We start from the raw sequence: 68,383 nt of genomic DNA, 5'->3' as shown, positions 1-68,383 counted from the left end.
TAAACCAGCTTGGTGAGGCTGTGCAAGGAGGCCCTGTGGTTGCAAGGAGGAATCGTTGGAAGATTGCAAGCATGGGGCTGTGATTACAAGGGTATATTGTTGTGAGGTTGCGAACAGGGGGTTGAGATTGGAAGGAAGGATGGTTGCAAGGCTGTGAGCACAGAGGTCCCCATCTGCATTGGGTGCTCTCTGCATGCAGGGGATGGATGAAGTACTCCATCCCACTATGGATGATAACCTGCAGAAATGATCATCAGGCTGAAAAGCTCAACTCCAATCCAGCCCACTCTGTTGCCCTGGTCAAAATTTCCCCACCATGGTTTCATCCTGCTGGAAATGGAGTAAGTCTTTGCAGGAGGCTGCGTGCATGCCCCTGGTTTTCCTTAGCAAGGCAAGGAGAGTGGGAATGTTGAAACTCAGCCGGCAGTTAAGAAATTGCCTCCATCTAATAGAAGCCAGATCTGTGGAAACCCTCCAGGTCTCAAAAGCCCTCATCGGCCCAATCAGGACTTTGATGACGAAAAGCAGAATAAAAGTGAACAGGAAGAAAGCGAGTTTAAACAAGCCCTAACAAGAAACAGCAGATTTTGAGAAAGCAAAGTGAGCAGCTACAAGCAGCCCCAGCTGTTTAAGGTGCCTTGTAAAAAGCCAGGAAACCATGGAAAACACCATGTTACATTGAATGGAATGGAGATACCCAGGTATCTCCATAGCCATGTGCATGCAACCATGAGCGCTATAGACAAGTGAGGACAATGTGTAAATCAGTGAGCAATTTTGCCAGTGAAGAGTCGTAGTGAAGCCTGTGTTTGGCTCAGCTTTGGAGTTTTCTGATGACATCCTCCTATTTTCCCAGAAAAATCCCCCAGGACACATCAGCTGTGCTGCCCCATCCCTATCCCTGCTGGGTCTCGTCCACACCCCCTTTTTACAGCCAGTTGGAGCATTACACACAATCGTATTCCCCCTTGTTGCCCCTCACACTGCTAAGCCTCACACAGACCTTCCACATGCTCCCGGCATGATGCCATGGGCTTCATGCTGCTTCCCTCCAGACCAAAGAACATCAGGAACAAAGCACTGCAGAGGTCATTTGGGCAGGTTGCTGAGTGGGACATTGCTGTCACATTTGGGATGCAGGGAGGACAGCCTATAGCAGGCCCTGGAGAGAAAGGAGTAGTTTGGCACATAGCACCTCTGGAAGTAGCTAATCTATATGATTATTGGGCATTTTAAAGCATTTGCAAGTGGCAGTTCCCAGCGTACATTTCACCCCACCATGAAGCAAGTTTAGAAACAAATGAGAAACTTCTTAATTTGGATCTCACTGAAATGAATGGCTTCCTTTATACCAGTTGCCTCTCAGAAATGTTAAGATTTAATTAATCCCTTGCTGCAAATAATGTACAGTATTACCCTAATCTCTAACGCAGGATATCAAAGCTAATGCTCAGCATAAAGAATGAGGCTTGTCAGATGTACAACTGGAAACATGACCACGGCCCCACCAGTCTGGTGTAAGTAGCTTTGTTGTCTGCTAGCTGGCCTCAGCACGCTGGTTGCTGGGGTAGATGAAATACTTGCTGCTGGTTGTATTTGCGACTGTATTTTCGTGCTGAAGCTTTGCTGCAAGCCAAGAGAGTTGTCCAGCTGTGTGAGTCCCAGATTTCCCATGCTCCGTTTCAGTCTTGGCTGTGTAGCCAGCCCAACTCTTGGTACCACATTACCCAGTGAAGGGGAACAAAGCCATCTGAGGAGGACAAGTCTTTCCAGGCATTGATGGGAAATTGGTTCATGTACCTTTCCTTTAATTTAACCTTTCCAGAAAATCTGGGGTTTTATAGAGTAATCAGCTAAGGTGCAGGAGCCTGTGTCTCTTGGGTCGTTTTGGTAGCATTGAGTATTCCTGACATAGCCCATACCCAGCACCCCTCAAGCTCCTGCTGCCAGCTTTCCCCTCGGCTCTCACATACATGGGCGCCTGCTGCCAAGCTCTACCCTGGCCCCATCTGTTCTGCTTTTCATCCTCATCTCCTGGAAACCACTCTTCTTCTTCACCCTTTGCCCTAGGCTATGTATAAAGAGCTAATCCCAGAGCTAGTGGTGTCAAAGAAAGAGCTGCCGCTGACTTCAGGAGACTGCAAGGACCTTAGCTGCTCACTTTAGGGTGGATTTTTAATAGATGGTTAAATAACCAGAGGAGAACAGCACAGGCTCATCACAGGGACACTTCAAATTTTGTAAGTGAGCCTGCATGTGATTTCTTTCCCCCAGGAGGATGCAAAATGTGAGGGGCTGGGACAGGTTGATGCTCACCAGTGTCCTTTGATGGGACTTAATCTTCATTTACATTTTTGTAGGTGAGATGTGAATTAAAACTGCAGCAGTTTCAGCACAAAATAGAGACACGTGCTCTGGGTCATGATGCACAGAATCTAACTGGAGAGAATCAAAGGTAAAGGGTCTATTTTTGGTTTTACATTTACTAATTACTCTGAACAAATGATCAATGCAACTGAGAAATAATATTTTTTCATGTTTCTATCTGGTAGGTGCCATAACTTCAGAGTAATTTCAAGCTTGTACTTCTCACAGAAGACTGAAGTTGAAGTCAACCAGTGAGTGGAAGAACACAGATTTGCTTTTGTGTCATTCATGTCCATTCAGAAAACTACTAAAGCAACGCACTTCAGGCCTGTGAACACCTACGTGCAGTAATGCTGGGCATGGTGAGTTTTATAGTTGATACAGAATCCCTCTTGCGTAGCTTTCGTGAGAAAAAATGTTTCATAGGGTCAATCCTCTGTTCTTCATTTATCTTCTAGTTTTATTGGTAGGTGACTTTTCTCTGCAAGCCTCAGCTCATGTTAGGAGAAGGTTTGTCCTGGTGCACTAAGGACAGATGTGTACTTTTACACAGTAACACCAGAGATGGCTCCTACTCTAGGGCTTTTCTCTATGCTTTCCCCAGGGGTATATGGACAATACACTAAGGAGGTGTAGAGAGGCCACATCTCTGTTGAGTTCTCCTAGGGCTAGTCCTGATTGCAGCTCAGAGGGGCTGTTTTCCAAGTGTTGTCTCTAGAGTTGGTGGAGGGAGGTGAGTGCCCTTAGTGGGTGCTTAGATCTTGACCTTCCCTGTCCTGATAGATGTTTTGCCATCACAGTGTACCACAACAACATCATCCTTGTTAGGTGAGCTATGACCCACTGAACATCAGACCAGAGGGGTCTTTCCTCCTGTTATCCATGCCCTGCTGCCCAGGCCAGGGACCTCCATAGGGCCTCTGAAACTGGGGCATTGAGATTGTGCATCCTGGGACCCAGTGGCTTCCTGTCTCCAGCTCTTCTCAATGTAAGGTGAACTGGTGTTACCTACACCAGTTCTAGGTCTTTGTCTTCTGAAGACCTGGTAAAGACCTTGAAGCCAATTTTGAAGGGCTATAGGGAGGAACTGAAAACAGAAAAAGTGACCTTGACTTCTCAGAACGATTTCAGTACTTCTCAGGGCTTCATGCGGCCAAGGCATGTTCTGACCACATCACTCCACATACCACCTTTGCAACCCTCGCTGTCGTTGAAGACAATGACATGTCAAGTAATGTGGATAAGGCAGACACTCTTACTTTCATAGAACATATGATTGTATATTTCAAATCAAAGTATTTTTATGCAAAGAAAAGAAAGAATGAAAGACAACTGAATGAACGAAAGAAGGAATGAAAGAAGTAATGGACAAGTGAAAAAAAGGAGGAAAGGAAAAAAATATTACAGGGTCCCAACTCAAAGAGATGTTTCCTTTTTATAACCTGTGAAGTTATACCAGGGCGAGAGTTCCTTTTGCCTCTAAATCCTGTTCTGAGGTGATAATAAAATGTCTCACTGGGAAACAGGGAGGGTTGTGGGGATGTGGGGAATCATGAAGAAGTCAGAATTACATGCTGGATTTACTGTCATTTGAGTCCAACATGAAGGTTAGGGTCTTGCTATGCTATATCCAGTGAGCGCAACAGTACTGGAAGACTAAAAATCACTAATTCTCAATGACAGATGAATTAGTACAGATTTGCAGGCTGGTTCCTTGGGAAGCCAGTGGTGATTCCGAGGTGAATTTTCGAGCTTTCTGTGAAACTGAGGTTTCACATCATTCGTGAACGAGTTCCACCCACTGAATCGTAGTGTCATGGACCTGCGGAAACAAGTGGGAGCAGAACGGGAGACTTCAGAGCTGTTGCTTTTTAGACGCCGGTTATTGCAGAGTATTCTGTGCATCATTCTGAATTTGGGCTTGTTTTCGTATGAAAGCAATTGGCTGGCAAGATTACTGTAAGTGTTCCTAGTAGAGCTGTGTTGAGGAAAAAGAAAAAAAAGGATTCCTTTTTTTTTCATGGAAAATTTTGACTTTAAAACTCGAAACTTGAAAAATTTAGCTGAAAACTGCAGGAGACTTCCCCAATCTGGCTTCTTGTTTTCCAACAAAAATAAAATAGCATAGATGGTAATGGAAAGTTTCTGTTTTCATTTAGAAGGAAAGTTTTCTACCAGTTCAAATAGCTGGTAGCCTTTAGCCTTGCCTCTCTGACAGCCTCCGGCTTTCGTGTTGCTTGTGGATCAATGTTTTCCAGGAGGCAGTGGATGTTTTGCAGAGCTGAGAAACAGTCCACGCTTGGCCATGGCTGCTTCTCAGCATGGATAATGTCACTGGAGTATTTGCAGTTGGTTTGCCATGGATGTCCAGCCTGGGCACTGATGGAGAGGAGGCTGAAAAATAACTATCTGTTACCAGGCTGTGATCAGTAATAATCTGTTTTTCAATTATAAGGTGGTTTTTAGGTCAAGAAATATGGAAATGTAAACTCTTTAACCCTCTGTAGTTTAAAGGAGTGGTGATGTGGCTGGTGGTAGCTGAATTCAGCTGGGGTGGTTCTGCTCTCCACATCCACCTCTTGGAGCTGGGGTCCCCTTGCCTTATTGAGCCATTTGCATTTCCAGGAGGTTTTGAGGCTAAGAATAGGGACAGGGCAGAGTCTGCACGAGAAAAGCTCACCTTGACTTTGGAACTGATGGGTTCAGTGTGTGAGCCTGATGTAACAAAGTGCAGCACACCCATCTGCCCATCTGTACTCTCACCCAGAAACATGAGACATGTGCAGAGTGGGGATGCTAAAGGGCCCCCATGCAGCGGCCTCCCACCTCCTGGTGGTTCCATGACCACCCATGTGTGGTGTCACCATGGGCAAGGCTCCTTCAGTGACCTTCAGGGAAAGAATTACATTTGCAGGGGATAAACTGTTCCCCACATATCCCATCTCTGGCCAATGCCTAGCCTGTTAAATTAAACCCATTTTGTTAAGGGTTTTAAATGCTGCTTGCCCATATGCAGAATTATGTCTTTAAAGATTAAAAAATCCAATATAAACAAAATAAATCCAGGGAGCTGAATGCATGAATCATTATTTTAGTACATATTGTCCATTCTAATCTGCAGTCCAATTGTGAAGTCATTCAAAATGCTGCTTCTCAGTAATTAGCAGGAATCTAACTCCGAGCCAATTTCTGATTAAATGTGCTTAAAATCAATAAAACATCATGAGTGATTAGAGTCACGTGTGATTAGCCCTGTCGAACAAAGCAGAATAAGTTATGGCCTCACTTTAACTTGTCAAAAAACAGAACTGGGGGTGGGAATGAGGAGGAACAGCTGATATTTCTATAAAGGGTTTTTCCAGTTCTCTGCCTTTCTCTTCGCTCCTTTAGAAAAGTGAAAGGATCGATTTGTTGTCTGAAAATTACAGGCTGAAGGGGAAAGTTTGGGGCTGCTTTGGCTCCTCTCATGGGTTTGTTTAAGGATATGCTGGGAATGGCATTTTTTAATCCTGCGTCTCAGCTGCGGGAGAGTTACCTTCTTCTCCTGGCATCACCTTTTCTCCAGCTCAGTCCTGACTATTTGCAGAAGGGAATACCTTCTTTCTTTTCCCTCTCTGTGAAAGGTAGCAACACAATGCCATATCCACTATCAGTAATGGAAATAAAGAGCAGCAACAGCTCAAGACCAGATGTTGACTGAAAAGCATCAGAGGGTAAATCACGCTGCAGTGCACCGGGGTGACTAGCAACACTCCTCTCCTGGACACACATCACCACCCCCTCCATCTATTTGAGGTCCAGCACAAGGTGCTGCTGATGGAAAGTGGCTTTTTGGGCAAGTGTTTGTTGTCAGCATCCCCCCCACAACCCATCAGCTCAGGGCTGCGGGGCGGAGGTGTGCCAGCACCCGGCTGGGAGGGAGACGGCTGAGATCTCACGTTGGGTGCGTGGGGGCTGCGTGGGGTGGGAGAGCTTCTCTGGAGCTCGGCGCTTGGCAGGGCTCCCCAGCAAAGCTTCCCTTGACGTCAGGAGATGGAGAACAACACTCATTTATAGCTACAGCTTCTTCACTTCACTTACAGCTGTGTGACCGCATCCCGGCTGGTTGGTCCCTCAGAGGAAAATCCAGCTGTATTGCTCGGTGCTTCCTACGGATCTGGCCTTAACAGTGATGCTGCTGGGGCTGCTTTCTTCCTATCTCAGTAAGCAGAACAAAAAAACCCACAACCACAATGTGTACATGGTGGTGGGTGAAGAGGGGAGGCTTGGGAAGCAGTCTCCCAAGTGTATTTCTGCTGGCAGCCTGTGTTTAATTGTATTGTTTCATGGCCTATTTGGGAGGACATTGTTTATTTCAAGAGTACATCCGCATGCTCATTTCCTGCTCTCGGCAAGGCTCTGGCCTTCCACTGAGTGAAGCTCAGGAATTTTTGGCAAAATTTGATTGATTTTCTTTTTCTTTGTATGTGTAATCCTGACATGTTCCCTCCTGCAGGGAGAAGTTGTACATGGAGCTGCTCAGGACTGCTCATTCCTATAAGATTCCTCATTTGCCTGTCCCCTGGCATAAGAGCTTGTCACTCCATGTCACACCTGGGAGATGCAAGGAGCCATCAAGCAAGGCTGTATTTAACTTGGACAATGGACCTGGAGGCACTCCTCCTAAGAGGAGCCGTATTTTGGACAACCCCAACATCTCCAAGCACCACACTGAGCTCTGGGTTGGTGTTTCTTCTAAATGAAAAGGTCTTGCAAGCCTCCAGCTGAAATGAAAATGCAAAGAAAGTTCATTAAATGGTGTTCTTGAGTCCAAATTACAAGTCCAGACTCAGCAACGGTAGGTTGTGCCTCATAACATTGGTGGGTCAGTGCTGCCAACATGGGAATGTCACTTCCGATCCAAAAGTAGTGCACACCAATGGGGATAACACACCTGGTTCGCCCTATGTAAATGTCCTTCCTTTTATGGGTTTTCTTACTGCTGTTCTTGCAAGCTGCTGGTCTTTAATGGCAAAAATAATGCAGAAACAGAGGAGCAGATCCTCAGCAGATGTCCATGGCAGTAGCTGGGTTGCCCACAAATTGCACCAGCTGAGCCCCAGGGTCTGCTGTGCTCCGAGAGATAAATCACCCTGCACTGACCTCCTGGATCCAACAGCAACATGGGACCATCTGCGCTCATCCTTGGTGCCATGGCACATGCGGGGAGATCTCGAGCTGCTCGAGGTGGTCGGAGTCAGGCCCATCCAACACAGGGTACTGAGTAAAGCCCAGAGCTGACTGTGGGAATTACATAAATCAGCTAATTATTCCTCTCCTTGAGCCCCTTGTGCATAGTTTGGTGTCTGAGTTGGGGTTTTCTTGCTTTTCTCCAAAGCAGCTGGAGATGGGATGTTAAACATGGTGTGTTATTGCTCCTAATGGTATTAAAGAAAAACATCTCAAGTGCTGGTTGGCATGTTTTGATTATATGTGAGGGTAAAATGAGTGCCAGATTTGGAGTGGGGAAGACTTTTTCCTCCAGATCAGATTAGGAGGAGCTGTGTTGGGGGAGAGAAGTGGGGAAGGAAGGCGTTGCGGGGCAGTGGGATCATTGGATATAATCTCTCTCTTAGAATTAATTTGGCATTTTCACTGAACATATCGCTGTTACAGAAGACCAGAGCCCTCGGTGGTTCCTTTTCTCTCTTCCTTTGGTGTTACTATTTGTGGCTTTATTTATTTGTACTAAAAGCCTTAAGCTCATTATGGCATTTTTGCGAAGTGTTTTTGTGGCTTGTGTTGAGTGAGTGTGTGCAGAGCAGTTGTTCCCTGGACCCTTTCGGATTAATGTTTGTCATATGATTGCCTGTGATTTCATGACCTCTGTGGCTGGAGTGAGCCCTGTGGGGTTTTTTTTATGTATGTGCAATTTAGCTTTTAATTAAGGCCTTGTTATCCAGGGAGTTGCAGCTCGGTTGGCTCGCATGCCCCAGGGTTCCCCTGGCTTGATACTGGAGTAAGGTAGCCCATATTTGGAAATACTCAGCTCATTTCTCTTGTTTCAGTTTTCCAAGCTGCTTGAATTAATCTTCAGTCTTCTTTTCCAATGTTTACTGAAGAACAGCAGTTTTTTTTAACACTCCCTTTTATCACACAGTGTGATCAGTCAAGCTCAGACAATGCGTATTCATGCTGGGGTCTGTTGCTCATTTAGCAGTCTACAAACTACTAACGAAGTGCAGACGCATTGAGGAAGATCCTCCCTCCATGTATAAACCCTGGACTGGGATGCACCAAGAAGCCGCATAGTGCAAATTGCAGCAGCCAGTTGCAGGCATCATAAGCCAGAGCAGTTGCACTGGCTGTTAGTAGGACTACTCATTCCTAAGAGGTTTTCTATACCTTGGTCACCCTTGTAGCTTAAATTGTCATCACAATTAATTCAGCTGGGTTTTACTTTTACTTAGCTTCTTATTTTCTACTCGTTTTCTAACATAGTTCATCAGGTCCCTGTGTGTTTCGCTCTTAAAATATGTATTATACATGGGCATAAGGTCTGCCTTTGTGCAAGAAAGCAAGTGGCTTCTGTTGCCGTAGGCTTTAGGTGCTCAGGCTGTATCACACGCAGAGGATCGATTTTTCAGAGCTGGCTTCTTTTTCATGCATGATCTCTCAGCTGTCTCTAGGATACCCAAAGAAATTTGGGAGCTTTGACAAACACCTGGCTGCAGATTAATACCGGATGACCAGATAGGCACCAGATCTTCATCCTGCCCCTTTGGATAGACCCAGTTCCCCTCTTCCTCCTACCCCTCCCCAAACAGGGATTTACTTGACAGCAAGTTCCCAAGATGCCACCATGCTCAGCTGTCTTAGGAAAGTAACCAGAAGATTACAACTGACAGGTTTTAACACATGTTTTGGAGATGTTTCGCTTAAGGGGAGCTCAAACTGAATTTTATGGCAATGGTTTGGGATGTAATTCTGGATAATCATAAGCCATCTCTGTCGGGAAATAATAGAAGTGCCTCAAACATCAGAATTTCAGTACCAAGCCAAATTTTGAGAACCAGAAGGTCTTGAGATGTTTGTAGCCAGTGCTTTTATCGATAAATGCACATTTTTAAAATCAGGAACCAGATCTGAGCTCAGATTTGGTAGATTAAACAATTTCCTTCTATGTTAGGTGGGCTCCAGCATCTCCATTCTGGTCCAGTTTTAACATTTTAGTGTCTCATTCTTAGAGAGTGCTTCTTACTGCTTCCTTTGTTTTAAAGCTATTGATTTCTGCTTCCCATTTTCGAGGCTCAGGGGTGAGATGCTGAGCTGGGTGCCACGCTAAGCTAATAATCCTTAGAAATTGTTCTGGGGTGTTTAATATTCTCCCTGTGGCCAAACCTTGAGTTCAGTCAGTCATAATCATCACACTGGAGCATGGTCAAGATGCGAAGTTTGGCCTGAACCCTGTGGCCAGATGGCCACAGGGAAACCAGCTGCTTCTTGAGCTAAAAATGCCTTTCATCCATCATGATAAATCCCCTTTTCTACCTACAAACCTTCATTCTGCATCTTACCTCCCTGAGTGTAAATGACCATAAGCTTCAAATAGAGTCGGTGATGGCTGTTTAGGTTCCACATGGCCTGTTGGAGAAAACTCATACCAGATACCCTGGCAATAACTGCGGGTAGATTTGCCAGACCTTGCAGAAATCCATAACCAAATTCATGCACCTTGGTGGCATCACCTGGGAAGGCAGGTGCCTGTAAATCATTAAAGACAGGGAGTGTAGGAAGGCACCTGTGAAGGGACAAGATCTTCCAAAAGGAAAGGCACATTCAGAGCATTTTTAAAACTCAGTTCAGTGATACACAACAGGAGTCATGTCTCCTGACACTGACTTCTTCATCAGTTGCTAATAGACTGAAAGAGATGCTTGCGATGCAGGAATTACTTCCCACTAAGCTCAGATGCCTCAAGTAGGTCAGATAAATCATGCTTCAGCCATTCATTTCTCTCAATTGATGCTCAAGGGAAGCTAGACCACTAGCTCCAATGTAGACATCAACCCCAGAGACATCTAAAGTTCATGGAGACATGAATCTCAGCTAGGTTGTCTCTGCCTCTAAGCTTGAATACGTGAAAAGGGAAGCCAGGCTGAAAGCAAAGGCAGCAGTTAGAGACATAAAACAGATGTAAAATGTCAAGAAAAATAAAAGCTATGAGATGGCCCATAGTGCTGGGAAGCTAAAGGCACCTACCTAAATATGAAGTAGCAAAACAAGATTGCAGCAGAGAAAAAGGCAGGGTTGGACTGGTGCAGGAAGATGAAAATTTCCTTTCAACACTGAAAGTAACAGTTTCTAAAATCCACCTTCTCTGTCCCTCCCAAAATGTAAATGCTGGTAGTTACCCCTGTGAAAATCTGGAGCAGTTCTGTGGCAGTAAGTAGCAGATTCTTGGCTACTGGAGCCTCAGTGTGGCAGATGGGCTTTTTGGAAAATGACACTTGCGGAGCCCAGCTGGTAACCGCAGCTGAGATCTCCCTATTGGAGATCTTAGAAGTCAACAGCTGTATCGGCTTTGATTTCAGTGGAAACAGCGGCTGGGCTGCTGGAAATTACACCCAGGTGTTAGGTGGAGAGGTCAGGCTTGGCCAGCAGTTCCCAGCAGGAGAACTGACCCATTTCAGGCAATTCCCCATCGTTACCACAGGAAATGTCTGCATTAACTGTGATATTGCTGGAACCTTTGGCAAATAGTTTTGCTTTTTATAGGCAAGCTATTAAAAAATTTCCTCCCCTGGGTTTGGGCAATATTCAGGTCTATTTTGGCCAAGGATTGGGCACCTCTCTCTGTCTATGCCTCAGGCTTTAGAATGGCTAATCTGCCACCAGCCTCCTGCTAAACTAAGCCAGAAACTGGCATTTTCCACACCCCCAGCAGGAAAGGTCACCATTTAGAAACAGTTCCTTTCTGAATCACAAAGAAACTTGGAATATTAAAGATTTTCTTGAGTAAAAGGATAGTAGAGTGGTTTAGCTCACGTGTCAGAATGAAAATCAGTCAACGGTTTCCCTCAAGAATAAAATAGGCAGCATAGGGGAATGCTGTCGGTGCTGCTGTTGTTGAGATGTTCATGCTCCCAGAAGTGTTATTTTCAGACGGAAGGATAGAAAGTATGTGGCATGTCTGACCAGTTGCATTTGCTTCCAATTCAGAAACATCAGCTCTGTTTTGATTTTATCTCTGCTGAGGGCTGCATATTGTTTTCCCAGCCCAAATTACTGTACCCAAGAATAAGTGAAGGGACCTCCAAGTCTTTTCAGTGTCACCTGCAAACTGGCTTTTGTATTTTAACGTTCCCCAAGATCAAGAAAATACAGCTTTCTTTGTACCATCTGATCTGAATGCTATTTAACCCTCCTTTTCCAATAGTTTCTGTGTCCTCAAACTTTGTCTCTAAAACTTACTTTTTGTGCCCATGCCATATGCACACCCACCTGGATGTGTTATGTGCAATGTTATGTTTTATGCTGTGTTAAGTGCTATGCACACACACCTAACCATGATGTGTTATAAGTAGAGATAGCTGTGGATTTTCCATCCTGTCATTTTCCAACAGAAAAAGTAGATTCAAAAAACATCAAATTCTGCTGTTGGAATTTTTTTCCCCTGTATGTACAGCCCCCAAACAAAGCCATCATTGGGAAAATTGAAACTAAAGGCTTCGTTTGGGAATGGATTGCTTGTGATTATTTAACTGTTTTAATTTTTATCGTTTCAATCAAGTGTTGAACTCCTTTTGCCAATGGTGAAACCAGAGGATGTGAGAGCCATGGTTCAGTCCTGCACCTTCTCATGCACACTGTGTGCAGTGGTCATTGCTCCGTTACAAGTGATGGGAAGTGGCATTTGGCTGAGGCCATAGACCTATGGAAAAAGGAAGAGTCCTGATTTCAAGACTGGGATTTGATGTTTTACAACATTGCTCCCAGAGAAAGGGGCAGTGCTCGGCTGCTCCTGAAGGTATGCTTGGGTCCATGAGATACTTCCCACCACCCAGAGGGAGCACTGGAGAAAGTCTTTGGTTTGCCCAACTAGCCTTTGTGAGTCTTCTTTTATGGAGGGGAATGGTTGCACGGGCCTTTTTATTGCTATTTCTGCTTTAGAAGAGACCAAAGAAGGACTCTGCAATCATTGCTATCCAGTCAGCGACTAGAGGAGGGCAACACTGGTGCTTCTGCTTTGCTGTCAAAGTCCTGAAGGACTTCTAAACACAGAGTGATCCTGTTGCTGCCAGGAGTTCACAGACATCCTCATCATCACCATCAGTTCACCTCTCCTCATCTCCCTAAAAATGATTAGTGGTTTGTCCTTTCTGTTGCACTTCTCAATCGTTTCCTTTGCAGAAGCCCAATGAGAGCTCCAAGTGCAAAATGATATGGCCAGGAGGGGCAGAAGGTGAAGTCCACCTGTACTTTAGTCAGAGTGATGAGGGGAAGACCAGAAGACACCAACACAGAAAGCTGGAGCGAACGCACCATTTAATCAAAAAATAAAGTAAAATACATCTAACAGACAGGCTATATTCAGGGGTCTGCTTACACAATGTAGACATTGAGAATTAGATCTCTCCAATGAAACTAAAGAGTTTTAAAAGCATTTTTTTCCCAAAGTTGCATTTTCCAAGCCAAGACTTCACTGGAGAGATTCTTCAAAGGCTAAGTCATAGTGCTATGGGTAAAGCACAATCCTGAAAGTCAAGAAATATGTGTTCTCCTCTCAGCTTCATGGTGATTTTGCTGCATGACCAAGAACAAGTAACTTCATCTCCACGTATCATGTTGGTGCATTCAGTCCTCCTTTAACCTATCTTAGTCTTTTATCTGGCTTCTGATTTTCCTCCAGACAGTGAGCAGCTAATGTGTGCCAGCCAAGGCGTGGGTGTTGAAACTCATGCCCTGCAAAATGGGTTTGTTTGGATCTGATCAGACCAGGTTTATGTAGCTGGGTATGCACATGGCTCCTAAAACCATGGGATCTGAGCTGTCTTCTAGGATTGTGTGACTCTCCTTGTTTGCTACATCTTGTTTTTTGGCAAGTCAGAGTGCATGCTAAGTATGTGCTAATACACAGACTGAATGACAATATAACTATCAGAGATTATTTCACTCCTTTCTCACCCTCCATTTGATGGGATTTAAATGCTGCACACTAAGCAAGGCAAGAGTTATTTAGATTATTTAGTTTTCACAAAGGATATTAGTTGGTTGGTTTAGGGAGGGGGTGTTTGTTTTGTTGTTTGGTTTTGGGTTTTTTTTTTCCTGTAAATAATTTTATTTTTGCATCCAGGCATGCTGGAAAAGGATAATTATCTTTTCCATAACTAGAGCCTTATCCATGGACAGTTATGTCCTCTGAAAATTGCCTCAGCTTTCAGAAGTGTCTATTGTAGAGAAAACATACCATTACAGCTGTTCTGCAGTATTTAAAGGGCAGAAGCACCTAAGCTATTGCTCTCTGACTTCTGTTTCCAATGACTGACAAATATCTTACAGATAGAATACTGCTGATCACCAAACACAGTGCAGAATTGTTGCTTGTTTCCTATTCCCTATCAGGGATTCACCAAAAATAGAAACAGCTGCATCTTTCAAATGGGTGAAATTTGAATGGTGTTGCTGTGCTTGAAATAAAATGGGAAAGCCACATGGAGTGAGGGATTTGATCTGGTAGGTGCAAATGAGACCAAATTTCAGAATTCTGTGGCATATATAATTCTAGACTTTCCATGACCCAAAATTCAAGAGCATTTGTATCTGGGGTTCTGTTTTTTCATATAACCACAGCAACATTGACACAAAGGTTTACAGTAGGCTGCTCAGAGAGTGGTCTCACCAGCAGATACTGGTGATGGACAGATGTAGCAGACCAGTGATTGCCAGATGATCTCAGTGAGATTTTAGACCAAGAAAGTAAGACATATGCTTTTCTTCCTTAACCCTTCTCATCTGAATGATTTCACAGGTTCTAATAGAATTTACTGAAATTGGTATCATTTTTCCAAGAGTTAAAGTTTTAAAGCCCTAGCCATTCAAAAACACCTGCAGGCTGTAATTGAGGGATTATATATCTCTCTTACGTAGGAATATACAGGAAAGTAGCCCCAAAATCCAGAACCCTCCATGGTGCTGTCTTCTGTTGTCCTCGCCTAGAAGACTGAACCTGCAGGTGTTACTTAGCATGGATGTTGGACCAGCTATTATTCTCTGGCATGCAGCAAAGCTGTCATTTAGTAGACAGATACTTCTGAAACAGTCAGACTGAAAGCAATTTCTGAACATGAAATAGATAAATGAAGTGGTTTACATCATGCAGTGCCTAAGTATCTTCAAAGTCCTGATGTAGACTGATCGCCGTGATTGCCCAACACGGGTACCGGTGTTGGTTGCTGTGCTCCATAGGAGGCAAGAGCGTGGAAGGGAAATAGTCCTATTGCAGTGCCATGTCAGGGTGAGTTTGTTCCTCCAAGACTGCCCAGGACTGTCTGAAAGGCTTTGGAGGATCTTTCTTACTTGTTTAGGGTTTTTTTGTTAGATCCTGGGATCACACCTCTGTTGTTCCCATCCTCCTGTTCCTGTTGGTGTCCACAGGTCCCCGAGGCCTCCCAAAGGCTGTCCCTCTGCGACGTTTACATCTTTCACATACTTGGGCTCATTTGTCATGTCCCCTGGTTTACTCATTGCACGGTGATGCATATTTACTAATTCTAACATTTCCTCGTTAGTCATTCCCTCCAGGCCCATTAATCACTATAAATTCCCAAACGAGAGGCTGCAGTACATCGTTCCTTCCAACAGACAGCTGACACATAGTAATTAGGCAGCTGAACATAAAAATAATGAGGCTGAGGCTCCCGCAGATCTCCTTCCCCCTCTCGGCACCTCAGGGGCAGCCTCTCTGCAGCGCGTGCGGCCCCGCATGCCACCGCTCACACCGCGGCTTCACAAGCTGCTCCCCTACAGAAACATGCCCCTTTCCCTCTCTTTTTTATCCCCCAAACCTGCTCTCCAATCCATTGAAACACTACTCCAGCATTTAGCTTCATGACTTCTGGCAGTATTTTTCCGTGCACCACATCAACCTAGACACTGAATTATTTAATCTCTCTGCTTTCCCTGTTTTCCCCCCATTATGCGGGGACTGGTCCAGCTCCCGTTGTTCATCTCTACCTGCTGCTCCAGAAAATCCTTGTGCCAAGCTGCCCTGCCAGTTTGCCGCAGACTCTCTAACTCAGAGCACACGCTTGGAAATAATGCATCTTTTCACAATGGCTTTACACCCTGAAATAAATAGCATCATTCAGGCATCGGTTTGACTGCCATGTGCAATGCAGAAATGGTCTGAGAGACCAAAAGGCTCTTTGTGTCCAGCCTAATTTTCCTATTTTCTTGTATTCTCCCTCCTCTGCACAGTTAGGGAGCAGTTCTGCAGTCTTTTTTCTCTCTTTTTTTTTTTTGGCCAGAATGCTTTGTGGTGATCACTTTTGTTTGCTGCAGAAATACCCTGGAAACAGAGTGCCCACGGAGAGGGATACGGCACCATCCACTCCAAATTATACTGTCGTGTCTGGCATCACTGGCCAAACTGGAGTTAATGGGAGGTAGGGAGAAACTTCCTCTGCAGCTCTTTTTTTTCTCCTGCTCCCTTCTGAAGCAATGTGTCTTGGCTGCATTTGGCTTAAATAGCCCCTTGATCTGCTTTGTTTATGGTAATTTCTTTATTCCTGTGAGAGAGAGGGGGAAGGCAGCACCGAACTGATATTGTTCTGGGACTGCAGATGGGCAGATGGTCTGAAAAAATGATTGCAAGATTTCACTTGCACTCTGGGCCTGTCTTTCACATTTGGGTGCAAAGACCAAGTTTTGTCTTCTGTCACACGGAGCCTAATTTAGATTGCCTAAAACTTGAAATCAGTTTGAAGACAAATCCCCAAGGTCAACAACTCCACAGATTTGGAGGTTAAGGAGTTGAGGTTAAGAACTGACAAACAAGGATGTCGAGGCAAGATTATGGAAATGAGGATCTGTAGCAAATTCTCTCTTGTTTCCCCCTTGTAACCTCCTAATGACATTAGCGCCCGTCTTTGACAGTCCCTCCTCAAAGGGGAACTTACTTGAGCACTAAATATGCTTTTATGAGTCCCAGAAACACGCTCAGGAAAACGTGTGCACAAATCTGCTAAGACCCAGATATGGGACGCAGTCCTTAAAAGCCCTGCGCTGGCTTAAAAGAAATGACCTGAAATAAGGAAGAGAGCAAAACACAGTTGGCAGTTGGGTCCCTGCTGCTGTATCCCCATCCCGGTCCCTGTGCTGAAAGCGAACATCCTTTTTTATCCCTATGCTGCCAAAGGCACTCGGTTAAAAATTCAGTCTTCGCCTCTCCCCAGTAAGCTGGAGCACTTCTACTGTCCCTTCTTGCAGCTGCAAAGCTGTGATTCAGAGGGAGTAAAGCCAAGATCATAAACCAGTACATACTAACACTGCCTGCCCAGCTCAAACCACCATCTTCCCAGTCCTCGGAGTAAGTTAGTATTTTGTATGATGTTTTTTGTTGTTGCACGTCACTGCTCAGAGGTCACTGAACTCATTTATCCCAGGGAGAGTTTCTGGATGCCTGGTCCGTGGCCAGAAATCTTTTCTGTAAGTATCTCACCCATCCTCCCTGAGCAACACTGTGCGAAGTGTAGGCTGGATTTATTTCTCTGGGGTGGTGGCTCTTGGACTAAAACACAAGACCCACATTTTCATGCAAGGTCATGTCTCATCTCATGCATTGCACCTTGGTTGCTGCAAGTGAGGTTTCCTCCTGAAGTTGGTTTAGTGCCACATCTTTCCTCCCTCTTTTTGTCTTGATCTCCCCCAACGTAACTACACAGAGAGCTGACCAAGGACATCTGGATGGATAGGAGGCATTTAGTGGAGATGCCTTTACTTCCTACCAATTCCAAGGCTCGCTCCTTCTCCCCTTCTTTTCTGTAGGACTTTTCTACCGGTGCCAATGAGATCAGGCCCATTTATTTCCTGTGATTAGATGACAGAAAGTAAGGTGAGCATGCTCCTTTTCTTTTAATATATTAACCAGTGGTGGCTAATGAAAAGCTGAAAGATACTTTTTAACTGTAAAGTGGGCAGCAAAATATCCATGTGGATGGAAGCATTAACTTCCATATAATATAATAATGTAATAAATATTATTATATTATAATAATATACATAAATAATATACACGGCTTTTTGAGCAGCAGTTTATTCACCTGTCTAAAAGACCTGCCATCCCATTGATCTCAGATGTATGAATTTATGGCCTTGCTATGAATTTTCCAATGCCTCAGCTCTCTAACATTGAAACATTCATTCAAAGCAGCTATAGCTTTACAAATAGATCTTTCTTTTTTTTTTTTTTTTCAGAAATAGAGTTTTTCCATCTGTTTGTTCCATTTTCCCATCTGTTCCTCCAGCCTCATCGTCTTGTTCAACCTGTTTACAAAGATTCCCTTTAAGTGAATATATATATATATTTTTTCCATTGCAGGACAATTGTTTCTTTCACAGTGGTTTGATTTGTTCCTAAACCGCCTCTCTGTACTGCTCTGGGCACTTTAATCCATCAATGTGACCAAAAGCTTTAAGGCCATGAGGAATACTTGTCTGTTGCACACTGATAACTGCAGCAAGGCTACACCATGACCTGCTACATCCCAGTGAGAAACCCACCATGTCCCATGGGTGGCATTATGGTGATCGCTTGGGTACCACAAAGGTAGGTGACACCAGGGCATTTCCAGTAGTGCTGCTCCTGGTCTATGGGGAGAGTTGCTTTTCTGTTACACTAAAATAGGGCTCACTGGTGCACTCATTTAGTGTGACCCAGATGTTGCCCAGTGGCTAGACATCTTTTAAAAAAGTTACCAGGCTTGTGATAAGGAGCAGATACATTTAAAATTAATAATTAATTACTAATAAATAAACTGCCTGTAATCAGTAGAGGCATCCACCGAAGATGGTCTTGCAGCATCTCCTAAGGGTTCCCTTCACTAAAGAACCTCTAGTAGCTTCTGAGTACTTACTAGACAGACATTAAGGTATCCAAGGCACTCCCCAGGCCATGTTTGACCACGGAATTACTAGCGAGTACAGTTAGATCAGGAGCTGTACTGGATTCATCTCTGTAATTGTCTGAGAGACACAAGCACCCTTCGAGAAGCTACCATTTCTGTTACACAGAGAGCACAAATACACCTCTCTCCAGGCCACCCAAAAAGTGATCTTTGATTTGTCGCAATAATCCTTTATGCAAAGGAATTGAGAGCTTGGAAGACATCCAAAAATGTGTTAATCTACACTTTTTAAATTTCTCTTTTTATGTAAAGTGGGGGGGAGCCAATAACAAGCTTGTAAATCATGTGGTTAAGTTTAAAGAAAAACGCTTTGGGAAAGTTTTCTAGCCTTCTGCAAGACATTTTGTTTTTATTCCTTCTGTCTCCACAAGACTTTTGCCTTCTACTGTCTGCCAGCAGGAGGAAGATTGGAAAAATTCTACTGGTTCTGTCATCACAAGGGACAATTGTGGAGTGGTTTTATTGTTACTCTTCTACTTCTGTTAGAATGAGATCAGACCCTCCATTTAGCTAAAGAAAAGGCATCTTCTTTTTCATTCCAGATGTGCTTTTTCCATATTCAACGAAGTTCAACACTTTGTTGCATGTTCATGAGCCTTTGAAGGCTGATGTGCTCCAGCTTTCAGATAAAAGGGTTCACGGAAAGCCTTTGAGGTAAAGGAAACCCAAGTTCCTGATTTCCATGCAGGAGGCCTTCCCCAGAAGGACGCATAGCAAGCACTGGCCTCCCAACCTAAATGCAACATCTGCTTCTTTTAAATGTTTATACTTCAAAAGAGCATCTTGCTAAGACAAGTGCATCTTGAGGGGAAGAAGTCTTTTGCAGCAGCCCCTGCTCTTGGTCTTGGTGGTGGCTTTATTTTAGGGTGGTCTTTGGCCACTTGGAGCTAAGCAGAAATGAGCTATAAACTTACTCGAAGGGAAACTCTTTGGGCCATGGGATTTTAGGCACAAGAGGATAGTCCTGCATGTTTGGTAGCAAACACAAGGCTTTAACTGCCAGCTCAGCATAGTTTGATAGAAGGTTTGTCCATTACCAACCTACGTTGGTTTGGTTCCCTTTGTTCCCAGAAAAAAAAGGCTCCATGTTCACAGCTAAATCCCCCCATACAAGAGTTCCTTTTCATTAAACAAGAGCCCGCTAAGTAAGAACATTTCTCCCTTTGGGTAATGATGCATTCCCCATGCTCATGGTATGAAATATTCCCTTAGTTCACTTACTCTCTTCCTTTTTACAGTTCAGTTTCCATACGCCGCTGCTCATGTGTGGTGCCAATGCTGTCGGTGATGAATTTCTTGTGAAGCTGACTTGAGGAATGTCTCTCTGAAGTAATCACTTTCTGTCTCCCCGGCATTTAGCTGACTACATAGTCTCCAAGACCTTTCACCAAGCATCCATCAGCAATGAGTTCAAGCTAAGCAAGACACTACCCTGTTCCAGAGGCTGAGCAAATCACATGCCTACGTTGTAACTGATTATTTCTGTTGGCTGATTGTTTTTTAATGCATCTGTTTTACAGGTAAACAGATTTATCTTCGGAAGGCAAAGGTAATAATGATGCTGGGTTTTATTCATTGCCTTCCTTCAGACACTGAAAGGCTGAATGCTGAAATAGGTGTAATTTAGCTGTATTTGGCATATCCCATGGAGATGCTGGGTACAAGGATCCCACCACACAGAACCTACATTCAGACAGCAGAAGAAGATCAGCCATTTGTGATATTTGATTCACTCTTATGATCCCAGGATCATATCTGGGATCCCCTGCAAATCTGAGCAGGGACATCTTGCAGGCATCTCAGCAACTGCTCTGTCAACTGTGATGCTGTTTGTACATAGGTTGTATTGCAGAAGCACTAAGAGCTGTCTCAGAGCACACAACCCATGGATCAAGGACGTCCAAAAAAACAGTGCTTGACCCAAAATGCTTATGACTGAAACACCAGAAGGGTAGTTGGAAGCACAGAAGACAAAAGCACTGCTTACTGGTATAATTTAGCTGCAACCAGGGGATTGCAGGAATGGAATGGACCCTGGAAAGCTCCTTCAGGCTTACAAAATAAAGGGAAGAAATTCAGCAAGTTCAGATTCTTGGAGGAAGATGTCATATGGGCATGCTGTAAGGTAAAACCAAGGGCAGATAGTGCTGTCTGGTGATATCCTCACCCACAGCACTCTAGCGTGGTTTTTGAACTTGTTTTTAAAGAAATCAGGGTCTTGAAAGCAAAAGAGCTACAGCTGGAGATATTCATAGTGCCAGTGACTGCCTTTGATCTAGCATGGGCAACCTTGGACTTCTCCCTGGGCTGGGAGAAGCAGGAAGACCTTTACTTGTTGCTCTCTTCCAGGCAGGGGGCACCATGAAGGGGCTTCTTGTGCCTCCTCACTGGCAGAGCATGGAAGACTGAAAAGGCATTGAACAAAGTTCTACTGAACAACATCTAAGTGTGTTATCAAGCACTGTTCTCAGACTAAAGCCAAAACACAGCACCGTACTAGGAAGAAAATTAACTCTATCCTAGCCAAAACCGGGACACCTTCCCTCCAACCAGCTCTCAGCAAGAGCAGACCATGTCTTCTCCTGTTGATTTCTGCTTGCCATATTGATTGCAGCAGGGTATAATGGAGACAAGCCAGGCAGAAAGCCAGCCACCCTTAGGAATCATTAAAGAGCAAGCAGAAACAGATAGAAGTGAAGAAAAGGCTTCAGGGATACCTTATTGCAGCCTTCCAGTACCTGAAAGGGGGCTATAAGATAGTTGGAGAGGGAGTTTTTATAAGACCAAGTAGTGAAAGAGTGTAGATTTACATTAGATATTAGGAAGAAATCATTTACCGTGAGAGTGGTGAGGCACTGGCAGGGGGTGCCCCGAGAAGCTGTGGCTGCCCCATCCCTGGCAGAGTTCAAGGCCAGGTTGGACACAGGGGCTTGGAGCAACCTGGTCTAGTGGAAGGTGTCTCTGCCCATGGCAGGGGGTTGGAACTGGATGGTCTTTAAGGTCCCTTTAACCCAAACCACTCTAGGATTCTATGATTCTAAAAACAGGCTGACATGTACGACACAGTGGATTTGGAGCAAATTATGCCCCTTTCTCTACCTCATCCCAGCGCAGTGCCCGGGACAGTGCAGTAACATTTCTTTTCCAGCTCTGCCCAAAAGAAGCATCATACCAACCCCCATGTAAATGGGGAACAAAATCCCCATAATGTGTACAATATCCCTATTGTGTGCATGGATTTGCAGACTGATTATTCAGAGTGTAGCCAAGGAAAGGTAAGGCTATGACCCATTGTTTTCCTGCGATCAATTGAATGCTGTCATTTGCATTTAAAACACTCCGAATTCGCACTGTCAATATGCCAAACAGCTGCTCGGGCTTTTCAGCATTCCATGGTGACAATCACACTATCGTACATCATTGGCACCAGGATTTGCAATACTCTCAGTGTCAAAATTTTGTGGTTTTTTCCCTCATTTTTTTTTCCCTAAGAAAAAAAAAATCCCCCCCCCCCCCCCTTCAAAAAACCCAAACCTGTGAAAAATCCACTTTTAAAATGATGGCGTTTGGTGCTGCTAAGCAGGCCTTCACAGATGCCAGCATATCAAAATTCATCTCTTTTCTTCCTCTCCTACAATTAAAAGGTAGTTAAGAAAGAGGCTGTTCCTGATAGACCCACCTTCTGTTTTCTCCTTTGTATGCGTATTATTCATTAGCAGTCTAATAAGAGTTTCAAAATGCTCTGTGCCTCTGCCAGCAGGGCATATGTATGTAGACATGTGCTTGTGACAGATAAGTACATAAACAGCATATTGGCACCAGAAAGACATCTGTGCCTAGAAAAACGCTTGTGATATGTACATAAATGACATTTTAGCTCTAGTCAAGTCCTTGTGGCTTTGAGAGGAATATGTGACTGTACTCTTCTCTGTGAATACTGAAAAGGTGCATCTTCAGAGGGAAGAGTATTTTAGAGGTTTATGGAGAGCCGGAGGAAGAGCTGGGATGCGGGACGCGGCCCTGTGTGAACAGCCGGGGTTGCAGCCCCAGCTCTGCCAGGTTGCGGCAGACGGTGGCAGGGTCTTGCCAAAGGGATCGTAGGTGGTTGCCGCCGGCAGTGCTGCAGGCACGGCCCCCTCAGGGGAAGCACCCGGCACCCCCAAAGCCTGATTCCATACGTCCGTATGGGGTCTGCCATGCGGGGCGGCGCAGGGCTGGCAAAGGAGATGCAGCTCCTGGCTGTGAAGGGAATAAAGTCTTGGCTCAAAGACCAAAAAGTCAGGGGTGATGCAGGGTCTGGAGGCACGGGGAGTGCTCCCTGAAGCACTTTCTGCTACCTATATTACATTATCTGCCTGACAAATCACCACAACTCTTCTACAGCAGAAAAGGGACATTTTGGTCTGCTACAGGAGGGCACCAAGCATTGCATCTTTGAGGATCCTTCCTGGATTACACAATGGGACTCTTTGTAGGTCTACTCACACTGCTCAGTTTAGGCCCATAATGCCTCAGTTTACCCATTCATGGCAACAATTGCCTGCCTTATAGCTATAATTACTGCTGGAAATGTCATTGTGTCCAGGAAGCTACAGGTGAGAGGTTTATGGGAGTCCCAGGAAAACCTAAAGAATAGTTGCATCCAGTCTGAGTAGAAGAGAGAAAAGATGCAAAATTGGAGGCACTTTATGATTCGACACACAGGCACAGCAGTAAACATAGACTCGGCTCCCTGCTTTTGGGGCTTGGAGTCGGAGTCCTAAATATATTTGAGCTCTGAGCTCCCATGGGAGCACTTATATCCTAGATAAATCTCCCCAAGTGGGGAATGTAAGTTTAAGCACTGGGTTCAACCATGTCATTCCTGAGCTTGCTCCAAGAGGTATGGGTGCCCCGGCGCTCTCCATTCCTGGTTTTCTGCACATGCAAATCTCCTGTAGATTTCATTTGATCCAGTAAAGCAAATCCTAAAAGGAAATGAGTGTCCAAAGCTGCCATTACCTCCGGGTCCATTAGGACCCATCTGGGCTGGATCATGAAACAGCATCTACATCTGCATAAAAGCCCTTTGGGAAAGCCCTACTGCCTTAACAGGCACATCAGGGTGGTTGCTGCTGTTCACCAGCTTGCCCGTGGGGAGAATGGCATCACTCTTTTGGGTCTGACGTAAGAAGGAAAGAAGCAGCAAGATATTCCTTGGTGTAAATCAGGATGGGTCCTTGTACTTGGCTGGAGCCTGTTGGTTGATGTGACCTGAGCACATGGCTCCCCAGTTGGGTGGGTGTCTCACACCTTCAGCGTGGTGGATGGAACCATAGTGGTGGATGAGCCGTTACTTGCCTGAAAAAAAGTGTTTTGGGGGAAAATTGTCTCCAGTCATTCTCGTTTTGCATGTGATTTTTTCCTACATATGTTTCTAATCATTAAGAAATTCTGTAGCTTAAATAATGCTCTGAAAGCACGGTAACTGTTGGACTACATTCTGTTGTAACCTTATTGAATTTCACTTCTCTGGAAAAAATAATGGGATACTATATCTTCAAAAACAAATGGTAATTGCATTTTTAACAGAATGTTTCTCTTTGTGTTTCAAAACCTTCTGCACACAGTTAGACATCTAGCCAGGGAAGAAGGTACAAAGCATATGGGCCAATTTCTGTCTGTTGGCTGTTCAAGATGCCTTAATATTCAAGCAGCAATATGCGTGTGTCCATGCAATATGGCACAATTTATCTGCAAGGTAGCCATAAGCTCAGGTGAGGTGGTCAAGACCTTGCGTACTGGGGTTAGAAGAAGTATTCAAGGAGGAATTGGGGAAGGTGGGTTTACATCCTGCTCCCTATTAGATGTGTGGGTGTCCATCCTTATATTAATTCACACTTTGGCTATTTGGACTACAGAAGACCAATGTTCCTGTGTTCATGGTGCTGGCCATAAGCACAGGTTCATCTTCCAGGTGACCACGATCTTACAGCTAAGGGTCTTGTTAAGACTGCAAAAATAGGAGTTGTCCAGCACCTTTGTACTGCCCATGCACCGCAGCAGTATGACTTCCTCGGTGCTTTGGGGATTTGCACATCACTGAGATGTGCTGAGAACTGATTTCATTAAAGCCTGGGACCCAAAATAGCGTCGTCACAACACAGTTTCGTAACACATTGGTGTTATTGTCTACCGAGGTTAGGAGAGCCCTGGTAATACTGGAAAGCTCTTCCCCAATTTTTAGTAAATGTGACGTGTTAAGAACTTTGTGAAGAGATGCATTTGGACATGTGAAGCTTCAAGGCAAAGTAATAGGCTTGAGGTTTCTGACTGACAAGACACATGTGAGTACATGCAAAATGTGCTCCTCCTGCTAAAAATAACATTTCTCCTGTCAACCACGATGCATCCACCCCCACAACACCACCCAGAAGAACACATTAACACCTTGGCTTTGCACGTAGCCCGATTCACAGCAGCCACAAGTGGTAGAGGGATCTGCACTCTGTGTGCATGCTGACAAATCATATGGCATAGTGAAGAACAGAGGAGTGAAACTGGGCTAGCAGAAGTTGACGCCTTATCATCACAGTCCCTTTGAGCATGCTGTAGGCTGACACCTCCACCAACCGAGTCATCTCCCCGATGCCAGGATGAAGAGCACGAGCCCACTATCCTGATTTAGCCTCTGGTAAGCAAGGCAAGGCTTGCCACACCAGGAAGGGTGGAATAGGTTCATTGATGCAAATGTACTGTAACAGCACGGGTGCATCAGCTTGGGGACAAGCAAAGCATGTCCAACCACTGCTGCTCACGGCTGTGCTATGGTGACATGTAAATATACTTTATAGACCAGTGATGTGAGATGTTTCTCCCATTAATGCCCCATAATTTTGTGCCTAATACCATTCAGAAACCTGTAAATAATATTGCAAACCAAGAAGTGTTGGGTTGCACATAAGTATTACACTTAAAAAGGACTCCTGCAATAACTAAGGTGTGGGTCTGTCATACAGCCTGTGTGTGTGTCTGCTGGCACTGCAGTCACCAAGGCAATGAAAGACATGGACACCAAAGCTTTTAAAAGTGGTGAAAGACTAGATTTTTCAATTATTATTTGCTATGAAATAATAATTTTTTTTCCCTGCAAAATTAATGCTTTCTGCTAAAACGTTAAGGACAATAAAAATTTATCATTCTTTTGAACTTGTCACCATAATTTCTAGGCAAATAATTAAAAAAATTGTCAGTGACAGTTTTGCTCCAGTGTAAATTTTGAGTGTTTGCACAGTGACTCTCTCAAAAGACGTGGAAACAAGTTGTCGCTATAATATTGGCAGGTGATGTAGGGTCGATTCTTGTCAGAGAGGTCACTGTCTGTCCACTGCAGCCTTTACCCAGGACAACGCATAGCTTTATTCAAAGGAGATTGTCAGAAAACCCAGAAGATTTAAATGCATAAATTCCAATCTCTCCTTTAGCTGGCAAGCACATGAGCCTACATTCTCACTCTTGAAATTAAGCTCCTTTAACTCTCATTTAAGTGGCTAGGCAGAGCCCTGGGCTCTTGCAGTGCTTCCCTCGACTGAACTTCCCCCGATGGCTCTGGCAAAGCCAGGCAGGCTTCGAAGGATGCTGAAGGCACCCAGTCCTTTGCAGATGGTGCTTAGCACTTAACAGGATCAGCCCCTTAGTGACTTGCATGGTGCCCATCACCTCAGATGCCTTACTGTTTTTAATATTATGCAATGCCCACCATATGTAATTAGCCAAGTAAGCTGCTTTCTCCCAACCTCAACTGTTTGTAATGCTTATAATCCCAGCTAGGTGTCTGTATAAAGGAGCTCCTTGTTAAGTGCAGAATGGAGCAATATTCTTCCATAAGAAAATTGCGGAGTTGACAGACATGTAAAGCTAAAGGTTTGCAGGACTGTTTTTGTCTGGCCAAATGTTTTGAGGTTTTGGGGTTGGTTTTGGAGATTCCGGTGTTTAAAAGTAGTTATTCAGCAGGTGGTCTGGCAGTAGCTGTGCATGAGAAAGCAGATCGCCTGTGGCAAGTCCTGTTCCCAGTAAGTTATCAGCATCTTAGCTTGTTTGGTTTTCTTTCCAGTCCTTTCTTACTCCTGTTCTAGCAAAAGTAACACCTGCACCAAATACCTTCCTGGGATGAAAATCCGTGAGTTCATCAGCCAAGATGGAGCTTCAGATTTGGCCTGGTTTGGTTTCCCTCTTGGAAAAGCTGAATGTTTGGATGCTTTTGGTGGCTCTGGTCACATTTCTTTTGATTATTGACCTTGTGAAAAAGAGACGACCCAGGAATTTCCCTCCAGGCCCACAGCTCTTTCCTCTTGTGGGAACCATTGTGGACCTTAGGCAGCCCCTTCATCTTGTGCTGCTGAAGGTAAGCGTTCCAGACACATTTCTCCTACTAACAGTATTTTACCTCTTCAGTGACTTTTGTCACCAAACCTGTGACGCAATGGCAGCCTCCGAAGAACTAGCTATATAGTAGCCACGTATGATAGGCACCCTTCTTATTTTTATCTCTTATTATCACATCCTCTTCCACAGGAGATAATTTTCCAATGGGAAAAAAACCCATAATGGAGGAAGACTTACATGTCCCTCCTCTTTTTTCCCATCTGACCATCACCATTTTCTGCTGGAGCCCAGGAAGGGTTTGGAGGGGCCAGGACAGACTGGGGGATGGATGGCAAGTGCTGTGTGAGAAATGAACTGCTTGGACTGTGAAGATCACCTCTGGAAATTGTCTTGTCATTGGCCTTGCTCAATGGCCAACGATTTGCCCCATTAGATCTGAATGAAACCTTTAAGACCCTGAGTTGACCATCCCTGTTGCAGAAAGAGGCAGTGATTGCAAGAGCAGAAGGAGAATTTGCTCATTGCAAATATCCTTTCCAGTGACTTTATCTCTTGCTTTTAGTTAGCAGGCTGACACCAGCCTAACTACCCTGGATTTTAACAGGCAACTAGCACAGTTGTTCCCCAGGGAGGGAACCCTTGGGGCAGGTTGGGGCAGCATGCTCAGGATATTTTATCATACATATGCACAATTATTACTAATAAAATTAATCGCACACAATGCCTGAGACACCCAGTTGGTCCCAGACTGGTTTCATGAGCCACCACAACACTTCAGGGTGACCATGCTTCTCGTTTCATGCAGACTCACACTAAAAAGACAATGGCCTGAGCTCCTCGGCAGAGTGAGGCCTGAGAGATTATATAATCAGCCTTTGCTCTTATACATCAAGGAGTTGAAGGCTGCAGAGGAGACACTAATGCTAGCAAAGTCCATGCAAGGAAAATGGCTATAATTTGGCCATAGATGCATTCAGGCTTAAAATTACAAGTAGATTTCTAGCCACCAGCAGTTGGACCCACTTTTCTAAATAGGATAGCTGAAGCAAGAAACCACACTACATTAGACACAAAGTTGATGAAAGGGATTATTTGTTTTGCTTTGCATTCTGCAGCAAGAGCCTGGGCATGGTGACCCCTTGTACCCTTGTATATAAAAAATATAAGCAAACTCTCTCTCCCACACTACACTCTCTAGCATTTTTTATGCCATCTCCAACCTCCATGGAATAGTTTAGATCAGATGGGACCTATGGAGTTGGATTTGAGTTTTTCTTAAGTCCCTTTACTCCAAACAGGACTAAATTCAAAGTCAGATGCTATTGCTTGAGGTCTTGTCCAGGTGAGTTTTGAAAATCTCCACCTTCTTTCTCTCAGAGGCTGATGAACTCTCTTTCAGCTTACTGCTCGGTACGGGAACATCTTCAGCGTGCAGTTTGGAAGCCTGACTTTTGTGGTAGTCAACGGGTACCAGATGGTGAGAGAAGCTTTTGTCCACCAGGCTGAAATATTTACAGATCGGCCAAGTATTCCACTCCTCCAAGAAATATTTAGAGGCTTTGGTAAGCACAGCTGCTAGGATTTTGGTGCAACTGTTTCATCTATTTGCAGTGATAACAATTAGAGTGAAACAAACAGGTTGAATTCTAATCTTGCTGACTGCACCCATAAAAGCTTGCACAGAGGAAGGCAATAACTGGGTTCAGTCTCATACCCTCACAGGTATACATTTTAATCTCTCTAATAGTGATAATGAAGGGATCAAAGTCAGTTCCTGATGAAAGAAGAGACACAAATGCAAGCTGCCCAGTGATCGATACACGTGAAGAGTTTTCCCCTTGGTTTTAATTTCTCCTTTACTTTTTCTCCATCGGTTGCATATAGCTCCAGAGATAGGGTATGGTGCTCCTGCTTGCAGCTCTGCCAACAGCGTGATAGTACTCATAGTATTTTGGCTTACACTTTTTTTTCCCACACAAAGTGACAAAGTAGCAGATTAAAGCAAACCCTTAAAGCTAGATCTTTAGCATGAGCCAATTACTCCTGAATTTTAATTCCCAAGCTATAGTTTTTCCTTGTCTGTGGGGTTTGTTTGCTTTGGTTTGGGGTTTTTATTCCAGGTGAAAGGCCATTTCTGAATCTTATTATTCACATGTTCCATTCCCAGCAGTGCTCAAGGGCAGGTTGGCCAGAGCTTTGAGGAACCTGGTCTAGTGGAAGGTGTTCCTGCATACGGCAGGGGGTTGCAACTAAATGGTCTTAAGGTCCTTTCCAACCCAAAGCTTTCTATAATTCTATGTGACCCAGAGCAAGATTAGTTTGCTTGTTTTTTCTGCCTATAGGGCTCATATCATCAAATGGGCATATTTGGAGGCAACAGAGAAAGTTTACTTTAGCAACACTGAAAAGCCTTGCTGTAAGTTTTGAGGAAAAAGTGCAAGAGGAGAGCCGGTACCTTGTGGAGACGATTGAGGAGGAGAAAGGTAGGTGGTTAAGGTACAGCACCATGCCCAAAGCTTCCAAGTAATTGAACGATAAGTAGTAAAACTCTTACTCCGATTCAGCTCCTAACATGCAAAACTTTTCTTCAGTAGCTCAAATCTTACACTTCCAGACTGCGCCTGGAAGTCTGGAAGGTCTAATATTTTAGGCCTAATATTTTAGTTCCTCCTTATTAATATTAGGCAAATATATACTAGGTGTTTATTAGAACTTGCGTGTTTATATGACTAAGAAAGTCTTTCCTGTATTCTGCGAAGGAATGAATGCTGCTCTCCTGCTGTCAGGCACGTATGCTCAGAAGCTTAGTTAACCTCTGCTTGTCCTTGGTTTTGCAAAGTATTTTAAAACTTGTTTAGTCAGGCTTTCCTTTTGTATCATGCACAGATGAAGCGTGTGCATTGCTCTTTTATGGTCCAGCTTTTAAGAACTGCCAGAGCGATATTAGTAAGAATAATTTGTATGTTGGTACATGGGTGATGTTGCACTTCAGCTTTAAATAGAAGCAGATGGGGTTTAGCTAATTCTATGGAGCTATATATAGTAAACAAGAAAGATCTAAATAGGAATTGTGAAATTATGTACTGAACTTGCTCCATTTAATTGCTGTTGCACTGAACAGGCCAAATACTTCATGCTGCCAATTGATTATAGTCCTTTATAGTCCTAATCAATAAACTAATTAAGCTGCTGGTTTGGGCCTTTCTTCCATTAGTAATGACAAATAGTGATCATGTCCATCACTCTAATATCTGAGCACCAGCCCAGTTTAATTACTTTCTTGAAGAGTGAGGAGATCAGCAGTCCTGTGCAGAGTGCCTTGCATTTCAAAGCGATGCTCCCCAGCATACCAACAGTAGCTCAGGGCTGGACTGGATTCGTTACTGATTCTAGTGTCTCATATCATGGCAAGTAGCTCTCCAGGCTGCCTAAATGTGCCCTAGGAGATGATAGCTCTTCCAACGAATGAGATGTGACAAATATCACAGCACAGTTTGCTCTTATAGGAGCCGATGTGCATCACCATATCTAGGGGCCATATGAGCTACTGGTGGATTTTACAGGTGCGTGCAGAGGGGGCATCTCTCCCCTCTCTTCTCCATCTCACTTCATTTTTTTGTGGTGGACGGTTAAAGGCCAGTGCAACGGCACTGCTGCAGTGTGGTTAGTCCTGAGCTTCCTGCCCTGGGCTAAGCTTTCAGGGACTCTCTCCTGGTGTTTAAAATTGGCACTAAAAACACATTGGAGCAGGCAAACCTGGCAGCCATAGCGTGGCATGTTCCTGGTTGTTTTCCCTGGAAAACAGTTCAAACCCTGCTTCAGCATCTCTGTCCTAACATCAGTGTGTGCCAGCAGCCTGGGCTGGAGACAGGAGGGGATGTCCTCAGAGAAGGGATGTCGTGGTTCACAGTGCCTAACCCCCAGCAGGACGCTGGAGGTGATGGGAGTGGTGGGGACACCATGGATGAAAAGTAGGTGAGGTTCATCCCATCTTCACAGCCATTGATCTGGTAGAGAATGTCGTTTTGCCTGAGACTTTAAAGAAAAAAGATAAATCTGCCTTTCATTTTGTTTGCTCCAGGCCAGCCATTTGACCCTCATTATAAAATTAATAGCGCTGTTTCGAACATCATCTGTTCCATAACTTTTGGGAACCGCTTCGACTACCATGACAACCGTTTCCAGGAATTGCTGCACTCACTGGCTGAAACGCTGCTGCTCATCGGAAGTTTCTGGGGCCAGGTAAGGCCAATTGGATGCTTTTCTTGCTTCAGCTGCATGTGAGTTCTCAGAAACCAGAGTTTCTAAGTCCCTGACCTAATCTGCTGTTCTCTGTACAAAAAGAGTCATTTTATAAGGGCAATGACCACAAGTATTGTTTTACATTAGACTGGGTTTATACACAAAATCCATCAGGAAAGCAAGGAAGCAAGTTAAAATTATTAAGACACATGGAGATAAAACACTACAGGATTGTGAAACCAATCTTATACCTGACGTAACAAAAAACCAATGGGAAAACCTTTAAAATATCTGTTTCTTCAAAAATAAGGGCCAATTAGTAGCACTCTCTGTGGAAATTCCCATCTTTTCCTCCACCCCTTTCCCAACCAGTTTCTCAAACAACTTTTATTCATGACAAAACTGTCTGAGAGTCCGGGTTTATAACCAAAATAGGTGGATTTGGGGACATAGCTTCTGCATGGCTACACATCATCGGTCAGCTCTGACCTCTGTCCACTCTGTGGACCCCAGCATTAAGGGGCTTCTCTGAACCCACACTGATTTCTGACTCCAGTGGCCACCTCACGTTAAGTGACAGCTTTGGTCACTCAAGAGAACTTTATCAGCAGAAAACAGCATGGTGATTCTTATCTTGTTTGTATTTGTTTATATCTGTGTAATTAAATTGACCTTTGTAGCAAAACTGGTATTTTTCTGGTAGCAAGCAGAGCTAATAAATTGTACTGTCATCCCAACTATGGTACCTGCTCTTTTCTAACTCAATAAATACTCTTTTGCTCTTTTTGATTTCTCACCAGCTGTATAATGCTTTTCCTTTCATCATGAGACGGCTGCCAGGACCCTTTAGGAAAATCTTCAAGCACTGGGAGAAACTTCAGTATTTTGTGAAAGGAGTGATTGCAAAGCACAAGGAGGATTTGGACCAGTCCGAGGCAAGAGATTATATTGACTGTTACCTGAAGGAAATTGAAAAGGTAAGAGGAAAATACTTAGAAGGTAAAAGGAAAATGCTTAAAGCTCAACCCATAAAATGAGCAGACAAGCTTCAAGGCTGTTTTGTCAGAGGAGCTAATGCCTGTGCGTTGCCTTCTCCTCCCTACCTCTTCAACGCCAAACTTTTTAGCAACAGCAGGAGAGTGATCACTTTGAAAACACAGATTCTTTTTTTTTTTTTTTTTTTTCATTTGGAAGTATTTACACTTTGTCTTCTTCCATTTTTCATTCTGTCACACAGTGTAGGAGGACTCTCAGGGAACATGTTCATGTTTCTAGGAGAGCTCGCAGGCCTGTGTTTGCTATTGTGAAACTTCACATTTGAAAATGCTACCTGCTTGCAAGACTTACTCTACAGCAACCAGAGTGTCTTTCAGAGCAGTCTGTAGGGCTTGAAATTCAATGAAAGTAAGGAGTGGAAATTTCCGAGTCTGGGGTTGTCCTGTGTTCAGCTCTAACAGTTATTTTTCTTCCTAGTAGCTGTGTTTTAGCTTTAGTCTGAGAACAGTGCTGATAACACACCAATGTTTTAGTTGCTGCTCAGTAGATGTTACCCTACTTTTCAGTCTCTCATGCTCTGCCAGTGAGGAGGGGCACAAGAAGCCAGGAGAGAGCAGAAACAGGACATCTGACCCAAACTAGCCAAAGGGGTATTCCATACCACAGGACATCATGTCCAGTATATAAACTGGGGGGAGTTACCCAGAAGGGCCAGATCGCTGCTCAGTTCAGGCTGGGTATCACTCAGTGGATGGTGAGCAACTGTATTGTGCATCACTTGTGTTCTATGAGCTTTCACTTCTTCTCTTGTTGTTTCCTATTATTATTGTTGTTGTTGTTGTTGTTATTGTTATTATTATTATTCTATTATCACTATATTTAATTTATTTTATTTATTAAACTGATTATTCTTATCTCAACCCGTGGGGTTTACATTCCTCCGATTCTCCTCCCCATCCTGCCCTGGGGAAGGGGAAGAAGGGGTATGTGGTGACTGAATGGCTGCATGGTGTTGAGTTACCAGCTAGGTCTAAACCACAACAGGGATGGTGGGTAATAAACTAGCAGCAGGACTTTAGTTACATACAGGTGGTTTGGGGTTGGGCTTTTGAAAGCATCCCCTCCTCAATAAGAGAGGGATTTTCATTGTCATGTTTTTCCCCTCAAGTCTAAGGGTGACACCAGCTCATATTTCCATGAGGAAAACCTGCTGTGCTCCACCTTGGACCTCTTCTTAACTGGGACCGAGACAACGGCAACCGCCATCCGCTGGGCTCTGCTCTACATGGCCACATACCCCCACATTCAGGGTAGGTAGGGCTGTGGATGGGTCCTTCATTCAGCCCAAAACTACATAGGTGAAACCCAGAGTTATTCCCAAGTCTGCCACATGTTGGTCTTGCCTGTGCCCCAGGCTTCTTATTGGAAACCTTTCGAACACAGGTATTGTGTTGCTTTCCATAGAAAAAGTGCAACTTGAAATCGACACGGTGATCGGCCAATCCCGCCAACCCACGATGGCCGACAAGGAGAACATGCCTTACACCAGTGCGGTGCTGAGCGAGGTCCTGAGGATGAGCAATGTTGTGCCCCTGGGGGTGCCCAGGATGTCCACCAGCGACACCACCCTGGCAGGCTTCCACCTGCCCAAAGTACGTGGAGGCCACCAGCCTTCCCCTCATCCCACCAGAGCGGACTCAAGTCCCAAATCTCACCTGGAGGAAAGCCAATCTGCAGGATCTTATAGAAATATCACAGTTGAATAGAAAACACAAGCCCTCATGACAGATGCTGCAGGGCTGTCGTGGGTTTCATTTTCTTAGGGAAGAGAATTGTGAGATCCTGTGTTGGTCATAAATTTCAACTGTAAAAGGTTTATCCCTTAAATTTCACAAAAGATGCCCTCCACACATTATGGAAATAGAGGGCCAAGAAGCACAGGAAAGCAAACAGTTTGTTAATTCCACAAAGTATTAAAAATCATCTATTAACAGTAGCACTTGATAAAACCTAGGTAATGGGTATTGATGACTACACACTGTTCTGCAATTACGAAAGCAAAGATGAGATTTATATATAACTGTTCTTTTCCATGTATATGACTGGTTGCATCAAGGAAAATTAAAAGTAAAAAATCTGAGCATTTTGCTCCACACTGATTAGAATATCTCTTTTTCTGATGGAAGATGTGGAGATAAACCAGATGAGGTTTAGAATAAAAGCACAAGAAAGCAGATCAATTGAAAATTAATTGGTTAAATTGTTCCAAATTCCTATGGGAACACAGTGTCACCAATTTGAAGCTGGTTTATATTAACATCCCCAGTTACAGCAGCACAAGGTAAGGATCAACACTATGGTGATATGTAGAGGCGCACAGAAGTGAACAATCCCGTAGGCTTTCACCCTCATTTAATTACTCAGCTCAGAAAAAAACATTTTGCCCTTAAAAAAAAGAAAAAAAAAAGTTTATATTGTATATGGAACAGAGCTAATAATAAACTAGTCTGACAACACATCGGCTCTTCTCCATCATGTAATCGCCTGATTTCTCCACCTCTCACAGGGCACCACCGTGATGACCAGCCTGACTTCAATAATGTTCGACAAAAACGTGTGGGAGACTCCAGACACCTTTAATCCTGAACATTTCCTGGATAACGGCCAGTACAGGAGGCGGGAGGCTTTTCTGCCCTTCTCTGCAGGTAGGATGATGGATGGGGAGGTGGTTTTTCCTATTGCAATGCTTTTTGCACCCCCTCAAGACACCTCATCCAGAGTAGGGGATACTGCTCCTTGTCCAGCTTTCAGCCCATCCCCACAGTGAAAATCCCAGTAACAGTTAACATTGACTGTTCGGAGCGGCAGGGAGATCAATTTGTTGTTGCAGGCTGATAAAATAAGGGTTTTTTCTCTTGCGCAAGCCGCGTAAATGTTGTTTTCTTTCACTTTATTCCCCCTCTCGTTCTCTCTGAGCTCAGCAGTAAACTTGTGGGGAAGGTTTCTGCAGGATGTGTGGGTGAACATTGCCACCTAACCTTTCAAGGAAGAAAAGCTCCCACAGCCTGCGCAAAGCAGCGCATGCGAGAGGAGCCTGAGAGGTGATTGGAGCTCGCTCGGGACTCAGTGGGGGTTATTTCGGCTCCTTTTCCAGGTAAGCGTGCTTGTCCCGCGGAGCAGCTCGCGAGGACCGAGCTCTTCATCTTCTTCACAGCCCTCCTGCAGAAGTTCACCTTCCAGGCACCAGCGGCTGCCACACTGACCTTCGCCTTCACACTCAGCCTCACGCGCTGCCCCAAGCCCTTCCAGATCTGTGCACTGCCTCGTGATTAAACCCGGCCTGGGGCTGCCCTGTGACCCCCTGCTTCCCAAAGTGTCCCTATCTGCCCCGTAGATTTGGGGCTGGAATGATGAGCCACAGATGTCTAGCACCCACCAACATGTGGGTGGCAGTGAGAAGAGCAAATTGTAGAGAATTTTTCCATTTAGCAACCCGAGCATTAACGCTTAGAAATGCAGTTTCCTGTGTGCTTATGTTTGGAATATAGGCATAGCAAAAATTGCTTTTTTTCCCTCTTCTCACTTTCCAAAAGTGACTTTTTTCTGGGCACTCACATAGGATTCTGAATAGTTAACAGGAAGAGGATTAAATACAGTTCCGTTTCCTCTGGCTTCAGCCTCCATCTCTGGCAACAACCGCCTTTGCTGCGCCACAAAGCAATCACTGTGCAGTGGCGGATTTATGCCACATGGGAGAGTCCTTTGCATATCACATCCGTGCTACGCCGGGCACTCGGGATTTTGTCAATGAGCTGCTGCCCTTCTAACTGGTCACTTTAATCCTACTGCAGTTTGAATTCACGGTTCGCAGTTACAGGCTCCTGTGGTTGGGGTTTTTCTCTCTAAATGAGAAAATACAAAAGATCTGTGGGCTTTTTTCACCTGTGAAGTTTTCAAATCCGTTCAGGACTAGGCACTGGTTTCTCTTCACTCTGGCATAGATCTAACCTCTGGTTTGACACTACAGCTTGTATTATTTGCACTGGTTTAGCAAATAAATGTTGATCTCTTCCCTCTTCCATTACAAGCTTACTTTTCTCTGCCACTTTAGGGCTTCCTCCCCTGCTCATGGAGGAAATAAATGATAGAAGTGTTCTTTTTCTTCTTTTAAATTTGTTGGGAAAAAAACCACCCTTCCCTCCCCCCCTGTTTTTCAATGTAATGATCCCATAGCATAAAGGCAGGAGGCATGAATTTGTTTATTCTTTTGAGTGGAATATCTCATGTGAGTGAAGGGGAACACACACATTTCCACAGGCTCATGCCTAAGTATGCTTAAAAGCCAGAGGTAAAAAGAGAAAAAAAAATAGGGTTTTATTTTTCCCTTTAAGTTCCACAATAAAACCATGAGTTGGGCTTTTTCAGCCTGGACAAGAGGTGGCTTCTTAATGGAAGACCTTAGAGCAGCTCCCAGTGCCTAAAGGGGCTACAAGAAACCCGGAAAGGGGCTTTAGACAAGGGCCTGTAGGGGCAGGACAAGAGGGAATGGCTTTAAACTGACAAACACCCCTGCTTCTTTCACAATAAAACACCACACATACATATATCAAAATTCAATGTGGTGTATGTGCAAGATCAACTACCTATCCCACAGCCACCCTAAGACTGAAAAATTCAGCACAGCCTGTTACCAGCTCCCCCAAAGGGCCGCAGCCTCTGAGCATCTGCTTTGGCTTTTCAGCTCCTGCCTTAGCTTTGTTGGGCTTTCAGCAGCTTCAGCATGGGCTACAGACTCAAAGGCCAAAGCAGGTGAGAAGGGATGGCTGAAGGGCTCAGGGCAGGACCAACCTCATGGCTAGAGAAGGTCGCTCTGCTTGCGTTTACTCACCAGAGGTCATAAAATTACCGTGCTTAGAACCCACTGCAGCTCCTGGGCAGCTGTTGGCTTCCAGCCCACATCACCCTGACGCACTGAAACCTCAGCCCGTGAGTCAGATGGCGGCTTGCAAAAGGTTTGTGCAACCTTATCTCGGATGCCCCCGCTGCCCCGGGGCGTGCTCTGGGGCTACTTGTAGCAGCGAAAGAGCTTCCGCAAACAAGGAAAGCGGGAGGAGCTCCGGGCGGCTGGAGCCTCCCCGGCACTGAGAAGCCGGCACCGGGACACAGCACGGTGAGGGCACCATGGGAAGGGGAGAGCAGGGCTTGTGCTGAGCTATGGGCTTGTGGGAATGGCACAAGGAGGCTGCCGGAAGGTTTTAATCTTGTCCCTGCAAAGCTTGTTTCTGTTCTTTGGACAAGGACGTGGATCACTGGGGTTTTGTAAAGCAGTGGTGGGAGGCCAGAGGGGAAGGGCGGAGCTGGGGGTGTTTGGGTTTGTGTTTTTTAAGGAGATCAGAGGAAATGCTTGAGCTTAATCAAGAAGGGGGTTAATCAAATGGTCCTTGCTGATAGCTGGTAGAGCAGGAATCCAAACGAAGCCTGCAACCCAGGTCAGCAAAAGCTGCTCCATGCTCTCTCATGCTTGTGCCCACAGCTGTGCCAGCACGCTGCCCATCTCCCCCTGTCCCTGGGGGTTCAGTGGTGCCCCGTGAGCTCAACCTGCCGTGACCCCACCATCCAGCCATGCTGTGCTTCCTCTGGGAGAGCATCGCCTTCCAGATGCTCCTCGTCTTCTTCTTTGTCTTCCTCCTCGTCGCCGACTACATGAAGCGCAGAAAGCCGAAGCACTTCCCTCCCAGCCCCTTCTCCCTCCCCTTTCTGGGGCACCTCCACCTGATGAACCCCAGCAATCCCCAAGCCATGGTGCAGAAGGTACAAGGGATGTGGGCACCTCGAGGAAGGGGATGGAGAAGATTGGAGCTATGCATCCTTTGCAGTGTGGGGAAGGGGTTAACCAAAAACCTCATGGCCCATGAGGACTCAGAGGAGCAAAACCCAGAGCAGGCAGGAGGTTTGCCCTCAGTCAGCAGCAATGTGTATGAAGTGTGCCTGGGTACGAGGAGTGGGGGGCAAGTGTGGAGTGATCCTTTGGGCAAAGGGCATGACTCGATACCACGGGTGCAGCCGCAGCAGTAGGAGATCCACAGGTCTGACCAGGGATTGGAAGGGTGTTTGGGAAGGGAGTGAAAGAAAAGCTGGAAAAACACGGGAGTGAAAAAATCAAACCTGGAGAGTTTCACTTGATTTATGGCCAATTAACACCAATTCCTGATCAGTAATTCAGGACAAGAGGAAATAAGAAGAGACAATACGCAGGGAAGCAGACACTTGTGCAAACATGCCGTCTCCCCCCCGTCTCTCAGTTTCCCTTATTCTCACCCGTGTCCCCTGCCAGGGCTGTCCCTGTCCCAACAGACACATTCACTGCCAATGAAACCCCTTTTCTTTATTTCACACCCCTTCCCAGCTTACTGAAAAATATGGGGACATCTTCAGCTTGCAGATGGGAGAGGTAACGTTTGTGTGCATAAGTGGGCTGCGTATGATTAAGGAAGTTCTTATAAACCAAGCGGAAAACTTCATGGATCGCCCTGAAATTCCCATCGACAAGGAGATCTTCAGCCACTTGGGTGAGTTATCCCTCAGGTCAAAGCATTGGTCCTGCAGAGGTCCAAGACAGCTGAGATAAGGGAGAGCCCTGAAGCTTTCTCCCCTTGGTGGAGGGATCTGCCTTGGCTCATGGTGGGGTGTTCCTGCCAGGCCTGATCTCCTCCAATGGGCACTTGTGGAAGCAGCAGAGGAGGTTCACCTTGACCACCCTCCGAAACTTTGGCTTGGGGAAGAGGAGCCTGGAGGAACGTATCCAGGAGGAGTGCCGATGCCTTGTGGATGCATTTGGGGAAGAACAGGGTGAGTGCTGTAGCCTTCATAAACTGTGCTGAAGGCAGGAACTGGTATGGCCCATTAGCATTTCATGCATGATTCACCGTATACTGAAAAATACCTCGCTTCGCAAGCAATGCTAGCACCCTGCCATCTCCCTTTTGCAGGTGCTTTGCCTTCAAACAGACTATTGAATGCAGCTATGTAACACCCCAAGTGTAATTCAAAGCCCACCTTCCACCTACTGCTCTCCTGAGATCCCTGGTGTCCTGGGTTCAGCTATAGCAGTCATTTTTCTCCTGCTTAGTAGCTGGTGCAGTGCTGTGTTTTTTAACTTTCAGCCTGGGAACAACGCTGATAACACCGATGTTTTTAGTTGTTGCTAAGTAATGTTTATTCCAACCAAGGACTTTCTCAGTCTCATGCTTTGCCAGGGAGGAGGGGAAGCCGGGAGGAAGCAGAGACAGGACACCTGACCCAAACTAGCCAAAGGGGTATTCCATACCACAGCACGTCATGCCCAGTGTATAAACTGGGGGGAGTTACCCGGAAGGCCCAGATCACTGCTCGGGTCGGGCTGGGTATCGGTCGGCGGGTGGTGAGCAATTGTATCCTCTCCCCTTGTTATTTCACTAATCGTTATTATCATTGGTGGTAGCAGTAGTGGTTTTGTATTATACCTTAGTTGCGGGACTGCTCTTATCTCAACCCGTGGGAGTTACATTCTTCCCATTCTCCTCCCCATCCCTCCGGGAGCGGGGGGAGGAAGAAGGGGGGGGGGGGGGGGGAGTGAGCGAGCGGCTGTGTGGTTCTGAGTTACCGGCTGGGCTCAAACCACGACACCTGGAAAATCCCGTGTGTGTAAACACCAGTGTTTCCAATGAATTCAAATGATGTTCGCTCTGCTTTGCACAGGAAACAAACGTCTTCACTATCCGATTGAACTGAGACCACCGGAGCTGCCAGGCCAAGCTTGGCCAGCTCCTGGCAGCAGCAAAGCCGGGAGAGCAGTGACACAGGAATGGTGCCCATCAAGGTTCCACTGTCCTGGGGTTAAAGCCACAACAGCCACTCATTTCACTCATATTTATTTAATATCTTACCGCTGACAACTGTGTTTTCTTCTATTTCTGTGAAGCCTGGAAGTGAATCAATCATTCCCTTTTCCTTCCCCAGGGAATCCTTTCAACCCTCAGTATAAAATCACTAACGCTGTTGCAAACGTCATCTGCTCTGTCACCTTTGGCAATCGATTTGACTACCACGATGAGGAGTTCCAAAAACTGCTGCAGCTGTTGAACGAGACATTTCTTCTCCATGGGACCATCATGAGCCAGGTAGAGCCCTCCTGCCACCAACACGGATGGTGTGCAGTTCTGCAGGGCCATAGTTTCTTCTCTGGAGTCAACCTCTATACCCGTATCATTTGCACCACCAAATGTTATTGCCGTTCCCTCTTCCATTGCACGGGGTTAGATTTGCCTGTAACTTCTTCCTGCCTTATTTTCAAGCTGTGCATGTTCATGTTGCTCTCTTTCACCCCACATCACCTTTCCTACCCATCAACTGCCAACCTGCCTGCTGTAACACTGGGTAATGCACAAGTCACCCTGTAAGAGGAATACCAACCCCCTGTAATGCTCTTCTGGAGCCAAGCTATTTCCACCAACTCTAGTCATTTATTAAGCGTGACCTTGCGGGCTCCTCAAGTTTTGATAACAGAAGGGGGTTTTTTCAGTCATTTATTAAATGTGCCTTTCTCCTTTTGTGTCCAAAGCTGTACAACTCTTTCCCGTCTATAGTAAAGTTCTTGCCTGGATCCCACCAAACCATTTTTAAAAACTGGAAGTTGATGAAGAGTTTTGCGCAAAAGAAAATTGACAAACACAAGGAGGATCGGAACCCGTCGGAGAGCCGGGACTTCATTGACAGCTACCTGCAGGAGATGGCCAAGGTCAGCAATGCAGAGCAAGCCCTTCTGCAATTGGGCTTAGAAATCATGAGGGATGAGAAATCCTAGAATGGTTTGGGTTGGAAAAGACCTCTAAGATCATCCAGTTCCTATCCCCTGCCATGGGCAGGGACACCTCACACTAGACCATGTTGCCCAAGGGTCTGTCCAACCTGGCCTTGAGCACTGCCAGGGATGGAGCATTTACCACTTCTTCAGCCAATCTGTTCCAGTGCCTCCCCACCCTCACAGTAAAGAACTTCCTCCTTATATCTAACCTGAACTTCCTCTATATAAATTTAAACCCATTGCCCCTTGTCCTATCGGTACTGTCCCTGATGAAGGAGTCCAAATTCTTCATCTGAGCTGCCTGCGTGGCCATTTATGAGTTTAGGTTGGACATCAGGTTCATGGCACCCATCAGTGGGACATAGGTGCAGGGGGTCAGCAGCTCTGCCAAAATCCTTGGGACTGGCTTGGACTAAACCTGGTGTCAGGACAGCTCTTCCTGTTCGTGCAGCACTATCTGTCTCACCTTTTTGTGCAGGACGATGCCAGCGGCAGGTTACAAGAGGAAAACCTCGTGGCCTGCACGCTTGACCTGCTGTTAGCTGGGACGGAGACCACTTCCACAACCATCCGCTGGGCTCTGCTCTTTATGGCCAAATACCCAGAAATTCAAGGTACAATTAGCAAAAGCTCAGTGTTTTTCCTTGCTTTTAGTGCTGACACCTTCATGAGAGACTCTTTTTTTAAGAGGAAAAAGTGGGAGCCCCCCTGCACCCACATAAAAGAGGTGCAAATGGCAGCAGGTTGGTCCTTGGGGGACCCTCACAGCAACCACCTTGTGTTGTTCCAAGGGTATTTTTTCTTGGACCTTGGCTGATCCCTGCTCTTTCCCACCAGCCCGTGTGCAAGCAGAGATCGATGCGGTCATCGGACAGGCACGGCAGCCAGCCCTGCAAGACAGAAACAACATGCCCTACACCAACGCCGTCATCCACGAAGTGCAGAGGAAAGGCAACATCATTCCGTTCAATGTGCCAAGGCTGACAACGAAGGACACCTTCGTGGATGGCTTCCTCATACCAAAGGTAACCCTGCTCCTGAGCGCTGAGACTTCAGCAAGCAACTCCCAGCTCCCCAGGCACGATTCCCCAGGGCACAGCCATTGCATCTCTGTCTTGTCCAGAGTTCACTCCCGGTGAACACCTATTTTTGCCATCCAGGCAATGTTTGCTAGCACGTTGAATGATACAGAGCACTGCGGGCAACGCTCTCCTCAGAAACACCATCACAGCCCTTATTCCATCTCATGCCGCTATTACAGGAACTTTGACTCAAGGTTACAGCAGATAAAAATGATGCTGATAAGGGAGAATTGAGGGTATATAATCATTGAACCTCGGAACAGACAAGAAGTAGGAAAAACAGCCCGTGCAGGGGGGTGTTGGACAAGTAATTGCAGCATAATTGGACTACGGCTGTTCTTCATGGAGAGGAGACTGGAAGATAAAAATGCTCCTCCTCCTGTCAGCAACAGGAAAAGTGCAATTTGGTTTTCTTTTTATCCTCTTAGGGCACTATTATGGTGACAAATTTAACCTCTGTGATGTTTGACAAGAACGTGTGGGAAACCCCTGACACTTTTAACCCTGGGCATTTCCTGAAGGATGGTCAGTTCTGGAAAAGCGAGTATTTTATGCCATTTTCTATAGGTAAGATCTGCTGGACTGTGATGTTTCTATGCTGAGGCAGTGGAGTGGGGCTTCCAACTGCACAGTAGAGACATAGAGGAAAATAGCAACGGAAGGGGCAGACATTGGCTGCACACTGGGAGGTGCCACGCAAGCAGTGCTGATGTGGCCACACCAAAGCATTGCGTCTACACTGGGCCCTTTCTTGTCCCTCTTCACATGCGCAGAGATGAGGATGAATAAAAGACCATAAAATGCCAGACACCCTAGAAACACCTTCACTGAGGCAAGAGCATCACCTTGTGCTCCGTCTCCCACATGGCTGGGTTCTCTTAGGGACTCCACTGTTACCAGTGCAGGGTGCCCCAGCCAAGAGCTTCCCCACAGCCATTGCTTTTAGCGCCCCTGTTTTCCATAGCAGCATCACACACCTTCCCTGGTAGCTCTCTTTGGCATAACTCATACAAGCCACTTCTCCTAGCATGGACATATCCAGACCATGCGTGTCACCACAGCTTATCCAAGCATGGGAGGATACAATGCATATACAGTTACACACACATGCCCTCGCAAAGTCATTCAATGCAGGGGGGCAGCCGATGCTTTAACGCAAACACCATTATTGGGTTGCCCAGTTTGGGCTGCAAAACTCATCCTGGGAAGGGGGTAACCCAGCTGGACCATAGTCCAAGTGGAAGGCAGAGGCTTTTTCATCAGCCAGCACCTGGGGGTGGAGTAGATGACCTTTGAGTGTCCCTTGCAACCCAAACTATTGTATGATTCTATGATGCTGCTGTCTCCACAGGGAAGCGTTCCTGCCTGGGTGAGGTGCTGGCCCGCGCCGAGCTCTTCCTCTTCTTCACGTCCCTGCTCCAGAAATTCACCTTCCAGGCACCCCCAGACACCACGCTTAGCCTCAAGGTCCAGCTGGGCATCACAGTGGCCCCGCAGCCCTACAAGATCTGTGCCGTGCCTCGGTAGGGAAGCCTTGGCTGCTGTCCTCACTGGGAAAAGCCTTTGGCAGAGATGAGCCTTCAGCAGCTCCCCTGGGTGGTGGCAACAGCTGCCTGCTTCCTGTTTGTTTCTCTTCAAGCAATTGCAGAATCATTTCTTTTACAAGCGGACCTCGCACTCTGTATCGCATGAGAAAGGTGATCAGCCTGGGATCTGCCAGGGCGCTTCTAGGCTTGCACTATGGCACTGTAAAGGAATGGGGGGGCCTGGGGCTTCCCTCATTTTATGATGGATGGCCACGCTTCACAGGGGCAAGAGAACGGACAACATTTCAGATGTTGCAGTGTTCAGGCTGTGGCTGTGTATGATGGAAGAGCAGAACCACCCTTGTTTTATAACATTAATACGGGTATTAATTGCTAAGATATTTTGGTTTTGTTACCACTGACAAGTAATCCATTTGAACGAAAAGTCACTCTGTAACATCTCTCTCTCATGCATCAATAAATCCTTACTACAACATTTCTGTCATGAAGCATTCTGCAAAGTGCAGACGAATACTGGCTGTAGCCTTCAGCCATGCCCCAGGTTTCAGGGCAGGGGATAGCAGGGGGGACTGCAAGCCCACCCGGGCAGAGGCAGCAGCACAGCAGCCAACCCGCATTGCTGCAGCATTGGTCTCCATGAGCCGAAATGTTGGCGCAATTCCTACAGAAGTGGTGAAAATGAATGACCCTGACAGTACACGTGAACGACCAGGGAAAACATCAAAGCCTGTGGCCGGGCCCTGGTGTGCCACAGCAATTACATGTGTAACACCCACATGGGGCACAGGGAGTGCTGTCCCAACCCACGCCTCTATAAAACATCTGTACTTGTTGCTATAGAAGTCGTGCATCCTTTCTCTTAGAATGCACTAAGCTCTCCCTGTTTACCTGCCCACCAGCCCAGTGGCTGGTGCGCCCAGAGGGGTGAGCTCCAGCAACACAATGATGCATGGCTGCACATCATAGCCTGATGAATAAGAGGGTCCTCTGGAAAATACCAGCAAAGAATTGCTGTTATTTTAAATTTTACCAAATGCACCTATACTATGGAGACAGGCTGAGAGAGTTGGGCTTGTTCAGCCTGGAGAAGGGTCCAGGTCTAAACGGGAGGCCTTAGAGCAGCTTCCAGTGCTTAAAGGGGCTACAAAGAAAGCAGAAGAGGGGCTTTGAACAAGGGCCTGTAGGGACAGGACAAGAGGGAATGGCTTTAAACTGACAAACACCCCTGCTTCTTTCACAATAAAACTGCTTTCAGCAGCTTCAGCATGGGCTACAGACTCAAAGGCCAAAGCAGGTGAGAAGGGATGGCTGGAGGGCTCAGGGCAGGACCAACCTCATGGCTGGAGAAGGTCGCTCTGCTTGCGTTTACTCACCAGAGGTCATAAAATTACCGTGCTTAGAACCCACTGCAGCTCCTGGGCAGCTGTTGGCTTCCAGCCCACATCACCCTGACGCACTGAAACCTCAGCCCGTGAGTCAGATGGTGGCTTGCAAAAGGTTTGTGCAACCTTATCTCGGATGCCCCCGCTGCCCCGGGGCGTGCTCTGGGGCTACTTGTAGCAGCGAAAGAGCTTCCGCAAACAAGGAAAGCGGGAGGAGCTCCGGGCGGCTGGAGCCTCCCCGGCACTGAGAAGCCGGCACCGGGACACAGCACGGTGAGGGCACCATGGGAAGGGGAGAGCAGGGCTTGTGCTGAGCTATGGGCTTGTGGGAATGGCACAAGGAGGCTGCCGGAAGGTTTTAATCTTGTCCCTGCAAAGCTTGTTTCTGTTCTTTGGACGAGGACGTGGATCACTGGGGTTTTGTAAAGCAGTGGTGGGAGGCCAGAGGGGAAGGGCGGAGCTGGGGGTGTTTTGGTTTGTGTTTTTTAAGGAGATCAGAGGAAATGCTTGAGCTCGATCAAGAAGGGGGTTAATCAAATGGTCCTTGCTGATAGCTGGGAAAGCAGGAATCCAAATGAAGCCTGCAACCCAGGTCAGCAAAAGCTGCTCCATGCTCTCTCATGCTTGTGCCCACAGCTGTGCCAGCACGCTGCCCATCTCCCCCTGTCCCTGGGGGTTCAGTGGTGCCCCGTGAGCTCAACCTGCCGTGACCCCACCATCCAGCCATGCTGTGCTTCCTCTGAAAGAGCATCTCCTTCCAGGTGCTCCTCGTCTTCTTCTTTGTCTTCCTCCTCGTCGCCGACTACATGAAGCGCAGAAAGCCGAAGCACTTCCCTCCCAGCCCCTTCTCCCTCCCCTTTCTGGGGCACCTCCACCTGATGAACCCCAGCAATCCCCAAGCCATGGTGCAGAAGGTACAAGGGATGTGGGCACCTCGAGGAAGGGGATGGAGAAGATTGGAGCTATGCATCCTTTGCAGTGTGGGGAAGGGGTTAACCAAAAACCCCATGGCCCATGAGGACTCAGAGGAGCAAAACCCAGGGCAGGCAGGAGGTTTGCCCTCAGTCAGCAGCAATGTGTATGAAGTGTGCCTGGCTACGAGGAGGGGGGGGCAAGTGTGGAGTGATCCTTTGGGCAAAGGGCATGACTCGATACCACGGGTGCAGCCTCAGCAGTAGGAGATCCACAGGTCTGACCAGGGATTGGAAGGGTGTTTGGGAAGGGAGTGAAAGAAAAGCTGGAAAAACACGGGAGTGAAAAATCAAACCTGGAGAGTTTCACTTGATTTATGGCCAATTAACACCAATTCCTGATCAGTAATTCAGGACAAGAGGAAATAAGAAGAGACAATACGCAGGGAAGCAGACACTTGTGCAAACATGCCGTCTCCCCCCCGTCTCTCAGTTTCCCTTATTCTCACCCGTGTGCCCTGCCAGGGCTGTCCCTGTCCCAACAGACACATTCACTGCCAATGAAACCCCTTTTCTTTATTTCACACCCCTTCCCAGCTTACTGAAAAATATGGGGACATCTTCAGCTTGCAGATGGGAGAGGTAACGTTTGTGTGCATAAGTGGGCTGCGTATGATTAAGGAAGTTCTTATAAACCAAGCGGAAAACTTCATGGATCGCCCTGAAATTCCCATCGACAAGGAGATCTTCAGCCACTTGGGTGAGTTATCCCTCAGGTCAAAGCATTGGTCCTGCAGAGGTCCAAGACAGCTGAGATAAGGGAGAGCCCTGAAGCTTTCTCCCCTTGGTGGAGGGATCTGCCTTGGCTCATGGTGGGGTGTTCCTGCCAGGACTGATCTCCTCCAATGGGCACTTGTGGAAGCAGCAGAGGAGGTTCACCTTGACCACCCTCCGAAACTTTGGCTTGGGGAAGAGGAGCCTGGAGGAACGTATCCAGGAGGAGTGCCGATGCCTTGTGGATGCATTTGGGGAAGAACAGGGTGAGTGCCGTAACCTTCATAAGCTGTGCTGAAGGCAGGAACTGGTATGGCCCATTAGCATTTCATGCATGATTCACCGTATACTGAAAAATACCTCGCTTCACAAGCAATGCTAGCACCCTGCCATCTCCCTTTTGCAGGTGCTTTGCCTACAAACAGACTATTGAACACAGCTATGTAACACCCCAAGTGTAATTCAAGCCCACCTTCCACCTACTGGTCTCCTGAGATCCCTGGAAAATCCCGTGTGTGTAAACACCAGTGTTTCCAATGAATTCAAATGATGTCCGCTCTGCTTTGCACAGGAAACAAACGTCTTCACTGTCCGATTGAACTGAGGCCACTGGAGCTGCCAGGCCAAGCTTGGCCAGCTCCTGGCGGCAGCAAAGCCGGGAGAGCAGTGACACAGGAATGGTGCCCATCAAGGTTCCACTGTCCTGGGGTTAAAGCCACAACAGCCACTCATTTCACTCATATTTATTTAATATCTTACCTCTGACAACTGTGTTTTCTTCTATTTCTGTGAAGCCTGGAAGTGAATCGATCATTCCCTTTTCCTTCCCCAGGGAATCCTTTCAACCCTCAGTATAAAATCACTAACGCTGTTGCAAACGTCATCTGCTCTGTCACCTTTGGCAATCGATTTGACTACCACGATGAGGAGTTCCAAAAACTGCTGCAGCTGTTGAACGAGACATTGCTTCTCCATGGGACCATCATGAGCCAGGTAGAGCCCTCCTGCCACCAACACGGATGGTGTGCAGTTCTGCAGGGCCATAGTTTCTTCTCTGGAGTCAACCTCTATACCCGTATCATTTGCACCACCAAATGTTGTTGCCGTTCCCTCTTCCATTGCACGGGGTTAGATTTGCCTGTAACTTCTTCCTGCCTTATTTTCAAGCTGTGCATGTTCATGTTGCTCTCTTTCGCCCCACATCACCTTTCCTGCCCATCAATTGCCAACCTGCCTGCTGTAACACTGGGTAATGCACAAGTCACCCTGTAAGAGGAATACCAACCCCCTGTAATGCTCTTCTGGAGCCAAGCTATTTCCACCAACTCTAGTCATTTATTAAGCGTGACCTTGCGGGCTCCTCAAGTTTTGATAACAGAAGGGGGTTTTTTCAGTCATTTATTAAATGTGCCTTTCTCCTTTTGTGTCCAAAGCTGTACAACTCTTTCCCGTCTATAGTAAAGTTCTTGCCTGGATCCCACCAAACCATTTTTAAAAACTGGAAGTTGATGAAGAGTTTTGCGCAATACAAAAATGACAAACACAAGGAGGATCGGAACCCCTCGGAGAGCCGGGACTTCATTGACAGCTACCTGCAGGAGATGGCCAAGGTCAGCAATGCAGAGCAAGCCCTTCTGCAATTGGGCTTAGAAATCATGAGGGATGAGAAATCCTAGAATGGTTTGGGTTGGAAAAGACCTCTAAGATCATCCAGTTCCTATCCCCTGCCACGGGCAGGGACACCTCACACTAGACCATGTCGCCCAAGGCTCTGTCCAACCTGGCCTTGAGCACTGCCAGGGATGGAGCATTTACCACTTCTTCAGCCAATCTGTTCCAGTGCCTCCCCACCCTCACATAAGGAACTTCCTCCTTATATCTAACCTGAGCTTCCTCTATATAAACTTAAACCCATTGCCCCTTGTCCTATCGGTACTGTCCCTGATGAAGGAGTCCAAATTCTACATCTGAGGTGCCTGTGTGGCCATTTATGAGTTTAGGTTGGACGTCAAGTTCATGGTACCCGTCAGTGGGACAGAGGTGCAGGGGGTCAGCAGCTCTGCCAAAATCCTTGGGACTGGCTTGGACTAAACCTGGTGTCAGGACAGCTCTCGCTGTTCGTGCAGCACTATCTGTCTCACCTTTTTGTGCAGGACGATGCCAGCGGCAGCTTACAAGAGGAAAACCTCGTGGCCTGCACACTTGACCTGCTGTTAGCTGGGACGGAGACCACTTCCACAACCATCCGCTGGGCTCTGCTCTTTATGGCCAAATACCCAGAAATTCAAGGTACAATTAGCAAAAGCTCAGTGTTTTTCCTTGCTTTTAGTGCTGACACCTTCATGAGAGACTCTTTTTTTAAGAGGAAAACTTGGGAACCCCCCCGCACCCACATAAAAGAGGTGCAAATGGCAGCAGGTTGGTCCTTGGGGGACCCTCACAGCAACCACCTTGTGTTGTTCCAAGGGTATTTTTTCTTGGACCTTGGCTGATCCCTGCTCTTTCCCACCAGCCCGTGTGCAAGCAGAGATCGATGCGGTCATCGGACAGGCACGGCAGCCAGCCCTGCAAGACAGAAACAACATGCCCTACACCAACGCCGTCATCCACGAAGTGCAGAGGAAAGGCAACATCATTCCGTTCAATGTGCCAAGGCTGACAACGAAGGACACCTTTGTGGATGGCTTCCTCATACCAAAGGTAACCCTGCTCCTGAGCGCTGAGACTTCAGCAAGCAACTCCCAGCTCCCCAGGCACGATTCCCCAGGGCACAGCCATGGCATCTCTGTCTTGTCCAGAGTTCACTCCCGGTGAACACCTATTTTTGCCATCCAGGCAATGTTTGCTAGCACGTTGAATGATACAGAGCACTGCGGGCAACGCTCTCCCCAGAAACACCATCACAGCCCTTATTCCATCTCATGCCGCTATTACAGGAACTTCGACTCAAGGTTACAGCAGATAAAATTGATGCTGATAAGGGAGAATTGAGGGTGTATAATCATTGAACCTCGGAACGGACAAGAAGTAGGAAAAACAGCCCGTGCAGGGGGCTGTTGGACAAGTAACTGCAGCATAATTGGACTACGGCTGTTCTTCATGGAGAGGAGACTGGAAGATAAAAATGCTCCTCCTCCTGTCAGCAACAGGAAAAGTGCAATTTGTTTTTCTTTTTCTCCTCTCAAGGCACTATTATGGTGACAAGTTTAACCTCTGTGATGTTTGACAAGAACGTGTGGGAAACCCCTGACGCTTTTAACCCTGGGCATTTCCTGAAGGATGGTCAGTTCTGGAAAAGCGAGTATTTTATGCCATTTTCTATAGGTAAGATCTGCTGGACTGTGATGTTTCTGTGCTGAGGCAGTGGGGTGGGGCTTCCAGCTACACAGTAGAGACATAGAGGAAAATAGCAACGGAAGGGGCAGCCATTGGCTGCACACTGGGAGGTGCCACGCAAGCAGTGCTGATGTGGCCACAGCAAAGCATCGCGTCTACACTGGGCGCTTTCTTGTCCCTCTTCACATGCGCAGAGATGAGGATGAATAAAAGACCATAAAAATGCCAGACACCCTAGAAACACCTTCACTGACGCTAGAGCATCACCTTGTGCTCCATCTCCCACATGGCTGGGTTCTCTTAGGGACTCCACTGTTACCAGTGCAGGGTGCCCCAGCCAAGAGCTTCCCCACAGCCATTGCTTTTAGCGCCCCTGTTTTCCATAGCAGCATCACACACCTTCCCTGGTAGCTCTCTTTGGCATAGCTCATACAAGCCACTTCTCCTAGCATGGACATATCCAGACCATGCGTGTCACCACAGCTTATCCAAGCATGGGAGGATACAATGCATATTCAGTTACACACACATGCCCTTGCAAAGTCATTCAATGCAGGGGGGCAGCCAATGCTTTAACACAAACACCATTATTGGGTTGCCCAGTTTGGGCTGCAAAACTCATCCTGGGAAGGGGGTAACAGAGCTGGACCATAGTCCTAATGGAAGGCAGAGGCCTTTTCATCAGCCAGTACCGGGGGGTGGAGTAGATGACCTTTGAGTGTCCCTTCCATCCCAAACTATTGTATGATTCTATGATGCAGCTGTCCCCACAGGGAAGCGTTCCTGCCTGGGTGAGGTGCTGGCCCGCGCCGAGCTCTTCCTCTTCTTCACGTCCCTGCTCCAGAAATTCACCTTCCAGGCACCCCCAGACACCAGGCTCAGCCTCAAGGTCCAGCTGGGCATCACAGTGGCCCCGCAGCCCTACAAGATCTGTGCCGTGCCTCGGTAGGGAAGCCTTGGCTGCTGTCCTCACGGGGAAAAGCCTTTGGCAGGGATGAGCCTTCAGCAGCTCCCCTGGGTGGTGGCAACAGCTGCCTGCTTCCTGTTTGTTTCTCTTCAAGCAATTGCAGAATCATTTCTTTTACAAGCGGACCTCGCACTCTGTATCGCATGAGAAAGGTGATCGGCCTGGGATCTGCCAGGGCGCTTCTAGGCTTGCACTATGGCACTGTAAAGGAATGGGGGGCCTGGGGCTTCCCTCATTTTATGATGGATGGCCACGCTTCACAGGGGCAAGAGAACGGACAACATTTCAGATGTTGCAGTGTTCAGGCTGTGGCTGTGTATGATGGAAGAGCAGAACCACCCTTGTTTTATAACATTAATACGGGTATTAATTGCTAAGATATTTTGGTTTTGTTACCACTGACAAGTAATCCATTTGAATGAAAAGTCACTCTGTAACATCTCTCTCTCATGCATCAATAAATCCTTACTACAACATTTCTGTCATGAAGCATTCTGCAAAGTGCAGACGAATACTGGCTGTAGCCTTCAGCCATGCCCCAGGTTTCAGGGCAGGGGATAGCAGGGGGGACTGCAAGCCCACCCGGGCAGAGGCAGCAGCACAGCAGCCAACCCGCATTGCTGCAGCATTGGTCTCCATGAGCCGAAATGTTGGCGCAATTCCTACAGAAGTGGTGAAAATGAATGACCCTGACAGTACACGTGAACGACCAGGGAAAACATCAAAGCCTGTGGCCGGGCCCTGGTGTGCCACAGCAATTACATGTGTAACACCCACATGGGGCACAGGGAGTGCTGTCCCAACCCACGCCTCTATAAAACATCTGTACTTGTTGCTATAGAAGTCGTGCATCCTTTCTCTTAGAATGCACTAAGCTCTCCCTGTTTACCTGCCCACCAGCCCAGTGGCTGGTGCGCCCAGAGGGGTGAGCTCCAGCAACACAATGATGCATGGCTGCACATCATAGCCTGATGAATAAGAGGGTCCTCTGGAAAATACCAGCAAAGAATTGCTGTTATTTTAAATTTTACCAAATGCACCTATACTATGGAGACAGGCTGAGAGAGTTGGGCTTGTTCAGCCTGGAGAAGGGTCCAGGTCTAAACGGGAGGCCTTAGAGCAGCTTCCAGTGCTTAAAGGGGCTACAAAGAAAGCAGAAGAGGGGCTTTGAACAAGGGCCTGTAGGGACAGGACAAGAGGGAATGGCTTTAAACTGACAAACACCCCTGCTTCTTTCACAATAAAACTGCTTTCAGCAGCTTCAGCATGGGCTACAGACTCAAAGGCCAAAGCAGGTGAGAAGGGATGGCTGGAGGGCTCAGGGCAGGACCAACCTCATGGCTGGAGAAGGTCGCTCTGCTTGCGTTTACTCACCAGAGGTCATAAAATTACCGTGCTTAGAACCCACTGCAGCTCCTGGGCAGCTGTTGGCTTCCAGCCCACATCACCCTGACGCACTGAAACCTCAGCCCGTGAGTCAGATGGTGGCTTGCAAAAGGTTTGTGCAACCTTATCTCGGATGCCCCCGCTGCCCCGGGGCGTGCTCTGGGGCTACTTGTAGCAGCGAAAGAGCTTCCGCAAACAAGGAAAGCGGGAGGAGCTCCGGGCGGCTGGAGCCTCCCCGGCACTGAGCAGCCGGCACCGGGACACAGCACGGTGAGGGCACCATGGGAAGGGGAGAGCAGGGCTTGTGCTGAGCTATGGGCTTGTGGGAATGGCACAAGGAGGCTGCCGGAAGGTTTTAATCTTGTCCCTGCAAAGCTTGTTTCTGTTCTTTGGACGAGGACGTGGATCACTGGGGTTTTGTAAAGCAGTGGTGGGAGGCCAGAGGGGAAGGGCGGAGCTGGGGGTGTTTTGGTTTGTGTTTTTTAAGGAGATCAGAGGAAATGCTTGAGCTCGATCAAGAAGGGGGTTAATCAAATGGTCCTTGCTGATAGCTGGGAAAGCAGGAATCCAAACGAAGCCTGCAACCCAGGTCAGCAAAAGCTGCTCCATGCTCTCTCGTGCTTGTGCCCACAGCTGTGCCAGCAAGCTGCCCATCTCCCCCTGTCCCTGGGGGTTCAGTGGTGCCCCGTGAGCTCAACCTGCCGTGACCCCACCATCCAGCCATGCTGTGCTTCCTCTGGGAGAGCATCTCCTTCCAGATGCTCCTCGTCTTCTTCTTTGTCTTCCTCCTCGTCGCCGACTACATGAAGCGCAGAAAGCCGAAGCACTTCCCTCCCAGCCCCTTCTCCCTCCCCTTTCTGGGGCACCTCCACCTGATGAACCCCAGCAATCCCCAAGCCATGGTGCAGAAGGTACAAGGGATGTGGGCACCTCGAGGAAGGGGATGGAGAAGATTGGAGCTATGCATCCTTTGCAGTGTGGGGAAGGGGTTAACCAAAAATCCCATGGCCCATGAGGACTCAGAGGAGCAAAACCCAGGGCAGGCAGGAGGTTTGCCCTCAGTCAGCAGCAATGTGTATGAAGTGTGCCTGGGTACGAGGAGGGGGGGGCAAGTGTGGAGTGATCCTTTGGGCAAAGGGCATGACTTGATACCACAGGTGCAGCCTCAGCAGTAGGAGATCCACAGGTCTGACCAGGGATTGGAAGGGTGTTTGGGAAGGGAGTGAAAGAAAAGCTGGAAAAACACGGGAGTGAAAAATCAAACCTGGAGAGTTTCACTTGATTTATGGCCAATTAACACCAATTCCTGATCAGTAATTCAGGACAAGAGGAAATAAGAAGAGACAATACGCAGGGAAGCAGACACTTGTGCAAACATGCCGTCTCACCCCCGTCTCTCAGTTTCCCTTATTCTCACCCGTGTGCCCTGCCAGGGCTGTCCCTGTCCCAACAGACACATTCACTGCCAATGAAACCCCTTTTCTTTATTTCACACCCCTTCCCAGCTTACTGAAAAATATGGGGACATCTTCAGCTTGCAGATGGGAGAGGTAACGTTTGTGTGCATAAGTGGGCTGCGTATGATTAAGGAAGTTCTTATAAACCAAGCGGAAAACTTCATGGATCGCCCTGAAATTCCCATCGACAAGGAGATCTTCAGCCACTTGGGTGAGTTATCCCTCAGGTCAAAGCATTGGTCCTGCAGAGGTCCAAGACAGCTGAGATAAGGGAGAGCCCTGAAGCTTTCTCCCCTTGGTGGAGGGATCTGCCTTGGCTCATGGTGGGGTGTTCCTGCCAGGACTGATCTCCTCCAATGGGCACTTGTGGAAGCAGCAGAGGAGGTTCACCTTGACCACCCTCCGAAACTTTGGCTTGGGGAAGAGGAGCCTGGAGGAGCGCATCCAGGAGGAGTGCCGATGCCTTGTGGATGCATTTGGGGAAGAACAGGGTGAGTGCCGTAACCTTCATAAGCTGTGCTGAAGGCAGGAACTGGTATGGCCCATTAGCATTTCATGCATGATTCACCGTATACTGAAAAATACCTCGCTTCGCAAGCAATGCTACCACCCTGCCATCTCCCTTTTGCAGGTGCTTTGCCTACAAACAGACTATTGAACACAGCTATGTAACACCCCAAGTGTAATTCAAGCCCACCTTCCACCTACTGGTCTCCTGAGATCCCTGGAAAATCCCGTGTGTGTAAACACCAGTGTTTCCAATGAATTCAAATGATGTCCGCTCTGCTTTGCACAGTAAACAAACGTCTTCACTGTCCGATTGAACTGAGACCACCGGAGCTGCCAGGCCAAGCTTGGCCAGCTCCTGGCGGCAGCAAAGCCGGGAGAGCAGTGACACAGGAATGGTGCCCATCAAGGTTCCACTGTCCTGGGGTTAAAGCCACAACAGCCACTCATTTCACTCATATTTATTTAATATCTTACCGCTGACAACTGTGTTTTCTTCTATTTCTGTGAAGCCTGGAAGTGAATCGATCATTCCCTTTTCCTTCCCCAGGGAATCCTTTCAACCCTCAGTATAAAATCACTAACGCTGTTGCAAACGTCATCTGCTCTGTCACCTTTGGCAATCGATTTGACTACCACGATGAGGAGTTCCAAAAACTGCTGCAGCTGTTGAACGAGACATTGCTTCTCCATGGGACCATCATGAGCCAGGTAGAGCCCTCCTGCCACCAACACGGATGGTGTGCAGTTCTGCAGGGCCATAGTTTCTTCTCTGGAGTCAACCTCTATACCCGTATCATTTGCACCACCAAATGTTATTGCCGTTCCCTCTTCCATTGCACGGGGTTAGATTTGCCTGTAACTTCTTCCTGCCTTATTTTCAAGCTGTGCATGTTCATGTTGCTCTCTTTCGCCCCACATCACCTTTCCTGCCCATCGACTGCCAACCTGCCTGCTGTAACACTGGGTAATGCACAAGTCACCCTGTAAGAGGAATACCAACCCCCTGTAATGCTCTTCTGGAGCCAAGCTATTTCCACCAACTCTAGTCATTTATTAAGCGTGACCTTGCGGGCTCCTCAAGTTTTGATAACAGAAGGGGGTTTTTTCAGTCATTTATTAAATGTGCCTTTCTCCTTTTGTGTCCAAAGCTGTACAACTCTTTCCCGTCTATAGTAAAGTTCTTGCCTGGATCCCACCAAACCATTTTTAAAAACTGGAAGTTGATGAAGAGTTTTGCGCAAAAGAAAATTGACAAACACAAGGAGGATCGGAACCCCTCGGAGAGCCGGGACTTCATCGACAGCTACCTGCAGGAGATGGCCAAGGTCAGCAATGCAGAGCAAGCCCTTCTGCAATTGGGCTTAGAAATCATGAGGGATGAGAAATCCTAGAATGGTTTGGGTTGGAAAAGACCTCTAAGATCATCCAGTTCCTATCCCCTGCCACGGGCAGGGACACCTCACACTAGACCATGTCGCCCAAGGCTCTGTCCAACCTGGCCTTGAGCACTGCCAGGGATGGAGCATTTACCACTTCTTCAGCCAATCTGTTCCAGTGCCTCCCCACCCTCACATAAGGAACTTCCTCCTTATATCTAACCTGAGCTTCCTCTATATAAACTTAAACCCATTGCCCCTTGTCCTATCGGTACTGTCCCTGATGAAGGAGTCCAAATTCTACATCTGAGGCGCCTGTGTGGGCATTTATGAGTTTAGGTTGGACGTCAAATTCATGGTACCCGTCAGTGGGACAGAGGTGCAGGGGGTCAGCAGCTCTGCCAAAATCCTTGGGACTGGCTTGGACTAAACCTGGTGTCAGGACAGCCCTCGCTGTTCGTGCAGCACTATCTGTCTCACCTTTTTGTGCAGGACGATGCCAGCGGCAGCTTACAAGAGGAAAACCTCGTGGCCTGCACACTTGACCTGCTGTTAGCTGGGACGGAGACCACTTCCACAACCATCCGCTGGGCTCTGCTCTTTATGGCCAAATACCCAGAAATTCAAGGTACAATTAGCAAAAGCTCAGTGTTTTTCCTTGCTTTTAGTGCTGACACCTTCATGAGAGACTCTTTTTTTAAGAGGAAAAAGTGGGAGCCCCCCTGCACCCACATAAAAGAGGTGCAAATGGCAGCAGGTTGGTCCTTGGGGGACCCTCACAGCAACCACCTTGTGTTGTTCCAAGGGTATTTTTTCTTGGACCTTGGCTGATCCCTGCTCTTTCCCACCAGCCCGTGTGCAAGCAGAGATCGATGCGGTCATCGGACAGGCACGGCAGCCAGCCCTGCAAGACAGAAACAACATGCCCTACACCAACGCCGTCATCCACGAAGTGCAGAGGAAAGGCAACATCATCCCGTTCAATGTGCCAAGGCTGACAACGAAGGACACCTTTGTGGATGGCTTCCTCATACCAAAGGTAACCCTGCTCCTGAGCGCTGAGGCTTCAGCAAGCAACTCCCAGCTCCCCAGGCACGATTCCCCAGGGCACAGCCATGGCATCTCTGTCTTGTCCAGAGTTCACTCCCGGTGAACACTTATTTTTGCCATCCAGGCAATGTTTGCTAGCACGTTGAATGATACAGAGCACTGCGGGCAACGCTCTCCCCAGAAACGCCATCACAGCCCTTATTCCATCTCATGCCGCTATTACAGGAACTTTGACTCAAGGTTACAGCAGATAAAAACGATGCTGATAAGGGAAAATTGAGGGCATATAATCATTGTACCTCGGAACAGACAAGAAGTAGGAAAAACAGCCCGTGCAGGGGGGTGTTGGACAAGTAACTGCAGCATAATTGGACTACGGCTGTTCTTCATGGAGAAGAGACTGGAAGATTAAAATGCTCCTCCTCCCGTCAGCAACAGAAAAAGTGGTATTTGTTTTTCTTGTTCTCCTTTTAGGGCACTATTATGATTACAAATTTAACCTCTGTGATGTTTGACAAGAACGTGTGGGAAACCCCTGACGCTTTTAACCCTGGGCATTTCCTGAAGGATGGTCAGTTCTGGAAAAGCGAGTATTTTATGCCATTTTCTATAGGTAAGATCTGCTGGACTGTGATGTTTCTGTGCTGAGGCGGTGGGGTGGGGCTTCCAACTGCACAGTGGAGACATAGAGGAAAATAGCAACGGAAGGGGCAGCCATTGGCTGCACACTGGGAGGTGCCACGCAAGCAGTGCTGATGTGGCCACACCAAAGCATTGCGTCTACACTGGGCCCTTTCTTGTCCCTCTTCACATGCGCAGAGATGAGGATGAATAAAAGACCATAAAATGCCAGACACCCTAGAAACACCTTCACTGAGGCAAGAGCATCACCTTGTGCTCCGTCTCCCACATGGCTGGGTTCTCTTAGGGACTCCACTGTTACCAGTGCAGGGTGCCCCAGCCAAGAGCTTCCCCACAGCCATTGCTTTTAGCGCCCCTGTTTTCCATAGCAGCATCACACACCTTCCCTGGTAGCTCTCTTTGGCATAACTCATACAAGCCACTTCTCCTAGCATGGACATATCCAGACCATGTGTGTCACCACAGCTTATCCAAGCATGGGAGGATACAATGCATATACAGTTACACACACATGCCCTCGCAAAGTCATTCAATGCAGGGGGGCAGCCGATGCTTTAACGCAAACACCATTATTGGGTTGCCCAGTTTGGGCTGCAAAACTCATCCTGGGAAGGGGGTAACCCAGCTGGACCATAGTCCAAGTGGAAGGCAGAGGCTTTTTCATCAGCCAGCACCTGGGGGTGGAGTAGATGACCTTTGAGTGTCCCTTGCAACCCAAACTATTGTATGATTCTATGATGCTGCTGTCTCCACAGGGAAGCGTTCCTGCCTGGGTGAGGTGCTGGCCCGCGCCGAGCTCTTCCTCTTCTTCACGTCCCTGCTCCAGAAATTCACCTTCCAGGCACCCCCAGACACCACGCTTAGCCTCGAGCTCCAGCTGGGCATCACAGTGGCCCCGCAGCCCTACAAGATCTGTGCCGTGCCTCGGTAGGGAAGCCTTGGCTGCTGTCCTCACTGGGAAAAGCCTTTGGCAGGGATGAGCCTTCAGCAGCTCCCCTGGGTGGTGGCAACAGCTGCCTGCTTCCTGTTTGTTTCTCTTCAAGCAATTGCAGAATCATTTCTTTTACAAGCGGACCTCGCACTCTGTATCGCATGAGAAAGGTGATCAGCCTGGGATCTGCCAGGGCGCTTCTAGGCTTGCACTATGGCACTGTAAAGGAATGGGGGGCCTGGGGCTTCCCTCATTTTATGATGGATGGCCACGCTTCACAGGGGCAAGAGAACGGACAACATTTCAGATGTTGCAGTGTTCAGGCTGTGGCTGTGTATGATGGAAGAGCAGAACCACCCTTGTTTTATAACATTAATACGGGTATTAATTGCTAAGATATTTTGGTTTTGTTACCACTGACAAGTAATCCATTTGAATGAAAAGTCACTCTGTAACATCCCTCTCTCATGCATCAATAAATCCTTACTACAACATTTCTGTCATGAAGCATTCTCCAAAGTGAAGATGAACACTGGCTGTAGCCTTCAGCCAGGCCCCAGGTTTCAGGGCAGGGGATAGCATGGGGACTGCAAGCCCACCCGGGCAGAGGCAGCAGCACAGCAGCCAACCCGCACTGCTGCAGCATTGGTCTCCATGAGCCGAAATGTTGGCGCAATTCCTACAGAAGTGGTGAAAATGAATGACCCTGACAGTACACGTGAACGACCAGGGAAAACATCAAAGCCTGTGGCCGGGCCCTGGTGTGCCACAGCAATTACATGTGTAACACCCACATGGGGCACAGGGAGTGCTGTCCCAACCCACGCCTCTATAAAACATCTGTACTTGTTGCTATAGAAGTCGTGCATCCTTTCTCTTAGAATGCACTAAGCTCTCCCTGTTTACCTGCCCACCAGCCCAGTGGCTGGTGCGCCCGCAGGGGTGAGCTCCAGCAACACAATGATGCATGGCTGCACATCATAGCCTGATGAATAAGAGGGTCCTCTGGAAAATACCAGCAAAGAATTGCTGTTATTTTAAATTTTACCAAATGCACCTATACTATGGAGGCAGGCTGAGAGAGTTGGGCTTGTTCAGCCTGGAGAAGGGTCCAGGTCTAAAGGGGAGGCCTTAGAGCAGCTTCCAGTGCTTAAAGGGGCTACAAAGAAAGCAGAAGAGGGGCTTTGAACAAGGGCCTGTAGGGACAGGACAAGAGGGAATGGCTTTAAACTGACAAACACCCCTGCTTCTTTCACAATAAAACTGCTTTCAGCAGCTTCAGCATGGGCTACAGACTCAAAGGCCAAAGCAGGTGAGAAGGGATGGCTGGAGGGCTCAGGGCAGGACCAACCTCATGGCTGGAGAAGGTCGCTCTGCTTGCGTTTACTCACCAGAGGTCATAAAATTACCGTGCTTAGAACCCACTGCAGCTCCTGGGCAGCTGTTGGCTTCCAGCCCACATCACCCTGACGCACTGAAACCTCAGCCCGTGAGTCAGATGGTGGCTTGCAAAAGGTTTGTGCAACCTTATCTCGGATGCCCCCGCTGCCCCGGGGCGTGCTCTGGGGCTACTTGTAGCAGCGAAAGAGCTTCCGCAAACAAGGAAAGCGGGAGGAGCTCCGGGCGGCTGGAGCCTCCCCGGCACTGAGCAGCCGGCACCGGGACACAGCACGGTGAGGGCACCATGGGAAGGGGAGAGCAGGGCTTGTGCTGAGCTATGGGCTTGTGGGAATGGCACAAGGAGGCTGCCGGAAGGTTTTAATCTTGTCCCTGCAAAGCTTGTTTCTGTTCTTTGGACGAGGACGTGGATCACTGGGGTTTTGTAAAGCAGTGGTGGGAGGCCAGAGGGGAAGGGCGGAGCTGGGGGTGTTTTGGTTTGTGTTTTTTAAGGAGATCAGAGGAAATGCTTGAGCTCGATCAAGAAGGGGGTTAATCAAATGGTCCTTGCTGATAGCTGGGAAAGCAGGAATCCAAACGAAGCCTGCAACCCAGGTCAGCAAAAGCTGCTCCATGCTCTCTCATGTTTGTGCCCACAGCTGTGCCAGCACGCTGCCCATCTCCCCCTGTCCCTGGGGGTTCAGTGGTGCCCCGTGAGCTCAACCTGCCGTGACCCCACCATCCAGCCATGCTGTGCTTCCTCTGGGAGAGCATCTCCTTCCAGATGCTCCTCGTCTTCTTCTTTGTCTTCCTCCTCGTCGCCGACTACATGAAGCGCAGAAAGCCGAAGCACTTCCCTCCCAGCCCCTTCTCCCTCCCCTTTCTGGGGCACCTCCACCTGATGAACCCCAGCAATCCCCAAGCCATGGCGCAGAAGGTACAAGGGATGTGGGCACCTCGAGGAAGGGGATGGAGAAGATTGGAGCTATGCATCCTTTGCAGTGTGGGGAAGGGGTTAACCAAAAACCCCATGGCCCATGAGGACTCAGAGGAACAAAACCCAGAGCAGGCAGGAGGTTTGCCCTCAGTCAGCAGCAATGTGTATGAAGTGTGCCTGGGTACGAGGAGGGGGGGGCAAGTGTGGAGTGATCCTTTGGGCAAAGGGCATGACTCGATACCACGGGTGCAGCCGCAGCAGTAGGAGATCCACAGGTCTGACCAGGGATTGGAAGGGTGTTTGGGAAGGGAGTGAAAGAAAAGCTGGAAAAACACGGGAGTGAAAAAATCAAACCTGGAGAGTTTCACTTGATTTATGGCCAATTAACACCAATTCCTGATCAGTAATTCAGGACAAGAGGAAATAAGAAAAGACAATACGCAGGGAAGCAGACACTTGTGCAAACATGCCGTCTCCCCCCCGTCTCTCAGTTTCCCTTATTCTCACCCATGTCCCCTGCCAGGGCTGTCCCTGTCCCAACAGACACATTCACTGCCAATGAAATCCCTTTTCTTTATTTCACACCCCTTCCCAGCTTACTGAAAAATATGGGGACATCTTCAGCTTGCAGATGGGAGAGGCAACGTTTGTGTGCATAAGTGGGCTGCGTATGATTAAGGAAGTTCTTATAAACCAAGCGGAAAACTTCATGGATCGCCCTGAATTTCCTATCAACAAGGACATGTTTAGCAACTTGGGTGAGTTATCCCTCAGGTCAAAGCATTGGTCCTGCAGAGGTCCAAGACAGCTGAGATAAGGGAGAGCCCTGAAGCTTTCTCCCCTTGGTGGAGGGATCTGCCTTGGCTCATGGTGGGGTGTTCCTGCCAGGCCTGATCTCCTCCAATGGGCACTTGTGGAAGCAGCAGAGGAGGTTCACCTTGACCACCCTCCGAAACTTTGGCTTGGGGAAGAGGAGCCTGGAGGAGCGCATCCAGGAGGAGTGCCGATGCCTTGTGGATGCATTTGGGGAAGAACAGGGTGAGTGCTGTAGCCTTCATAAGCTGTGCTGAAGGCAGGAACTGGTATGGCCCATTAGCATTTCATCCATGATTCACCGTATACTGAAAAATACCTCGCTTCACAAGCGACGCTAGCACCCTGCCATCTCCCTTTTGCAGGTGCTTTGCCTCCAAACAGACTATTGAACGCATCTAGGTAACACCCCAAGTGAAATTCAAAGCCCACCTTCCACCTACTGCTTTCCTGAGATCCCTGGAAAATCCCGTGTGTGTAAACACCAGTGTTTCCAATGAATTCAAATGATGTCCGCTCTGCTTTGCACAGGAAACAAACGTCTTCACTATCCGATTGAACTGAGACCACCGGAGCTGCCAGGCCAAGCTTGGCCAGCTCCTGGCAGCAGCAAAGCCGGGAGAGCAGTGACACAGGAATGGTGCCCATCAAAGTTCCACTGTCCTGGGGTTAAAGCCACAACAGCCACTCATTTCACTCATATTTATTTAATATCTTACCTCTGACAACTGTGTTTTCTTCTATTTCTGTGAAGCCTGGAATTGAATCGATCATTCCCTTTTCCTTCCCCAGGGAATCCTTTCAACCCTCAGTATAAAATCAGTAACGCTGTTGCAAACGTCATCTGCTCTGTCACCTTGGGCAATCGATTCGACTACCACGATGAGGAGTTCCAAAAACTGCTGCAGCTGTTGAACGAGACATTGCTTCTCCATGGGACCATCATGAGCCAGGTAGAGCCCTCCTGCCACCAACACGGATGGTGTGCAGTTCTGCACGGACATAGTTTCTTCTCTGGAGTCAACCTCTGTACCCGTATCATTTGCACCACCAAATGTTGTTGCCGTTCCCTCTTCCATTGCACAGGGTTAGATTTGCCTGTAACTTCTTCCTGCCTTATTTTCAAGCTGTGCATGTTCATGTTGCTCTCTTTCGCCCCACATCACCTTTCCTGCCCATCAACTGCCAACCTGCCTGCTGTAACACTGGGTAATGCACAAGTCACTCTGTAAGAGGAGTACCAATCCCCTGTAATGCTCTTCTGGAGCCAAGCTGTTTCACCAATTCTAGTCATTTACTGTGTGGCCTTACAGGCTCCTCAAGTTTTGATAACAGAAGGGGGTTTTTTTCAGTCGTTTATTAAATGTGCCTTTCTCCTTTTGTGTCCAAAGCTGTACAACTCTTTCCCGTCTATAGTAAAGTTCTTGCCTGGATCCCACCAAACCATTTTTAAAAACTGGAAGTGGGTGACAAGTTTTGTGCAAAAGATAATTGACAAACACAAGGAGGATCGGAATCCGTCGGAGAGCCGGGACTTCATCGACAGCTACCTGCAGGAGATGGCCAAGGTCAGCAATGCAGAGCAAGCCCTTCTGCAATTGGGCTTAGAAATCATGAGGGATGAGAAATCCTAGAATGGTTTGGGTTGGAAAGGACCTTTATATCACCCAGTTCTATCCCCTGCCATGGGCAGGGACGCCTCACACTAGACCTTGTTGCCCAAGGGTCTGTCCAACCTGGCCTTGAGCACTGCCAGGGATGGAGCATTTACCCCTTCTTCAGCCAATCTGTTCCAGTGCCTCCCCACCCTCACATAAGGAACTTCCTCCTTATATCTAACCTGAGCTTCCTCTATATAAATTTAAACCCATTGCCCCTTGTCCTATCGGTACTGTCCGTGATGAAGGAGTCCAAATTCTTCATCACAGCTGCCTGTGTGGCCATTTATGAGCTTAGGTTGGACATCAGGTTCATGGTACCCGTCAGTGGGACAGAGGTGCAGGGGGTCAGCAGCTCTGCCAAAATCCTTGGGACTGGCTTGCACTAAACCTGGTGTCAGGACAGCCCTCGCTGTTTGTGCAGCACTATCTGTCTCACCTTTTTGTGCAGGACGATGCCAGCGGCAGCTTACAAGAGGAAAACCTCGTGGTCTGCACACTTGACCTGCTGTTAGCTGGGACGGAGACCACTTCCACAACCATCCGCTGGGCTCTGCTCTTTATGGCCAAATACCCAGAAATTCAAGGTACAATTAGCAAAAGCTCAGTGTTTTTCCTTGCTTTTAGTGCTGACACCTTCATGAGAGACTCTTTTTTTAAGAGGAAAACTTGGGAACCCCCCTGCACCCACATAAAAGAGGTGCAAATGGCAGCAGGTTGGTCCTTGGGGGACCCTCACAGCAACCACCTTGTGCTGTTCCAAGGGTATTTTTTCTTGGACCTTGGCTGATCCCTGCTCTTTCCCACCAGCCCGTGTGCAAGCAGAGATCGATGCGGTCATCGGACAGGGACGGCAGCCAGCCCTGCAAGACAGAAACAACATGCCCTACACCAACGCCGTCATCCACGAAGTGCAGAGGAAAGGCAACATCATCCCATTCAATGTGCCAAGGCTGACAACGAAGGACACCTTCGTGGATGGCTTCCTCATACCAAAGGTAACCCTGCTCCTGAGCGCTGAGACTTCAGCAAGCAACTCCTAGCTCCCCAGGCACGATTCCCCAGGGCACAGCCATGGCATCTCTGTCTTGTCCAGAGTTCACTCCCGGTGAACACCTATTTTTGCCATCCAGGCAATGTTTGCTAGCACGTTGAATGATACAGAGCACTGCGGGCAACGCTCTCCCCAGAAACGCCATCACAGCCCTTATTCCATCTCATGCCGCTATTACAGGAACTTTGACTCAAGGTTACAGCAGATAAAAACGATGCTGATAAGGGAAAATTGAGGGCATATAATCATTGTACCTCGGAACAGACAAGAAGTAGCAAAAACTGCCCGTGCAGAGGGGTGTTGGACAAGTAACTGCAGCATAATTGGACTACGGCTGTTCTTCATGGAGAAGAGACTGGAAGATTAAAATGCTCCTCCTCCCGTCAGCAACAGAGAAAGTGCAATTTGTTTTTCTCCTCTTAGGGCACTATTATGATGGTAAATTTCACCTCTGTGATGTTTGACAAGAACGCATGGGAAACCCCTGACACTTTTAACCCTGGGCATTTCCTGAAGGATGGTCAGTTCTGGAAAAGCGAGTATTTTATGCCATTTTCTATAGGTAAGATCTGCTGGACTGTGATGTTTCTGTGCTGAGGCAGTGGGGTGGGGCTTCCAGCTACACAGTAGAGACATAGAGGAAAATAGCAGCAGAAGGGGCAGACATTGGCTGCATGCTGGGAGGTGCCATGCAAGCAAGTGCTGATGTGGCCACAGCAAAGCATCGCGTCTACACTGGGCCCTTTCTTGTGCCTCTTCACATGCGCAGAGATGAGGATGAATAAAAGACCATAAAATGCCAGACACCCTAGAAACACCTTCATCAAGGCAAGAGCATCACCTTGTGCTCCATCTCCCACATGGCTGGGTTCTCTTAGGGACTCCACTGTTACCAGTGCAGGGTGCCCCAGCCAAGAGCTTCCCCACAGCCATTGCTTTTAGCGCCCCTGTTTTCCATAGCAGCATCACACACCTTCCCTGGTAGCTCTCTTTGGCATAGGCTCATACAAGCCACTTCTCCTAGCATGGACATATCCAGACCATGCGTGTCACCACAGCTTATCCAAGCATGGGAGGATACAATGCATGTTCAGTTACACACACATGCCCTTGCAAAGTCATTCAATGCATATGGGCAGCCGATGCTTTAACACAAACACCATTATTGGGATGCCCAGTTTGGGCTGCAAAACTCATCCTGGGAAGGGGGTAACCCAGCTGGAACATAGTCCTAATGGAAGGCAGAGGCCTTTTCATCAGCCAGCACCGGCGGGTGGAGTAGATGACCTTTGAGTGTCCCTTCCATCCCAAACTATTGTATGATTCTATGATGCGGCTTTCCCCACAGGGAAGCGTTCCTGCCTGGGTGAGGTGCTGGCCCGCGCCGAGCTCTTCCTCTTCTTCACATCCCTGCTCCAGAAATTCACCTTCCAGGCATCCTCAGATGCCATGCTCGGCCTCAAGGTCCAGGTGAGCATCACAGTGGCCCCGCAGCCCTACAAGATCTGTGCCGTGCCTCGGTAGGGAAGCCTTGGCTGCTGTCCTCACTGGGAAAAGCCTTTGGCAGGGATGAGCCTTCAGCAGCTCCCCTGGGTGGTGGCAACAGCTGCCTGCTTCCTGTTTGTTTCTCTTCAAGCACTTGCAGAATCATTTCTTTTACAAGCGGACCTCGCACTCTGTATCGCATGAGAAAGGTGATCGGCCTGGGATCTGCCAGGGCGCTTCTAGGCTTGCACTATGGCACTGTAAAGGAATGGGGGGCCTGGGGCTTCCCTCATTTTATGATGGATGGCCATGCTTCACAGGGGCAAGAGAACAGACAACATTTCAGATGTTGCAGTGTTCAGGCTGTGGCTGTGTATGATGGAAGAGCAGAACCACCCTTGTTTTATAACATTAATACGGGTATTAATTGCTAAGGTATTTTGGTTTTGTTACCACTGACAAGTAATCCATTTGAACGAAAAGTCACTCTGTAACATCTCTCTCTCATGCATCAATAAATCCTTACTACAACATTTCTGTCATGAAGCATTCTCCAAAGTGAAGATGAACACTGGCTGTAGCCTTCAGCCATGCCCCAGGTTTCAGGGCAGGGGATAGCAGGGGGACTGCAAGCCCACCCGGGCAGAGGCAGCAGCACAGCAGCCAACCCGCATTGCTGCAGCATTGCTCTCCATCAGCCAAAATGTTGGCACTGTAACAGCAAAGGCAATTCCTACAGAAATGGTGAAAATAAATGACCCTGACAGTACACGTGAACTAGCAGGGAAACCATCAAAGCCTGGATGAGCTTTAAGGTCCCTTCCAACACAAACCAGTCTGGGATTCTGCGACTGTAAGGTGAAACTGTTCCAAGATTGACAACCAACGGTTAACACCAGTAAAACATGGACTCAGGAACAGTTGCATCATGGGACTCTGGCAAGGCCTCCAGGTGAAGGAGCTGCAGCTCCTGGGAACAGGACAGAGGCCACAAGGCAGGAAGGCACCAGCTCAACAAGCACCACTCACACACACCTCCAGCTCCTGCTCGCCTGCTGAGGAAGAAAGGAGAAAGCAATCTTTTCATTTCCAATTTTTACTGGAGTACTGTTCAGGTGTTGCTATAAGAAGCAAATTTTTCCCAGTGCCTTAGGAAAACTAAGTCATCTGCTGCAGGCATTAAAGGCATCTTTTTTCATGCAAGCAAAATGCCACATTTAAACCCTTTTAGTTTAACTTGCATTTTCTTCTGCTCTGAGGACAGAGGGGAGGAACCAGAGAAGGCTGGGATCACCCTTGGGCCCCACCACTGCACACTGGGGCCATGCACAGCTGTACAACATAAAGCTAGATTTATAGAAGGTGAACACAGCTTCTGGCACAGCTCCTTCAAGCACAGGGCTTGGAGGGGAGGCTCTCCCCCCTGCTCCGAGTTTCTGTGCCAGGCACAGCCAGGTGGAAATAAGAGGTTGGATTAAAATGCTGTTTCTGGCACTTGAAGCTCCTGTTTTGCAGATCCATAAGGTGGAGAACATGTGGTGGGAATGAAACCAACCTATTTATAACATGCAGAAGACTTGACCAGGTTCTCATTAGAAGTGAGATGAGACCTCCCTAACCCCAGCTCTTTACCCCTTCTTGCCCCACGCATCTGCCCTCCTGAGCTGCTCCTGGCAAGGGGATCCCACATCTTCCCTTCGCAGTAAAAACAAGGAAGTTCATTTGACTTTCTAGACCTTATGTTCTTTCTTTTCCTTCCGTAGAAGCAGCAGAAGGGGAAGGCTGGAAGTGGGCTGCGTGCCTGGAATCGACTTAAAGAGAGGGGAACAGTGACAAGTTTGTTGTGCGCAGCATTGCTCCCACAGCACTTCGAGTTTGCAGATGTCATCTGTTGGCTCAGATTCCCATTTCCTTTCCCAGGCTGCTGCTATATCCAAAAGCTTCCTCCCCCTCCTCCGTGGGTCTCTGCTGGGTTAGCAGCACTCTCTGCAATGAGCGTATTTCACAGGGCTGTTTTGCACAGGGGCTCCATGAATATTTTGTGTTCTCCACAGAACAATTTCCCATGGCGACGTCTGGCTGACCTCACCTCCTCCTTTTCTTTGCACTGTGCTCCTCCACCTCTCCTCCAGGGATACCCCTTGCCTAAAACCACCAACCTTCTGCTTGGGTTGTAAGGAGCTACCAGAACCATAGAATGGTTTGGGTTGGAAGGGACCTTAAAGCTCACCTAATTCCAACCCCCTGCCACAGGAAGGGACACCTTCCACTAGACCAGGTTGCTCCAAGCCCTGTCCAACCTGGCCTTGAACACTTCCAGCGATGGGGCACCCACCACTACCAGAAAAGCCGTAGTGAACAGGGTCACAGACCACGCTCTGCAGAGGCGGTCTGCATTTGAACACAGCTTCCCATGACCAAGCACTTCAGAATGAGATGATAAGATCCCCTGTACACACCACTGCTCACTTGCTCCTGTGCTCAGGAAGGCAGCAGTGGCTGCTGGTGTGTCCCCCGTGACTCAGCCTGTGTGTGACAGCTCACACACAGGCTGAAAACATCCTGCAGCTCAGCTCAGGCTTCCTGCAGAGCTGAAAGCCTCTTCCCTTCCCTCCTCCCTCAAACACACACCTGCAGTTTTCATTCTTCGGTGTCTGAGAACACTTTTACATCCAGCCTCAGAAAGAAGGAAAAATGGTTCTTCTGCATCTGGACACTTCACAGTCACTTG

General features: G+C 47.5%; 5 protein-coding genes across 9 annotated transcripts; all 5 read left to right on the top strand.

The window, feature by feature from the left end:
- The first annotated feature begins 26,709 nt into the window (after positions 1-26,709).
- Positions 26,710-36,216, top strand: LOC115611814 (cytochrome P450 2J2-like). Its single transcript, XM_030495290.1, has 9 exons — positions 26,710-26,916; positions 28,297-28,459; positions 29,240-29,380; positions 30,979-31,139; positions 31,940-32,116; positions 33,304-33,445; positions 33,600-33,787; positions 34,702-34,840; positions 35,290-36,216. Exons 1-9 carry the CDS (start codon positions 26,710-26,712, stop codon positions 35,466-35,468), a joined length of 1,497 nt encoding a protein of 498 aa, XP_030351150.1. The 3' UTR covers positions 35,469-36,216.
- On the top strand, positions 35,186-44,081 carry LOC115611815 (cytochrome P450 2J2-like). Of its 3 annotated transcripts, none has more exons than XM_030495292.1 (10): positions 35,186-35,289; positions 37,669-37,946; positions 38,542-38,704; positions 38,835-38,984; positions 40,134-40,294; positions 40,735-40,911; positions 41,456-41,591; positions 41,815-42,002; positions 42,488-42,626; positions 43,411-44,081. In XM_030495292.1, exons 2-10 carry the CDS (start codon positions 37,758-37,760, stop codon positions 43,584-43,586), a joined length of 1,479 nt encoding a protein of 492 aa, XP_030351152.1. In that variant the 5' UTR covers positions 35,186-35,289; positions 37,669-37,757; the 3' UTR covers positions 43,587-44,081. The 3 variants fall into 3 exon arrangements, with proteins under 3 accessions (XP_030351152.1, XP_030351153.1, XP_030351151.1); XM_030495293.1 differs by lacking the exon at positions 35,186-35,289 and adding an exon at positions 36,724-37,147; XM_030495291.1 differs by lacking the exon at positions 35,186-35,289 and adding an exon at positions 37,169-37,305.
- A 927-nt stretch (positions 44,082-45,008) lies between these two features.
- On the top strand, positions 45,009-51,355 carry LOC115611982 (cytochrome P450 2J2-like). The gene is made up of 10 exons (XM_030495732.1): positions 45,009-45,261; positions 45,625-45,902; positions 46,497-46,659; positions 46,790-46,939; positions 47,506-47,666; positions 48,107-48,283; positions 48,827-48,962; positions 49,186-49,373; positions 49,859-49,997; positions 50,783-51,355. Exons 2-10 carry the CDS (start codon positions 45,795-45,797, stop codon positions 50,956-50,958), a joined length of 1,398 nt encoding a protein of 465 aa, XP_030351592.1. The 5' UTR covers positions 45,009-45,261; positions 45,625-45,794; the 3' UTR covers positions 50,959-51,355.
- Positions 51,356-52,384: 1,029 nt separating this feature from the next.
- On the top strand, positions 52,385-58,822 carry LOC115611485 (cytochrome P450 2J2-like). The gene is made up of 10 exons (XM_030494480.1): positions 52,385-52,632; positions 52,996-53,273; positions 53,868-54,030; positions 54,161-54,310; positions 54,877-55,037; positions 55,478-55,654; positions 56,198-56,333; positions 56,557-56,744; positions 57,230-57,368; positions 58,153-58,822. The coding sequence occupies exons 2-10, from the start codon at positions 53,085-53,087 to the stop codon at positions 58,326-58,328; spliced, it is 1,479 nt and encodes a 492-aa protein (XP_030350340.1). The 5' UTR covers positions 52,385-52,632; positions 52,996-53,084; the 3' UTR covers positions 58,329-58,822.
- A 905-nt stretch (positions 58,823-59,727) lies between these two features.
- Positions 59,728-66,185, top strand: LOC115611484 (cytochrome P450 2J2-like). 3 transcript variants are annotated; one of them, XM_030494477.1, is made up of 11 exons: positions 59,736-60,001; positions 60,365-60,642; positions 61,238-61,400; positions 61,531-61,680; positions 62,248-62,408; positions 62,847-63,023; positions 63,565-63,700; positions 63,924-64,111; positions 64,591-64,729; positions 65,516-65,637; positions 65,804-66,185. In XM_030494477.1, the coding sequence occupies exons 2-11, from the start codon at positions 60,454-60,456 to the stop codon at positions 66,029-66,031; spliced, it is 1,653 nt and encodes a 550-aa protein (XP_030350337.1). In that variant the 5' UTR covers positions 59,736-60,001; positions 60,365-60,453; the 3' UTR covers positions 66,032-66,185. The 3 variants fall into 3 exon arrangements, with proteins under 3 accessions (XP_030350339.1, XP_030350337.1, XP_030350338.1); XM_030494479.1 differs by having other exon boundaries at positions 59,728-60,001; positions 65,516-66,185; XM_030494478.1 differs by lacking the exon at positions 59,736-60,001 and having other exon boundaries at positions 60,225-60,642.
- The last annotated feature ends 2,198 nt before the right edge of the window (positions 66,186-68,383 follow it).

Source organism: Strigops habroptila, chromosome 8 (assembly GCF_004027225.2).
Source record: "Strigops habroptila isolate Jane chromosome 8, bStrHab1.2.pri, whole genome shotgun sequence".
NCBI classification, from domain to species: domain Eukaryota; kingdom Metazoa; phylum Chordata; class Aves; order Psittaciformes; family Psittacidae; genus Strigops; species Strigops habroptila.
The sequence above is the reverse complement of the archived record's forward strand: the minus strand, read 5'-3'. Positions and strand labels throughout refer to the sequence as shown.

What these genes read in the sequence shown, in the direction of transcription:
- LOC115611814 (XM_030495290.1), top strand. Translation starts at nt 26,710, where the DNA reads ATGGAGCTTCAGATTTGGCCTGGTTTGGTTTCCCTCTTGGAAAAGCTG. An exon ending in TTCATCTTGTGCTGCTGAAG is followed by an intron (nt 26,917 to 28,296) that starts GTAAGCGTTCCA and finishes ACTCTCTTTCAG; the next exon opens with CTTACTGCTCGGTACGGGAA. An exon ending in CACATACCCCCACATTCAGG is followed by an intron (nt 33,446 to 33,599) that starts GTAGGTAGGGCT and finishes TGCTTTCCATAG; the next exon opens with AAAAAGTGCAACTTGAAATC.
- LOC115611815 (XM_030495292.1), top strand. Translation starts at nt 37,758, where the DNA reads ATGCTGTGCTTCCTCTGGGAGAGCATCGCCTTCCAGATGCTCCTCGTC. An exon ending in TGCATTTGGGGAAGAACAGG is followed by an intron (nt 38,985 to 40,133) that starts GTGAGTGCTGTA and finishes TTCCTTCCCCAG; the next exon opens with GGAATCCTTTCAACCCTCAG. An exon ending in ATGGCTTCCTCATACCAAAG is followed by an intron (nt 42,003 to 42,487) that starts GTAACCCTGCTC and finishes TTATCCTCTTAG; the next exon opens with GGCACTATTATGGTGACAAA.
- LOC115611982 (XM_030495732.1), top strand. Translation starts at nt 45,795, where the DNA reads ATGAAGCGCAGAAAGCCGAAGCACTTCCCTCCCAGCCCCTTCTCCCTC. An exon ending in GGAGATCTTCAGCCACTTGG is followed by an intron (nt 46,660 to 46,789) that starts GTGAGTTATCCC and finishes TGTTCCTGCCAG; the next exon opens with GACTGATCTCCTCCAATGGG. An exon ending in ATGGCTTCCTCATACCAAAG is followed by an intron (nt 49,374 to 49,858) that starts GTAACCCTGCTC and finishes TTCTCCTCTCAA; the next exon opens with GGCACTATTATGGTGACAAG.
- LOC115611485 (XM_030494480.1), top strand. Translation starts at nt 53,085, where the DNA reads ATGCTGTGCTTCCTCTGGGAGAGCATCTCCTTCCAGATGCTCCTCGTC. An exon ending in ACCTGCAGGAGATGGCCAAG is followed by an intron (nt 55,655 to 56,197) that starts GTCAGCAATGCA and finishes CTTTTTGTGCAG; the next exon opens with GACGATGCCAGCGGCAGCTT. An exon ending in CAAATACCCAGAAATTCAAG is followed by an intron (nt 56,334 to 56,556) that starts GTACAATTAGCA and finishes CTTTCCCACCAG; the next exon opens with CCCGTGTGCAAGCAGAGATC.
- LOC115611484 (XM_030494477.1), top strand. Translation starts at nt 60,454, where the DNA reads ATGCTGTGCTTCCTCTGGGAGAGCATCTCCTTCCAGATGCTCCTCGTC. An exon ending in CCCAAGCCATGGCGCAGAAG is followed by an intron (nt 60,643 to 61,237) that starts GTACAAGGGATG and finishes ACCCCTTCCCAG; the next exon opens with CTTACTGAAAAATATGGGGA. An exon ending in TGCATTTGGGGAAGAACAGG is followed by an intron (nt 61,681 to 62,247) that starts GTGAGTGCTGTA and finishes TTCCTTCCCCAG; the next exon opens with GGAATCCTTTCAACCCTCAG.